The 72,089-nt window shown below is 47.1% G+C and overlaps 1 protein-coding gene across 1 annotated transcript; it reads right to left on the bottom strand.

The window, feature by feature from the left end:
• Nucleotides 1-56,644: 56,644 nt before the first annotated feature.
• LOC119375230 (chitinase-3-like protein 1) lies at nucleotides 56,645-66,582 on the bottom strand. The gene is made up of 3 exons (XM_037645414.2): nucleotides 66,412-66,582; nucleotides 62,392-62,511; nucleotides 56,645-56,998 (listed from the first exon to the last, which is right to left on the bottom strand). Exons 1-3 carry the CDS (start codon nucleotides 66,562-66,564, stop codon nucleotides 56,645-56,647), a joined length of 627 nt encoding a protein of 208 aa, XP_037501342.2. The 5' UTR covers nucleotides 66,565-66,582.
• Nucleotides 66,583-72,089: the final 5,507 nt, after the last annotated feature.

The raw sequence follows: 72,089 nt of genomic DNA, 5'->3' as shown, positions 1-72,089 counted from the left end.
AAACTTCGGCGAAAAATACTTGAAGAGGGAAGCGCGACCGAAGCCTTCGTGATACAGGTGCTCGAAATTCAGGTTTAATTAGAGAGTATAAAACGAACGGAGTTGTACTGGACTACTTCAGTGAAAGTCATTCTATAGGAACGCTTGCGGGGATTCGTACATGCCAAGTGCCGAAAGAGTGTACAGCCCCACACTGCATGCGGCTATCCGACACTGGCACTGTCCCGCAATGGGTACTGGGGTGTCCGCAAAAGTGGACAGCCGTAGCGTCTCAGTGCCGGACACTGGGGTAGTCTCACAACGGGGCTTTTCGACACAGGGCACTGGGGTGTCCCAGTACCAAACACTGCTGACCTTGTAAGTCCTGTTGTGCTGCGTTCGCTTGATTTGCGCTAAATGAACACTTCTTTTTTTTTCAGAGTATCGCTTTTCTCGTATCTGATCGCCTGATGATTATTAGAGGCCGGATTTTTAGACACTAAAAAAGTGCGTTCTGGCGCCAAAAATAGGCAGGCAAAACACCGTTTTAGGCGTCCAAAATCGTAAATATAGGCACCATAAATTTTTACATAAATTCATGTAATTTCAAACAAAGATGTGCCCGACCTGAATGTACGACAGGAAAGCCAGTAATAATGTTGTTTATGATGGCACAAATGCGCCAACGGTTCAGCATAGCCATGCAATTGTACCTTCACCCGCACGGCTCGCAGAACACGGTCTCTCCTTTTATTGCCTAGCATGGTGAGTCAAGTGCCCACCCGCCGAATCAACACACTCCTGGGTCTCTTTCTTTTCGGCGTGGCTGAGAAGGGCGGCACAGGAGCAGATAACGCGACCGCTAAACGACCAGAAGGGAGGGATGCCTCGTAATGGCCGGGGCCAATCGCGTAGGGTCAATTTCTCCCCTGCTGGTGAACACCCCAAAGGGTCCTCACCATGTTTGAGCATTTCGAGATGACAAGCGTAATTCATGCACTGGGCGCTCACGATAACGTCTGCCAAGGTTTACAACGCTACGCGCCGCGGAAAGATGTGAAATTTCAAACTGAACGCCGTTGCCCTTCCCGTAGGCGCGTGCCCCAAGATCGAAGGGCTGACGTACAACGAGTGGTCCTGATTTGTGCAGGAAGGGCTGACGTTCAACAATGAGTGGTCCTGTGCTCTTACGTCGCTCACCTACGTAGATATTGATGCTCTGAGTCTCTGACGTCGCCAACAATAGCATATGACGCTGCGAGAAGTATTCGAGACGACATGTGTAATTTGTTTATTCTGTTGCTTGAACGAATAACCGAAAGCTGAGAGAAATAATAAAACAGAGCAACGGAATTTGCACGTGTTTTAACAGCGAAACTTGTTAAGGCTAGCCGTAATGTGTGCGGCCAACCAGAAAACTATCATCATCGTAAACGGGTATGTGCCACAAAAATTGGGTAAATCTCACTACTCACCACTGGTCATCTAAAGATGAAGAACGCGACATTTAGCCCAACAAATGGCTGTGGCGGCGAGCCGAAGAGCCCGAGTACGTACAACCAGAGAATACTAGGGAACGGGAAAGGCAACGGCGGCTTCGAGAAGACCCCGAAGCGATGGAAGGCCTACGTCAATGACGACGTGCCCGTAGATCTACGAGGTGCGAACGCTTCGTTTCAGCGCGAGGTTCTGTGTCGGGAGTTTGGACGTCTGTGTCGTGTCTGTGACTGTCTGGTTTAACTCGAACCTCTCTACGCTGAGTATCAACGTATAAATAACCTGCATCACCTAGCTAAGGCCTAGAAACAACCGGAGCGACCAGATGAGTCTTCAGAATCGTCCAGTTTCGCTGTTTCGAGCTTTGAGCGGCTTAGTGCAACCTTCACCAATTTTTTTCGTTTTCTTTTTGACTTCTAATCGCAGCGAGATGCCAGACTAATCTGCCTGCGTTCGTGCGACGCATGCGTTCGTGTTCTCGCCATTCCCGCGTCGTGCCGATGCCAGCTCCGACAACGCTTCGCGCCTTTTTGGTGTATCGTCCCTTACAACAGTTCTAGCTCTGCGACGCGGTGTACCGCGGTAACGATACATGATCCGAGCCAGCCTCTCCAAACGTGCGCGCACCGAGTGTTCCATCCCACAGAAAGGAACGCCGAAACGACTCAACAGCGATCGCGTTCACGAGCTGGCCCTGGCACGTCATGTTCATGCGTCTGCGTAATGTGACCCTACGGCTCCGATACTGAATAGGGCAGGGAAGGGACTTGGCTTGCGAAGGCTACACGGGGCTAGTGGCAAGGGTTTCAAGATCGCCTTTCCGCATCACGGTTTCTGGGCTCATAATGAACCAATTTGAAACATTCTTGTGGTAAAACGCTCTTCATTGGGCACGCAACAACTCCCGGTGTCTAACTACAATTGCTTATGTCACCTCGTGAGCTGCTTTTTCAGAAGTAAATTACAAAGAAAACAAGAGCCGCGTGCGCGCCACATTTTTTTATTTATTTTGATCTAAACCCTCCTTTCACCTGACGGCACTCCACGGTTTCGCATTCGTTCTCCACCTTCCCGCGGCTGCACAGAGGGACCTTCTGTTCCCTGCCCACCGCCACACCCAGGTCTTAAGGCTGTTCTTGACTTCCTTGGGGACACTGGACTGCACAACCGGATGTACAAGCCACCCGCCGCGTCCCGGGCAATGGACGTCACTCTCCTCTTCTTTATGATTCCCATCTTTATTTCCCTCTCCCCATTCCCATGCAGACGCTCAGACGGGCTTCCATTACGGTTCAATGATGCTAGCGGCTGTTTTTCCGGTTGTTGGTTGAACTAGAGGGCTAGGTTGAACCCCATAGAGTTTTAAAAGGTCAATATTGCCCGGTAACATGAATAACGGTTTCAAACTGCACTCGAAAGCGAAATTAGAGGTTAAATAGTGCTCGTATAGGCGCCGTTTTTGAAAATAGGCATTTATAGGCACTTTAGTGATTTAGGCACGAACCCCAAAAATAGGCATTTATAGGCACTATAAAAACACTATAAAACCCCTTCTTAACCTCTAATTCATGCTCATATATCAAAGTGACACGACAGGAATGCAAGGAACAAAATAGGCATTTGCCTGAAATTCGGTCTCTACTGGTTAATTACGTTTATTTTTTATCCGCAAGAAAAGAGTTATCTATGGTTGTTGTGTCGCGTGGTTTCTTCATCGATTTTATTGCATACCTTATTAAGGTTGCCAGTTTGAATCTTTCCGTATATACATATGATGTTGCACATTATTCCGCTATATAGTTAGTCTTCATTCAAGCTTATTGTCAGTGCATGCGTGGCGTATCACAAGCAGCCCTGAAATATGCCTGCACAGCAATAACGATTCAGTCGAAGTTCAGCGCTTGTGTTGCGCGTGCCTTTGGTCGTCCTCAGTTTGCGCTGCCATTTCAAAGAACATTGATAGTGCCATCAAGTACGACCAAGAAGAGTACTTAGCCTATTTAGCCTTGGTAACGCGATTTCAGGACCGTCTTTATACATTGCACCAGCGGCCACGACGTGGACGTTGAGGTTTATGACAGTGGATGTTGATATGAGGCGTTTCTGCGTGGAGGAGTCGACAATGCATCGGTAGACTGCAGCGCTAAGACGAAGTTTAAGAACAAATGATGCACAATCTGCAAATCCACACACATAGAAAGAGTCTTGTCATTCAGCAGTATCGCGCTATCTCCGTCAAACTATGGTGGGGTTTCGGAGTACCAGACGCTTGACGAGAGCTCGATCGTGATTCGTTAGCTTCTAAACATAATAAACAAAGAGCCATATGCTTATCGAATGATAACAAATGTGTCCAAGTCCACGAACGTATATTACAGTACTAAAGTTGAAGTGAAAAGACAATGTACGCCAGTTTAAAATTAAAGTAGTTCGTATAGAGCATGTGAAAGTACGGTATAGGCCGCATAGTACGTTTAAAGATGCGACGAAGTAGCTTTTCCGAGGTACCCATGGTTAAAAACAGCGCGAAGAAAACACAGACAAGGTTCACACAGGACTATAGCGCTGTCTGTACCAAGAGACGTACCAACTCGCTCGCACTCACTCGATTTTGAGGTCGGTGCTGTACATACATCGCATTATAATTAACGCTTAACGAACAAAGTTGCCGCAGCAAGTATCTTACAACTTCCTGCACACGTCCTGATAGGTGCGCACGTTCTTTGCGTACGTTAGGTGTGCCCGGGCGGTGTTAATTGTACGCATGTACGCACCCTTCGGTGCACCCAGAACTTGTGTGCCCGGCACGCGGCGAGCGCGACAAACATGGCGACAGGGGGCCAGCTCTGGTGCAAGGGGGTGTCGGAGGCCGAGCACCAGGCGGACACGCAGAACAGCGCCAGCTGCACCAGGTAGGCGGCCAAGTCCAGGCGCGCCCATATGTCCACCGCCAGGAACGACGCCGTCGGGCTGCGCGAGTACTGCGCAGGAGAGAGAGAGTCTCCATGAAGGGTCGTGGCACGATACCCTACTGACGACTATACGCAAACTTAGCACATATGAGTGACATATGTATTCAGCGTATACGTTTAGTATCACCAGTACTGTCACAGGATACATTGCCACAAGCGAAACGAGAGGGAGCCGGGATTGCATGTCTCTACCGGAATCGACGATGATGATTATGGTTCTCCTAGGATCATTGACGCCTGTCCACTCATGGGACTCCGCCAAGAGTCGGACGGATAAAATATGGTCTTAAAAATCTGAATCCATACTGAGATTATGGCGCCAATTGGAATAAATAGTTGTTAATAAACACGAATATTATAGTAGTAATTGAACAATTTAGACGAAACATTAAAAAATACAAAAACAACAAGAGGGAAAAAATTACGCCATATCCACCAAGTGAATGATGATTGGGGAGCTGGCGAGCCCTTCGCTCCACCACCTTGTCTTCTTCGTTCATGTTATTAGTATCCTGATGTTTTGTTCTTTTTCTTTCAAGAAATAATGATCGAGTGATCACATGAGCGGAACATTAAGCTTTTCTTAACGTTGAGCTGTAAGCGTAAGTATAAGTATGAGACGCGGTCTAACCATATGTGGTTTTGTCTGCGTTAATGTCATCATCAAGGCGTTCGAGAAACAAGAGGAAGAAGACTTCTCTTTCGCGCGAACGTGCGCATACTACAGTTGGCTATGCTATATGTGGTTTCACCTGCGTTAATATCGTCATCAAGGCGTTCGAAGAGCAAGAGGAAGAAGACTTCTCTTTCGCGCGAGTTCCGCCTATAGCGGTCGCCTCTGGAACTAAGGTTACGCGTACGGCGCGGGACTTTGCCCCAGCTTAAGAACCTGGCGAGCCAGCTCCTAAAAAAGCCCATTACGACTGAAAACCATGGGCTTTTAGAAAACCAGTTTAGAAAATGTTCTGTTTCACACCCAAGCTCTGTACGTGCCGCAACGGATATGGCTCATACTACGAGGGGTGTTGAAATGAAAAGGTACGAAACCTCGTAACAACGTAACCGTTAACATATATACCTATGGCTCTATAGGAGAACGTAGCGAGACATCTAGGGGTGCGAGTGGAGTCCCTGTCGTGGATCGGAGCATGCGGGGCTGCCCGCATGCGCAGGAGATAGCCGAGACTCTTATAAAGAGTGCCGTTCAATTGACGCGGCAGCGCGTGCGAGGACAAGATGCGTTCACATCGCAAATTTCGACGATCAAGGGGCAGCGAGGCTGCTCCTCGATCGATTCGATTTCTTGACCGATATTCTATTTCTGACAGCGGAAGGTGTTAAACCGGCCACCATTCATCGGCCGGACGGTGACCGTATACGGGGAAGACTCTGTGTCCGACAAGTCCGTGAGAAAATGGAGTACCCGTTTTCGTGCAGGCCGTGAGAGTTTGTTTGATGACCCAACACCAGGCCAGGCAAACACAGTCATCACGGCAAATCTCATCGACAAGGTGGGCGAGCTAGTGAAAAGTGATCGGCATGTCACATTACGAATGTTGGCGGTGAAAAAAGAAAAACATCTGAAAAAGAAAACATCTAAAAGAACAGAGGAAAAAAAAACATCTGAAAGATAAGCGCTTCAACTTGGACGACGAACTCAAGGACGCTGTGAAGGACTGGTTCTCGTTACGGCCAAAGGAATTCTGGGAACAAAAAGTCCTTCGGCTCATTTATCAATGGGATCGTTTTGCTCAGGCCTATGGTGTATACCTTGAATAAAGTTTTCGTTTATACGCACAGTGTCGTTTCGTACCTTTTAATTTGAACACGCCTTGTATATGGTGTCATGTGGCAATATGTTGTGATAACGCCTGAGAAACTGCTCTGAATTGACCCAGTCGAATTCGTAAAAATCAATCAAATATCGATAAAAAATTTTTATTCCGGTGTACAGCGAACGTTGTATACCGAGGAAATTGGGCTAAAGGTGTGTTAATACGCCTGACGAGGCCCAACTTCCCTTCGGTAGTTCAGGCACATGTTGCAGCATGAATTTCACAAAAGTGTTACACAGTGATGATACAATATTATACCATGTTATACAACGTGTCAGTTATACAATGCATGAAGTCACTGCCTCGAATCAAAGCATCTACCATGCTAAACGCAACAATAAAAAATACAAAATAAAGCACATCCCAACCAGTCACATGTACATAACAATGAAAAAATACGTAAACAGGGGGTGGGTACTCGAGCCGACGTTTCGACAAGTGGACTTGTCTTCTTCAAGGCTGGAACTGATTTCCTTAGCTATCGTGTGTATGTGCTTCGTGCCCTCTCCACCACGCACCCCCTGTTTACGGATTTTTTTCATCGCAAGCTTCCATCTTCCACTTCCTGCCGTTTTTTTTGGATGTATATAACAGTAGTTTAAGACATCAATGAATAGCTCGTAAATGTTTACGTAAATGTTTAAATACTTAGGTAAATATTTAAGAAGCGGAAGTCGTCGACTGACCATGGTGATGAGCTCCACCGAGTGCAGGAGCAGGATGCAGCCCTGCAGCGCCACCGAGGCCGTGATGAAGATGGGCGAGTGGTGCTCCAGGGCGGCCACCAGAACGCCGGCGAGCATGGCGGCCAGCGAGATCGCCGCGAGCGCGTTGAATAGGACGCACACCTGGGTTCGCCGGAGTCGGTTGCTGGCCACTTGGCCCGGAGAGAGCAGCTCGATGTCCCAGCCGCTCGTAGACCGCGTGCTGCTCTCGCTCGGCTCTGGAAGCGCCGAGAGGACCTTGTCCTTCTGCAGGGGAAAAAAAAGTGGGCAGCTTGAATTAGTGGTGCGAGGCTGAGTCGCAGCGGTGCTGATGGTCTCCTAGCTAGTCCCGACATGGCTCAATCCTAATTGGGATCAAGTAGACTTAATTAGCATAATTAGGTCACATGAAACTCAAGTATCACGGGTGGGTTTGCTTCGATCACACACAGCTGAGTCTTAATTAGTTTAAGTCTTAATTAACGACAATTAGACTTAATATGACTTAATTGCGATCGATTTGGTCATTAGTAATCAGCATCTTCCCGAGCTTGGCTTCACTAGCCTCATTGGGAATTCGACTTGGATTGCCCGCTTTCTGACTCATACCCGTTCCTGATGATAGTTTTCTGGTGACGCGAACCGGCGTAACGAAAAGCTTAACAGCTCCGCAGCGAAATCGGCGAGGAATAGGCGATATTCTAGACATAAATTCCGCCGTATTGTCAAATCCTGTAATGGCGGCATTTTGAACCAATGAGACAGGCCGAATAGCGAATGGCAGCGTTCTCGGCCAGTCAGAGCTGACAAGATGGCGAATTGGACAACATGGCGTAGTTCGACAATATCCAGTATAGCACCTAGAGACAACAAACTTATCGTAATCATCATCGTCATAATCATTATTATTTTACCAAGGTGAAAGCCTAGTATGACTCATCAAGAGAGAAAATTGACCGTAGGCGCCAATACGACTTATGCAAAAATCATCACACGATGACGCACAATGTGAAGTCATAGATCACCGAAATGTGTGAAGTCCTCAACATCAGTATAACGTCATCACATCAATACAGAGACTCACATTAGTACATAGGCTCATCTCATTAGTACGCAGATTGATAAGAAAAAGAACATGGCTGTCGCCTTCGAGTCGTCTTAGGCGACTGCTTAAGGGACCCTGCGAGTTTTTATCCTATATCAGGGGTCTCAAACTAACCTCAGCTAGCGGGCCGCGGTCACAAAATTTAGTCCCGCGAGGGCCGGGACGTTGAAGAAGGTGAGACCGGGGGGTGGTCAAAATGTCAACGAAATCCCTTAAGAAATGACTCGCATTTTTTGATAAGAGAGGGCCTTTCCTATGTCGCATACACGTATCATTTGTGAAGCGGATTTGGAGTAAGGATTCGAAAAAGATTTCGATACCGGTCTCTAGAATGCCTAAAATCTGGACGCCGGTTCTGAGACACACAGTTTTTGTTGCACGCTTATGTTTGAACACATGGTGACCGTATGGAGTGCGGATTTTCTGCATATGGGTGAAAATAAGCATTACCCCTTCCCCATGAGATGGCTGCAAAGTTCTTGTTGCAGTTTTCTATGACATGCACGCGATCATGCTTTTTCCAGGCTTGCATGTTTGAAGAGCAAACATAGCTAGAAACAGGTTGAGTGTGGCTGCAGACAGCACTACTTATTGACAAGCTATTGAGATCGAATTTGCCTGGCACTTTGGTTTCACCATGCTTTGCCAGGGAGAAATAAATGGCACCTTTTACACGCTGCATTTCGTGTTAACTTATGAGCTCCCCCCCCTTTTTTTATTCTCACTGCAAGGGGTCCCTCGTCACTTCCACCGGTCCACAAGGGGTCCCCAAAATAGCCATGGCTGAGAACCTCTGATCTACTCGTTCAATACGATAGCTCGCAAGTAGCTCGTCGGCCTTTTATAATCAATCGGTATAAAGATGGTGATGTTTACCCATTGTTTGATGAGTGGTTCACGAACTCTGTGTTTGTACGATGTAAATTGTGATATTCCGCCATCTTGTCAAGTGTGATTAGCTAAAAGTGAAGCTTTGTGGTCTCTAGTTTGCTCCAAACACCAAGATAGCTGTATTAGACGAAGCGGTGGAGTATTACACCATCCTGGATAGTAACACTTGTCTGACTGACAAAAAAACTGTTGTAGATGGTTTTCTCAGTGCACTATTTGATCGCGAAAGGAACTTCGACCAGCGAAGAAAATCAGGGGCCCAATTCACAAAACTTCTTTGTCGTAAATGTGTTTTCTCATTGGTTAGCCGGCTTCGCTAATGATGTGTCCCGCATCGTGATTGGCTGAAATATTAGGAACATTTTTACTTAAAACGTCTTTGCGAATACGAACTCAGACTACTCATTTTGTTGTAGGTCATTGAACTGGGTAGGGTTGAAGGAAACAGGCATATTAGCGGGACATAGTGATATGTCTGTAAACTGCTTGACTGTTTTATAACCGGTGCCATCGCTTTCGAAAATACGTTCACATTTCACCTAAGTAAGTTTCGACTTATGCGGCATACTGAGCAGCAGTTGATAAGTCGACGAGCATATCAGCGGCAACTTACAAAGGCGAACACCCAGTGCGGCAGATACAATAGCGCCTTCATCGTCGGCAAGTCGAGAAACCTGCGTGGAGAATAGGCCCGAGAGCACATCTTTAGTACGTTCGGACACGCACACTTCATTAACTGGATCACGTAATACTACAGACAACTGAAAGGTTACACTGAAGGAACGGAATCTGCGCTCGCGAAATCTCGAACTGTACATTCACGCAGGCGACCAACCAGATCGCGAGACTAAGTTTGTAGCAAACGTTAATAATACAAGGGCTATTCAAAAAGTAAGGACCGTTTGGTCCCCCAAAAATAAATATTAGTTAGTAAAAGTTTTTATTGGCGGGGCTAGTTTAGTACAAACCTACTTCACTTTTCTACATAATCACTGCTAACTTCTAAGCACTTTTCGTACCGCTGCACCAGTTTCTTTAGTCCCTCTGCGTAGAAGTTCGCCGTCTGGGAATTCTTTGCTGTTTGAGTTGGTCGGTAAGCATTTTTGGTGCCCACCTTGCACACTCTTTGTGATATCCGAGCTTTTCAGTTACAATCGTGCTAATTGTAGTGCGGCTGACAAGAGGAAATCCATCCGATAGACGACTCGTCGTCGACACTCGTCTTCGACGACAGTCCGTCGTCGATCTAATCGCAATTCCCGGCCCACTTGTTGGACAGTTTCATTGGTCTGATTCTGGGCCTGCCATTCCACTATTCGTCGGGCACATTTGTGGTGCCATTTGTGAAGTCTCGTCACCATTTTCTGACCTTTCCTTCACTCATCACTTTAGGCCCATAAACTAAACAGAATTCCTCATAAATATGAGAAGCTGTGATGATCCCTTTGCAAGCAAAAAATGAATTACAGCTCGCACTGCACAAGAGGCGGAAGCAACGATTTTCGCAGACATTGTCGTTTGCATTCCCCGACAAGCAGATGACTACTGAGCCAGAACAACAACTTCAGTGCCTTCGCGAAGAATTAATGGATTGCGCTGCACAAATAAGTCTTTATTCTGACGTGTAAATATTGGATTATTAGCAAACGGCCCTTACTTTTAGAATAACCCTCGTACATTATAAAATCTGGAATTTTGCGCGCCAACATCACGATATGATTATGAGGTACGCCGTAGTGGAGGGCTCCGGGAATTTCGACCACCCGGGATTCTTTAATGTGCACTGACAACGCACTGTATTCGGGCCTCTAGCATTTCGCCTCCATAGAAATGCGACTGCCGCGGCTGGGAATCGAACCAGCGACCTTTGGGTCAGCAGCAGATCACCGTAACCAGCGAACCACCGGCACACTGAAGTCACAAAGGGACGAGTTGCAAATGATCGAAAAACGACCGTTCTGGATCGCTGCTGTAACTTGTAGTCACGCGACTGCAAACCCGAGCAGCAATGATCGAATACAATCGCTTTTCGACCAAAAGCGAATTTCTGCGTGCACCTTGGTCGAGTGGTCTCCAGAGAAGACTGTGTAAATGAGCCTTAAGCGTACTACTGTCCGGATTAATACATACGTAAAGATTCCTTGCGACTATGATGGAAAACGTTTATCTGACGAACGTTGGCGTATTGCCGCACAGAACTATAGTTATATGGATTAACTAGGGAAGCACCCACAGGACCTTGTCGTTGCACTCGTCATACACCATGATCGGTCACTAAATGGAGAATGATTTTGCTTTGAACCATGGCAGCATTGCAGTTCCGCCTTTGGATGGTTTGGCTCTGCTTACTGAAAGCATTTGTCTAGAACAAATTTTTAACACTTCAAAGTACGCGCTATTACGGGCAATCAATATCCCCGCAGTGGGAGCCCCACCAACCCAGGACTGTTACAAAACAATCGGAGCCTGCTGGGTGCAGTGTTTCAAGGGCTTATTCGGCCATAGTATAATCGCCAGTTGTCCTCCTTTTTCGAGTTTATCTCGGACGCATTGGGGAGCTCCAGATTTTTCAGGAGAGGGAAAGAATGAAGTATAAAGGACGCACGAGCAAACATTTATTACAGAAGTAATGGATGCTTTACGCCCATTTGATAGTGTATTTCTGTTTACATTTATTCAATCGGTAAACATCGCCTTTCGGCTTATCAACAGTAAGTGTGGCTCCAAGCACTTTCGTATTGCACACACGATGACATTGCTTCCGTGTCACTGCAGCAACTGAATACATTGCGCTACTCGTGGTGCGGCTGGGCGGTTATGGCATTTCGCAGAAAGCTCGAGGACGCGCGGGCCACGGCGGCTGCATTTCAATCCGGTGAAATGTAAAAAAAAAAAAAAAACATTCGCCGATGATTACGAGACTGCCTAATGCGAATTCTGTGCGCAGCTGTGTAGGTGCTTTCATTCGGCGATAAGTTGAGCAAATGCGCATGCGTCAAGGTGATGCGTCGCGGCACGAGTGGGAGTATATAATGCTCGGTTTTCGCGACAACGTAACGTGGTGAACCTGGCGACTCCAACTGCCGCCGCCGCTGGTTGACGCGAACGCTGCGCCCTTATGAGTTCACTAGAGCGTTCCGCGTACAAAGTGTCCCTTCGACCAACGCACGTCTTCTTCTCCCAGGCCTCGCAGGTCAAGGCATTTTCTCGTGCCCGTGCGCGTGAGGCTTGCGTTGCGCTGTCACAAGAAGCGCGAGAAGCGGCTCGCTGTACTCCGCCTTCTCTATTTTAAAGACGATAGTCTTTCTTGGGGAACTTAAACGCAGAAATTTTGGTGTGTCTTTCTGTTTGTCGGCACGTCACTCGATTCAACCACCCGGCCAAAGTTGAACCACTTGCCCAAGGGCCAGCCATCTTGAACGGCTGACTAGGTTCATACTTGTGTACATTGTTGATCAAAAAGCAAACATTACGCATATCTGAGGCGCAACATCACTAGGTAAGTATTAGGTGGTGTGTTCCTTTAATAGAAAATACATAGATACGTAATTCTAGAGACCCTAGTTTCTTAAGCTGCGCTGAAAATGCGACTGCGCTAAAAACTTGCCTTCCTCCGTGCCCTCTGCACGCGCTCATTGTTGTGTTTCGGTTTCGGTTCAGTATTGCACCGTACGAATGCCATGGGGCGCCGCTCTGGCATTCCTGCTTTTACCCAGGCGACGTGTAAATAAACGTGTGTGGAGAGTACTGACGTGTGTTGAGAGTACTGTGGAGAGTGCGGACGTTTCTTCTGCTTCGGCGCTTCGCGCCAAACCGCGTGTTCGGGCTGGCAGGCGTTCCCGCCGGTCGCGTTGGTCACCGCCGGTCTTCGCCTGCTGCTGCGCCGGGACTACCAGCCCGCAACACAGCACTCATGTTTCCCGACGTATTGCCAGATGGCGTCCATATCTCACGCAGCGCCTCTTCTATCGTCTTTAGACGACATTTGCAGCGAAGCACGCAGATACGCGGCCAATTTTAACGCGATAGCGTTAGAGAGCTCGTGTCGCAGAAATTCCGGTGTCGGCGTCGGCACCGTTGGTTGTGCGCGAAAAATCGTCCGTGACCGAAAAATCGAGACAGAAGCAAATAAAACAAACAACAAAAATCTTCGGTTCCACTGAGGATCAAACCCGGGCCGTTCGCGTGGCAAGCAGGTGTCCTACAACAAAGCCACCATGTAACTTGCAGCTGCTTCGGAAAAACACACTACATAAATGCCATGTACTGGAAGGAGTCTCCTTAACGCATTTTGTTCAGCAGGTGTCACGACGAAAACGAGCCCATTCGGCGATTTGTAGGTGCATAGGCGAGGCCATCAAACTACGTCGAAAAAGGCCGGGATAGTGCAGCCATCGCCGCTAAAAACACACACGAACTTTCAAACAGCTCTAAAGATGGACAACTATGTCCATCTAGCGGAAAACATTTCAAGCCAACGCCAGTTTTCTAAAGGAGGCGTTGATCAAGAAAACAGCCAACGCTAGGTAATGTGCTGCCATCTGTGAGGCATTGAGAAATATGTCTCAAACCTTTATGGCCTCCGAGAGATGGCGGACGCGCGGCGCATATCTTGGAGGCCATGCGACTCTCGCTTTAGATAAAAACTTGTACCATTCGCGCGCGCGCGCGCGTGTGTGTCTGTGTGCGTGTGTGTGTAACAATACACATTAATAAGTATGCACTTAGTGGTTGAAGTGCGCACTAGGGGCCGGATTTCGCTATCGCGTTCAACTCTTAAAGGCGAAGCTTAAGGGTCCCCCACTTTTTTTCGTCCTCGTTCGCTCTATCGGTTATACCAACGACGATAGCGGTACCGGCAACGCCGCTCAACACCGGAACTGTCGCCTAAGAGCTTCGCTCTAAAAAAAAAAAAAACAATAACCGTGTATTTAAGTTCATGTGCACGGTAAGCAACCCAAGTGGTAGTAATTTGCGAAATCCCCAGCTACGCCAAGCCTTAATAATATGTTAGTTTTGGCAAGTAAAAACTACAGATTTTAGAAAATTCAGGAGCCCTTCCCGAATCGAGGAAATCGAGGAAACGCGAAGCTTGACGTGGCCGTGCCTGACGTAGTTTCCTTTCTTTCTTTCTTTCTTTCTTTCTTTCTTTCTTTCTTTCTTTCTTTCTTTCTTTCTTTCTTTCTTTCTTTCTTTCTTTCTTTCTTTCTTTCTTCTTTCTTCTTCCTTCCTTCCTTCTTCCTTCTTCATTCCTTTCTTTCCTTTCTTCTTTCTTTCTTACTTTCTTTCTTCCTTCCTTTCTTTCTTTTTCTTTCTTTCCTCCTTCTTCCTTTCATTTTGTAGCATTGCGCAATTTTCCCTGCCAACTTTCCTTCCTCCATGCCGGGCATTGGACCTTCACCTTCACCCACGTGCTTAGCAGCGCAGCACTATATGCTGTTGCTACATCCAACAAGGACGGTCATGCGGGAAAGAATGAAATGCAACCATGAGAGGCAACAATGAAATATGTCAACGTGAAGTCACAAGTGACCTCGATAAGAGATCAGATTGCCGTATCAGGAAAGGCTGACCGCCGACATGCCCACGATCGAGAAAGCCTCAATTATTGGAAAACGGCGCATACAAATACTCTAGTGGCCGGCAAACCTTTGGGGGCCGAATTTGTGTACACCCGCACTTCTGTACACTCGCGGACGCCGGGTTATTCACGAATTATGCCGCCGCCGAAATCTATAACTCTCAGAAGCGTTGCTTAACGGATGAATGTGAATGAATGAAAAAACTTGGCTGATCCCTCTGTCATAGGAATCGGTATAACACGAAAGTAAAACGTGTCTTCACAGACGTAGTTGAGCGTTTGTTGTGCATTGTTTCGCCCCCACGGCGAAGCAATGAATGCTATAGCAACAAGTTGTAATGTCACGCGAAGAACGGCAAGCAGCTCGAAACTTGCAACGCACTGCTCAAGCACACAGGACGCACGGAACGAACATACACAGGATGAGCAGAACTAACAACCGTCACAGCTCGACAGTTAAAGCGCGCTGGTCAAATACAAAGGAGGACGCACGAAACGAACGCACAAGTGTACACAGGATGAGCGCGAACTGTAACAGTTGTTACTCATTTGTTTGTGAGCAGCGCGCTCCTTTCGCAAAAGCGGCCGCTGCAGTGAGCGAAGTGACCTTCGTGCTCTCTGTAACTTCAACGCAAACTTGTGGTGAGAGCGCAAGACGTACAAGATGAGCGCGCGCGCACGAGCGACCACGCCCTGTAGACGCGCACGCTCATCTCAACGCGTGGAGCGATCACCTTTATAGCGCACCTTTCGAGCACCTAGCGCCATCTCGCTAGTGATAAAGAAAACACGCTGATGTACCACCCATCTCCGAGTACCGCCACTGGCAAATGGTGTATACAAATAGCACGCCGTTAGCATGACGAAGAACGTGCCGTCTGTGGCGGAGTCGTTTCGCGCTGCGCGCTGAGGATCGAAGAGTCGTAAGTTCGACTCCCGGTGACGAAACTTTTTCTTCTAGGTTTTTCTTTGCCATATGTTAGTCTTTATATTTTACAACGTCATATCCGTGACGGAAATGCGTCAGTGGAGGCGTGATGGACCCCGGCATAAAACACTTTCGTGTTAAAAAACGTACGAATCGTTCTGGACTTTGGTCTGTATGGCGGTGAGAATCTTCGCATAGGTCTCTGGGTGGATCATGCCGCTCTCGAACTGCCTCCTCAGGGACACCTGCAAGTGAAAGACAACGAATTAAACCTATAGTATGGACGAATCAGCTGTAGTACGTTGCGACTTGTTTATTCGCTTTGGTCCACCCAATGTGTGAACGTGAACTTAGCAACCTTTTTGTTTACACTAGCTTATTATACTTTTCGTTGCTATAATGCAGTCACAAAAGTCTAACCAATCAGGCGTTCTCAGAAGAGTGGACATCTCGGTTATGCAATGACCTTTCGTTGGTTTTATGCGAGTTGTTCAAGAGAAAGTTTCGACATGAGCGTTGATGTTGAGGAAAGAAAGTATGCGCGCAAGGCCGATGAGGCTTTAAGGCTGCCGTTGCATTCAATGACAGACCGCAGTCTGGACCGAGTAGCTCTTTCCTAACTGAACGAAGTAAATGCTGCCGATGCTACTAAGTTTCCAGCATAGCAAAAGATAATGTTGGTAGGTGAAATTAGCGGTTACCACCCTTCCATTAAGTTTTGTTCTGGGAGCCTGCTATGCTGTCGAGCGCTGAGCTTTAGTGTAGACAGCGCTGCCGGTTCGCGCCACGATACAATACCGACAGCAATGCACCAAGGTTTCGTGTAGCCCCAAGCACTGACCGTCTGTAGCGTGCGGATGTTCCTGTTGAGCTCCGCGTAGGCCTTGGCGGCGTTGGGGTGGCTTGGCAGCACGCAGAGTGACGAACCCTGGAGAAACAATCGAACTTTTAGGGCGAGAGCCTTGGAGACTTCTTCAAACGCGAAAATTGATCGTCGGCGGCGTTAGAGAAATTGTCCCGTGATGACGTCACCACACGTCATTATGACGTCACAGATCACCAAAATCTGCGACGTCATCATGACATCACATAATTACGTCATGACGTGACATCGTCACTTGGTCAAAGGTGGGCCGATCACGGAGGCAGTGCAAAACAAAGTTTAGGTGCAGGAAGGTTTCGGAGGGGGGTGGGCGGTATGATCTATACATCGACTGAGAAGAAAAAGAAGATGGCTTTCGCCTTCGAGTCGTCTTAGGCAATAGGTGGATAGCAAAATGGACGTCTTCCGGTTCGATGCCTTGCCCTTCGCTGTTTCAAGGTGTGTGCCGTTCAGTGTAATCGGGCAGAAAACGCGTACGTTCTGCGACGCGGTTGCTACCAGTTATCTTGCCTCGTCCCCGATTACACTGAACCGCACACAAATTGAAGCAGCGAAGAGCTGAGCATTGAAGGTTCCGTGAGTCGGAGTGCTGTAGCAGACGACGCGCCGTTTTGCTATGCACCTATTGCAGAAATGACCGAGTTTTGTTGCATTCTTATAAGATAAATACACAAATTGATGCAGGGGGAGCTATGCCTTTTCCGATGCCTATGCTCCTCGCGCTTTTTGCGCTTGGCCAGTGGTCAGAGCTGCGGTCCGTCCGCGTTATCAACGGGACCAGCCGACTGCGAGTGGTGGGTGATCAGAACAGCAAAGAATAAGGCACAAGGCGTCGCTCCGCGATAGCACCCCTGATGACATTTTTGGGCCAGCCTATAAAAATGGCACTTGCGCGCTGACTCGGCAGTTGAGTGTTTTCTTATGTTTGTATCTCGTGACGTGAATTGATAAGGTCAGGAAAGGTCGAATGCATTTACCAAACCGTTTTCGTGTGTAGACGTCCACGGTAGCGCTGTCCGTTTAGTTGTTAAAGATAGCAAAAAACGGCAAGAGGTGGGCCGATCACGGAGGCAGTGCAAAACAAAGTTTAGGTGCAGGAAGGTTTCGGAAGGGGGTGGGCGGTATGATCTATACATCGACTGAAACGGCAGATCCCAATATGGCGGCACCGAAACCCGCCCGTAAAATAATCTATTCTAAAGTGAGAAAACGAAATATTGCACTGCAGCGTGTGCGGAATATAATCACCCCGTTACACGCCCATAGCATAGCATAGCATAGCATAGGGGACCTTGGTGGTTAACCATTTCAGGCCCAGCCAGTGATACCAATTGGAATCATCATTTTTTGTAGCTGAATCAGCAACGCCCTGGTAAAGAAAAATTCGGCAGATCCCACCGTTGTGGGAATCGGTTTCATTCGAAGCAGTCAGCGGGTACTTCTATGCTGTATTTTATGGCTTTGAGCCAAGCGTTACGAGGTGGATCGACGTGTTTTTGGAAGTGTAGTAGCTGTGTGCACGTCGTGGGCTTACCGGGCACGTCGACAACACTGGCGTTTAAAGGGTAACTTATGGTGCGACGGAACGTCAGTACTCACGCTAGAGTACATACGTCAGTATTATCGCAACTAAGTGCACTTTATGGTGCAGTCACGTGAATATCGTACGTAAGTTTTTTTAATGTATTCTTCCGGGGTCGAGCAATGCTTCAGTATAGCTTGCTGAATCATAGGTGCTCGTTTTTCTTTGTTATACACAATATTAATGAGCACTGACAGACAATAATGCCGAGGAAAGTGTAGGGGATGTTATCAGTAGTAAATGTAAGGTAAATGTGAAGAAAGAAAAGGGGAAAAAAGATAACTTGCCGCGGGCAGGGACCGAACCTGCGACCTCCGAATAACGCGTCCGATGCTCTACCAACTGAGCTACCGCGGCGGCCATCCCCCCGTCCACTTTATAGGGTTATATGTACATTTAAAAGTGGGAGCGTCAGTCAGCGCCGCCAGTAGCCATGACGGCGAGTGTGAAACACTCTTTTCTCCCTGTTGACGCCACGTAGCACGTGAACTTTTTACGAGCTGGCAGCTGACCAATAATCCCTCGCATACTACCTGAAAGCATCAAGTCTGCCAGAACGAGACCCTCGCTATGAATGAAGGAAAGAATTGTTAATTTTAAGGGCTCGTTTTTCTTTGTTGTACACAATATTAATGAGCACTGACAGACAGTAATGCCAAGGAAAGTATAGGGGATGTTATTAGTAGTGAATGTAAGGTAAGTGTGAAGAAAGAAAAGTGGACGAAAAGATAACTTGCCGCGGGCAGGGACTGCCAGCTGCCATTGGTCAGCTGCCAGCTCGTAATAAGTTCACGTGCTACGTGACGCCAACAGGCAGAAAAAAGAGTGTTCTACACTCGCCGTCATGGCTACTGGCGGCGCTGACTGACGCTCCCACGTTTAAATGTACATATATGCCCTATAAAGTGGACGGGGGGATGGCCGCCGCGGTAGCTCAGTTGGTAGAGCATCGGACGCGTTATTCGAAGGTCGCAGGTTCGGTCCCTGCCCGCGGCAAGCTATGTTTTCCTCCACTTTTCTTTCTTCACATTTACCTTACATTTACTACTAATAACATCCCCTATACTTTCCTTGGCATTATTGTCTGTGAGTGCTCTTTAATATTGCTGAATCATAGGAATACAAATGCAATATTTATTAGACTGCTTTAAAAGCGGAGCCAACGCTGGAACCACAGACAATTTGATATGACGCCTGTATCGTAGGAGTACAAATGCAGTGTTTATTGCTTTCTTGTAAAATTAGAGAGCCAGCACCACAACCACAATTGACGTTGCACCGACATCACGCCTGCATATGCCGTTATTCAAAACCAGTTTCCAGACCTGGCGTTGCTCTGTGGTAGAATACCTGACTGCCACGCAAAATTCTTGGGTTCGATTCCTGCTCGGATCACAATTTTTATTCTTTCCGTTCGTCGGGTCAACGCTGTCGATGTCGGTTCTCCTTAACGCTCTCGCTTTTAAAATAACAGTCTGTTCTCACCGCTCCTGGGGAGGTATAAACTGTCAATCACTTGTGGCGCATACCCGTACACAGCGGCCCGTGGTAAACGGGTATGTGCCACACGTGTCCGGAGGAAGGGTTTGACGACGTATGCGACAGGATTTTCACGTTATTCACGTCATGACCCGACAGGCATATTCGCCAAATCCTCTTACCCTCCCATGCGAATTTTGGTCTACACCAAATTAAGGAGGCGATCATGAGAGCAACCATGGACGTATGGGGCTAGATAGATAGACAGATACGTAGATAGAAACGCACGAAGTGTCAAATGTGCGCTCAGAAACGCTTCGCATTTGAAAGCCTTGCTCTTCCTGAAGAACTCATACTTAGCATCTGCTCTACGTGTGCTGCCAACCTGGTACACACAATAAAGCGAGGTCACGTGTGAACGAAGACAAAAGTGGTCGCGCTGTTGCCGCATTACGCCGAGGCAGCTGCTTTCAACGGGCAGAGATAGGGCATTTAGTTTAGTTCTGTGTCGAAAATAGGAGTTTTCTCTATTGGACATTATGCTATCCCATCTAAATATTCTTTAACTAATAAATAAAAAAAATATTAAGTAATAATTATTTACTAATGCGATCACTTAAATACTTTTTGTTGAAAGGTGGTATATTTTCTCCTTAACTGCCATGATCATGTGCATATCAAAATATAAAAACCAGTTTCTTACACTGAACGTGATTAATTTGGGCCTGAAAGGGTTAGGCACTGATCTCCCGAGGCGCTGCATTCGGCGATGTTTATGTCTGTCGTCATTTTAAATGCACTTACGAGTCGTTCAGTGAAGTCGTCCTTGAACATGACCTTGGTCATCCGGTTGAGCCTGTTGGACATCTTTCGGACCGCCTGCTTTCTCGCTGGCTTTAACGGTTCCTGCGAAAGCCACGATCCTTTTGCATCGGTCACATGCACTATGGCGTGGCGAATAATTTTATGAAATGTAAACCGTGAAAAAGTTAAAGTTCGTAGTTAAGTGGCCGACTTTAGTCGTATGTTCAGACTAGAGCACTGCACGGGCCTGCTTTATGAAGCCCGAGCCAGCCCGGGCCCGTGGTTCCAAGCCCGGACCTGGCCCGAGCCCGGGCGTTCAAACTTACCCAGGGCGCGCGTGTTCATGACCAGGCTCGGCCGGGCCCGCTAGGGGATATTAATTGATGATGATTATTATTGATGCCTTGCGCTTTGTAGCGGGCGATCGGACGGAAAATGCGGTGTGTACATGCATCGAAATGTTGCTTTGCCCGCGGTGATGGCTCAGTGGTTAAGCTGTTTCGCTGTTAAGTCCTAGGACGCGGGTGCGATTCCCGCGGCCACGGCGGCCGCATTTTGATGGGGGCGAAAGGCAAGAACACCCATGTATTTATCTTTAGGTGCGCGTTGAAGAACTCCAGGTGGTCGGAATTAATCCGGCATGCAATGCATAACGTTCGCGTGTGCTCGAAGGCCCGACTTAGGCCTTTTAATGAACGGGGCCTGGAGTCCGGCCCAGCCCGCAGCCTCAAGCCCGGCCCAGGTCCGCGGCTTCAAGCCTGGGCCCGGCCCCGACCCAGGTCCGCACTTTGAAGCCCGAGCGCAGCCCGGGCCCGCCGAAAAACGCTCCGGACGGCACGGTCCGGGCTTTCGGGTCGGCCCGGGCCCGTGCAGTGCTCTAGTTCAGACTACCAGGCGCGCATCCTCAATCGCTCGCGGAGGCTTCCCAAATACCAGGGATCCTATACCAAATGCACTTTCTCATATCGAACCGTTGCCCAGTATGCGGATGAAGGTTTGAAGTCCACGACATTGTTAATTTGGCGTGTGTCGGTGGGATTGTCGTCCTGAACGCGGGTCTCACATGCAAGTGATCGACATTCGCTGAGCTAACGCAATGCCTGGTGAAGTCGGCAATCCACCCTCCGCGATACGTGAATGTTATTCAGTGCAATATTTTTTTGTTATTGAAATCTATAGCTTATAAAAGCGCGAGAGGGACGCCTCAATGGCTAAGTGGATACACTACTGCACGGTTACCAGAATAATCCAGTGGGTATCCACTATAAAAAAGCCGTGAATGAATATGAATAACTAGTTTCGTTTGTCAGATATGATTTTTTAGCCTATTCTCCATTCAGATAATGATCAGTCTGACTACGCCCACTGCAGGGCAAAGGCCTCTCACATATTTTGCCAATCAACCCGGTAATGTGCTAGCTGTGGCCACGTTATCCCCGGAAACTTATTAATCTCATCTGCCCACCTCACTTTCTGTCTCCCTCTCGCGCGTTTGCCTTTTCTTGGAATCCAATCAGTTACTCTTAATGACCAGCGGTTATCTGGCCTAGTCGCTACATGCTCTGCCCACGTCCATTTCTTCTTTATTTTGAACGCCCGTTTTCAGGGGAGAAGAAGCGCGAAGCACCCATGGCTTTTAGGGGCGAAGTACCCTAGGGTTTTGGCTTGTTGGCGTGTCATGCCGTCGCGGTCCATCATAAACGGGCATGCGCCACAAAAATAGGGTAAATCCCACTACTCGCCACCGGTCCATACTATGCATATTATGAGTTAAACGTTCATCGTTAATGCCTAAAACATTATGTTTGGCTTAGCAGCGGTGTCATAATCCCCGAAGAAATTTACCAAGACGCTCAAGCTTCTTTTCTAAAACCAGAGACACAAACGTGGATCTCTACGGTAAAGTCAACGTGGACCTCTACGGTAGTCATCTATTTGAAACACCACTAACCGAAACGTATCTACCAATGAACGGTGCTCTTTTTCGCCACGGGTCCACTAAAAATGAAGAAGTTAACGGTTAGCCTAACAAATAGCCGACGACGTTAGTGGAGCCGGAACACCCTTCCCTACATGCCGTAGGGAACTGAAACCGGACATATAGGGGAGAATAACAAGAACAAGCACCTTACGGTAAGCTGCATTCCGACGCAGATTCCCGACGACGTTAGTAGAGCTGAAAAACCCTTCCCTACATGCCCGGCTTCAGGCTCGGCACCACTAGTGCCTCATCAAAGAAATCTCTCTCAAAACAATGTGGCAAATTGCCTCGGTCAGGCCATTCTTATGTCTCTCATTGCCCATTAGTAGCGATTTTGCCGTGGGAAACACCGGCGCACACTACATGCTTCGTCCCTCCTCAGGTTTCAAGTTGGTGGAGCTGAAACACCCTTCCCTACATGCTTCGCCCCTCCACAGTTTCTACCCCTTGACCCACTCTTGTCAGAGAAGCCGCGACGTGCGCACGTTCCTCTAATCGCGCAGGAACGAAGTGGACTTGTGAAGCTTTGGTCACTTATGCACTGGAATCATTATGGGTGTGGCTTATATACCACAGGAAAGACGGCCACCCACCTGGGGCTCGACCTTGTCCAACTGGTATCCGACCGAGAGCATATCGGCCAAGTAGATGTGTTCCTCGATCCACTTCCAGTCGGCGCCGCTGAAGTTCCGCTGGGCGCGCTGGCGCTCACGGGACTTGGCCGCCGCCTCCCAGATGGACTTCATCGAACGCCGCACACGCGACGACTCCGGGGCGTCCAGGTGGAGCATGCCTGGTAATTCAGCGAGTGACAGCGTATTTCTTGTATGCTCTTAGCTTAAACCTCCTCAAACCCTAACATCAATCAATCAATCAATCAATCAATCAATCAATCAATCAATCAATCAATCAATCAATCAATCAATCAATCAATCAATCAATCAATCAATCAATCAATCAATTTCTTTACTGATTTGAATAGAAAACTGTACATCACTGTGCAGCATTGTTTGTGGGGACCAAACCCACAACCATTTAAGATTGTGGGTTCCGCCATCACCTCTGCTAAGTTGTTTTGTCCTCCACTTTATTAAAGGGACCCTCTAACACTTTTCTAGACCTGGTTGTTTTACATTATTTATTTTCGGGTTGCGCAGACTGATGACTGAAGAGATTAGTGCAGCAAAAACGGCAGCGATAGACGCCAGACTCTAGAGTTTCCAAGATGTGTGGCGCCACCTGTCGGAGAAGTATTGAGTAGTGCATAGACCGACTCTCTCGCACAGTTTGCTATGGGACCAGGTGCAACTAGCGAGTGCAAAACAACGATTGAGTTTAATATCGCGTGTGTTTGCGCATTTATCACTCAGAACGAGAGCTGTGAATTGCTCTCCGCTAGTCGGACGCGCCACCGAGCCGTCGTGAAGTGCTTGCTGGATCACTCGCCTGAACGACGGCGAAAACAGCAGCAGACGAGAGCCCTCCGCACGCTACGAAGAAACTCCGCAAAAGACGCACTGTTGCGTTGTGAATTGCCACGGACGTAAAAGACTGAATAACATGTTCAATTTTACCGATTTCCACAGTTGTAATACGAAGAAGAAAGGCGAGAGCGCTGGATACGGGCCGTTGCGAGCGTGTTGGGTAAGCGAAGTACCCGCGTTCTCCACAGCCGGTGGCATGAATGTGTGGCTCTGCTGTTGTTTTGCGTAGCCCTGATGCAAAACCGTGGTAACCTTGAGTATGAAGCTCAGCAGAGGCTCTCACCGCGGTGCTTGTCGTGTAACACGAAGTGAGCAGCTAGAGGCAGACTGGAGACGCGTGATACGCACACCGCGACGAGTTGGTCGTCACAACACAGCATCGCGGACGCATGTACGTTCTGAAGGCTCAGAGTTCTTGTTCTAACTAGCTGACACCACGTGCTTCATAGAAGTAAATCGCAGTATGTTGGTCGTGACCCCCTTCAGGTTTGTTTCGCCCGTGTCCTCCGCGGTTGCCGTAGCTATCTCGGAGGCCACAGTTTTGCCTTTGGTTGTACCCCGCGAAAGTGGACACGCACGTATCCCCATTTGCAGTACATACAAACGTAAGACGACCATCAAGGGACCATTTGAGGATGCGTAATAAAACACTCCAATGCACGGGAAGCGAGAGATGAATTAAGGGAGAATGCAACTGAAAAGGCGAAAATCGCCGGAGGCATTCGCCCCTGATGAACCGAGTTTTGTACCACTGATCGTAAGATGCATAGCTAAGTAAATTGATCGTGTATGTAGGTACTTTATCGCCGTGGCATACGTATATACCCGATTTTAACGCATTTAGGCTCTAGAGAACGGATGTCGGAGGGCTTGCCTCGAACTCGGTGTCGTGTGATGCTCGCTTGTACTCGCGAGTTGCAGCGCGCGGGAATAACTAAAAGTTATTTTGCATTGTACTCGCAGTTCGCTTTGATCAGTTTCCTTTGTTTCTGAAGCGTAGATTGGCGGAAGAAGCTTTCCAGGTCCTTGATTTTCAGGAAACCGCGCCTCGACACCAACGAAAGAGGAGTGTTATATTGTGGCCTATGCACATTCGCTTGCGGGCGGCTCTCTTTGCACTACCCAGTTAGTGCCAGGGCTACGATGAGGGCGCTGGTGGCGGTGTTTTTCGCAGCGCTGCCTGAGCAGAGTCTGACGTCTATAGGGGCATGCAGTCCGAAATTATTCAGCCTACAACACTGAAAATACAATAAAATGGAGGCTTACCCTCAACTCGATTTTCGCGGGATCTCCCGACCACGTTTCACTCACCCTGTGACGTATGATGGCGCCCCAATGAAATGAACTGAAAGATCCTACGTACGGGAAGCTTACATACAATGTTGCACGTTCTTTCCAACGTAATGATTACGCCGTTGCGATAGTAACAAACAATGTGGTGCATTAAGAGTGAACTGCACGTGCCAAACGAGGCAGATCGCTAACGCCTCTATCAAGTTTTGTAGTTTTAGTCATCTTTCTTGTTGCGACGGCGTCTATATCAACGCTCTTACATGTTTTCCCTTCAGTTTCTTCAAACAACGGCGCCTGGAGCGTCCCCAGCGCGTTTCCTCCAGCGCCATGGCGTTCGGCGCATTCTTTGCCGGGCGCTGCAGTTTTAAAGCTGAAAAAGTCTAAGGTCGTTCGTCTAGTTGGTGTTCAGTGAAAAAAAGCATGCTAAAGAAAAACTAAACCCAATAATAACCCCTTTTGTGATGCAACGCCGTTATTACTTCTAACGTTACATTTATCCAATCATAGGCTAGCGCTTATCTTCGTCATTTCCGCCCGCAATAGTTCTGGCGAGCGCCACCACGCGTTGATACGATTGGCAGCGATGTAGACGCTTAAAAAAAAAGGTGTTGGAGGGTCCTCCAACGCTTTTTTTGAAGCGCCTACACCACGCCTACACCACTGCCGAAATTTATCCTTCCAACGTCATATTTGAATTTCTCGACAGTTAAGGATAGCGCATTCTCCGTAAATTCAACTCTGAAATCCGTAGCCCTCCTAATGAGCAGAAATGAAGTGCAGTACTGACGGACTCAAACGAGACATATGAACTTGTTTAGTATAATGATTAGAATGCGCAATTTGGCGCAAATGTCGCGATGAGTGTGGTCTCTAAAGTTAATGTTGGCTCTCATCTACGCGTTCGAGTCGAAATTACGCCGATATGACCCGAACTGAAAACGGTGGACACGAAAGTATGTGCGTTATTTAGCCCTAAATTGTCCTATTTCAGTCCGCGAGTACTGCACAAAAGTGAAAGCTTCTTGTTTCAAAAAGCACTGTAGGGCACGAGCTTTCTGAAATGCTACGGCTGTGAGTCTCAGGCATGGATTTTTCAGGGATCCCTTGTGGACCCAAGGATGTGATGAGGAACCAGTGGCGTAAATCCAGTTAAATCACAAGGGGGGGGGGGGACACACATCTTGCCATAGCGGCCATTTTGTTTTTGTTTATATAAATATTGAAATCATGCTTTGAAATAAAACTTAAATAAAACGATCATGGGTCCCCAGCTCATGTAATTGCATTGTTCTATTGAGTCTTGTCTAAAAGCGGTCAAGCGGCAGTTGCGATTGCAATAGTCTCACACAGCGGAAGTGTATTGAACACAGGCCTACACACACTACAAAATAAAGAGGCATTACCAAAGAAAGAGTTTATTGTATTATACTTAACGCTCAAGCAATTCAAATATATGGCGTTTGAGAGATAATTTTCAAGGGGGGACAATGCATGGGGTGGCCCCTCCAGCATGAACACAAGGTAGTCAGCCCCCCCCCCCCCCCCCCGCCGTGATTTATGCCAGTGTGAGGGACCCCTTGCAGAGAGAGAAAAAAAATGGGGGGTCATAATAAAATTAACGCAATATGCAGCGCGAAATTGGTGCCCTTTATTTCTACCTGGCAAAGAATGATCGAACTAAAGTGCCACGACAATTCGATCTCAACAGCTTGTCAACAAGTTCTGCGGTCTGCAGTGGGCCTCCAAGTGTTTCTTTTTTTTGCTTTTTATTTCGAGCATCGGTTTCGCGGACCCCTTAAAATGGCTTCGCGGACCCCCATTTGAGAACCCGTGGGTTATTTCAGACATGGAGCAATTGTTTATTATGGTGCGCCTTGAAATGCGAAATAAAAACTCAAAGTGTCCCTTACGCATTCACCTAAGACGACTCGAAGGCGAAAGCCATCTTTTTCTCCTCGTTCGATGTATTGATCCTGACCAGCCACCTTCCCAAAGCTTTGTGCAACTAGCATGGTTTTGAATTGCCTCCATGATCGGAGGCCGCTCACCTGGTTTTGCACTGCCTCCGCGATCTTCCCACTTTTGACGAAGCTACGATGTCATGTGATAGTGCAATTTCATGTGACATTGTTTTGTGATAACGGCCAAGCGGGCTCCTCGATCCATTACCTTTCTTTGGTCCACGCCATCACCTGGTTACATAGCCTGAGTGAGTATTATTGGGCCGTTCCACGCTCTCGAATCGCCATCGTGTACCCACGAGACCACGTTTTGACGTTCGTGAACGGTCCCTGCGGTTAAACAGGCCTCACCGAGGAACCTCATGAGTGGGGTGACCGTGAAGGCGGTGATGAGGCAGCTCTCGACCACGGACAACACGTGATACAGGCGCACCTGCAGTGAACACCGCAAGCACAACACGCAGTCATCGAATGGAGCTCCAAACACTTATTAGAGCTTGGCACGTTACGATAATTACGAGTGATTGGATACTGGACGTGGTGTCGTGACAGGCTTCGTCACGGGAGTTCGTCAATGAAACGCGTACTCTAATTATTTACCGACGGCTGCCCTTCCGCTATAGGCAGGTAGTTGGGTAAACACATACTCTTTCCCGCCCGCAAACTGAGACAATCGTGTCAGACTGCGGGTCTGAGGAAAATCTGCCTTTATATTGGCCCAAGCAGAGTGTCGCACATGCATAGGTGGAAATGTGGCAAAGAAAATCAATTTTCTTATGCCTTAAGATTTAATGCAATTTACGCAGTGCCGAACGAGCACATGAAATGGCATTCATCCTAATGCCATTCATTCTTCGCCTGATGCCTTCGCCAGAACTCATGCGAGGGATAAATGAGCGCTCTCGACACGACAGCTTCCTCGGCGCAGTATATTTGCAACATTTGAAGTAACGTTCATAACGTGAAAAAAACTTTACGCAAGACGTAAGAAATCTTATGCTATCCCCTAGTCGCACTTAGCGAAATTCAAGCAACGGCTTTGACATGACAGGCGCTGTGTTGCTTCTGGGCTTCGGATTCAGCCAGCATTCACCGAAGTTGATGTGGTCGGTTGCAGCGTTGTAGAAGACGGCTATGAGCTCAAGTTAATGGTGTTGTGGGCTTGTAAAACTTGTTAAAACGAGAGTTTATTTCTTACACCCTAAAAATAACACTTCAGAGTAAGTGTTATCGACATCAGAAATGAATTCCGTTAAACTTAGACGTGTGGAAGCACCGCGGGAAAAAAAAAATTTCCTTCAGGAACTTAGGGCCTTGACTGCTGAATGTCATTTCTGGTGCCCCTTTGAAACGGGTATAATCCCGCGAAGGTGGCCTCCTCTTTCCATTCTCTTCAATCTTTCCCTCCCATTCTCTTGTCCCCTTTGCACCGCGTCGAAGAGAAGAACAGCGTGAGAAGACGCACCGCCACGAAGTTCATGTAGCCCAGCGCACCCACGGCTCTCGTCGACAATCCCACCATGGTGACGGGGCCCTTGAGGGTGACCCAGGCGAGCACCATGGCCTGGCGGGCGCTCAGCTGGTAGCCCGTGCGCCGCAGAACGGGAAACAGCACCACCACGGTGATCACCCTGCGTGGTACACAGAGATGACGCGTTTGCAGGGAAGCCCCAGACATACGTGGGACGTGAAGATTTAGCTGATGTACCTATTCAAGCTTGCGTGAGACGCAAACGTGGCGTCGCAAGTCTCTACTGGAGCCACCGAAATGACAATAATTACAAGTGAGGAAAATATTTAGCTAAGAGTTTTTAATTAAAAATCTTTAGGACGATAAAGCCGAAGTACCAAGTTTCCTTATGTAACTGAACATCACGATTTCACGCAGTTGTGTAGAATTATGTCATGTTTTTGCAAAATGTTCCGCTTAAAATATTGAAAGCGGGAAAAATTGGCCCACTAGGCAAAGCTGGCGCGTCACTGAGATAATCTTTGTCTGCTCATGGTTTTTTTTTTCGCACGTGTTGATCTTACCGGACATATATGTTTGTTGTTTCAATAAATTCTGAGTTGATAGTTTGCGCCGTGTCCGTGCTCCTTCTTCCCGTGTTATCGTTCTTTTGCGCACTACCGTTCGAAGGAGAACATTATACAGGGTGTCCCATCTATCACGCAGCACGATTTAAAAAAAGAGGAACGGCGTTACGCGAAGCAAAGCTACTGCGTATTGTTCCTAGTACACTGGAGTAGCCACTGCTACTTTTTTCGTTAATGAGGTTTAATTAATTAGTCATAATTGTATTTGTAACTCGACAAGTACTCACTTAATTGCCAAAATATCAATGAGGCGTATCTACGCACGTTCAAATGGCATCTAACTGCTATTTTCAACAACGTGCTAATTGTGCGCTCATTTTTTCCCGGTTGATCAAGAAAGCCCGCGAAATATGAAAAGTGACGCATGACTAGGTCGCTGCGCGCATCGGGAACCAGCGCCCTCAAACAAGCTCGATACGAGATAGCCAGTATCAAGGGAAAAAGAAAGCAGAAAGAAAAAAATATTTGGATTGTCCTATCTAACACTCCCTGGCCGAAGAAATGCACCGCTCAGTTTTACAGAGTCTAGCTTTAATCAGAACAGCGCCCCTGCCGCGTTATCAATGAGAACAGTCGGCCGTGAGATAAGGATAATGAAAGTGGCATACTATCGAACGAAATGAATCCCAGCGAAACTGCGACGCATGTTATTGGCACCCGACCTGTACCCTTGCCAAAATGCAGAACGCTGTCTCTGGCAGCGGACAGTAGGCAAAGCGGCTGTTTGCAGTAAGCTTATTTAAGGACGTTGGTTTCCTTTACGGGTGGGAGCGCAGTGACGTGTTATTTTTCATATTTCGCGGGTTTTCTTTATCATTTGCAAAAAATGAGCACGTAATTAGTACGTTCTTGAAAATAGCGCAGTTGGATGCCATTTGAGCATGCCTAGATACGCCTCATTTGCATTTTGACAATAAGGTGAGTACTTGTCGAGTTAAAATATAATTATGACTAATTAATTAAACCTCATTAACAAAAAATAGCAGTGGCTGCTCCAGTATACTAGGAACAATATGCAGTAGATGTGCTTCGCGTAACGCCGTTCCTCTTTTTTTTAAAATCGTGCTGCGTGATAGCTGGGACACCCTGTATAAATGGTATGCTTAGAAGAATGGACTGTTGGGAGAGTTGGTATTCCATTATCACGAAAACTGCGCGAAATACGCGGACGACAAGAACAGCACAAGCGCATACTGACAAATGAAACTTTAATTAGATGCAAGGCATCTTATGGCGGAGTTCAAACCGGTGGTGTGCGGCGTGACCTCCCTCACTGCGCCTCCCTCACTGACCTCCCTCCCTCTCCACACACCACTCCCTCTCCTCACCCCCTCTCCACTCCCCACTCCACTACACCTCTGAAACGCGGCTCGACATGCCGAGACGCTGCTTCGCATCGCCTCACGGCCCCCTTTAGCGGGAGATGGTGTGATTTTTTGCAAACACGAAGAATATGAAGGAAGGAAAACATAAGAACCAAGCGCGTGTCCAAAAACAGGAAAACTCCTACATTTGCGCATTATGATAAGCAATCTGTGCTTGGTGTAATGCCCATGAGGACTTGGCGACATAAGTATCTCCGGCTTTTAAAATAAAATAAGCTTCAACAAGCTCATGAGTCGCACGTTCTTTGTGCCACGCAATGACTCTGGTATGCTAATTTGCGAGTACTGCCAAACCCTGGTAGCCACTGCAACAACCTCACGTAAGGCGTGAAGTTAGCATATCTCATTTTGTCATTTGTACTGTGTAGGTATACGAAAGATACAGCGTACCGAACAGCGCTTTGTGTTTCCGGTGCAGTGCGCAGGCTACGTAAACCTCACTGTTGAATATTTGGAATACTGCCAACTTCCGTAATCTTTGCGAAGCATGAATTCCTGTAACAGATTTGTGCTCGCTATACAGCCACTAGAAATGTTTTTTTTTATTCTTTGGGAACCTCCTAGGGTCAGTAAACTTAAGGCTAATTTCCTTCTTCCCTTTCTTTCTCTTTTTATTCTGGTCTCATTCCTCATGCTCATCGTATTGCCCATTCGCATTCCCCCAGCATAGGATAGCTAACGGGACACTTTTCTAGTTAACCTCCCTGCCTTTATGCTTCCTTGCTCATCCTCGAATTTCTCCGACTGCGACGTGCTTTAGCTGCTCCCTTGCTCCACTTCGAACTCTTTGCCTCCCGGATGTGTAAAAAAAGGGGGAGAATAATGTGGGGCAATCCCGCTGGTATACTATAGGCTATAATGAACGTAATGCCAATGAAGAATAAATAGGAGTTTTATTATACCGAAAATGCAAATTTAGTTGGAAAATAGCCAATTGGGAAATGAAATTGGAGGCACGGTAACGCATCTGAGTCCAAAGGGTCTGATCAGCGAGCACAGAAATCCTCGCATACGCGATTTATTGGTGACGTTGATAAGGGTGATGAAGAGGAGTAATGGCGGTGAGCAGGTGCCCAGTGGTGAAAAGGAGTTTTTTGAATGGTTGGCCTGAGAGATTGAATTCCTTCCTTGCCCAGTAAGCCCAATCCCACTGGCAGTAATTCTTTTGCTGCGCAGTCTGATACACCAGGACAAAACAAAAAGACAGGACACGTATGTGCCCAATTTTGTCCTGGGGCCAGGGGGTATGGCATCGCAAAACAACGATGCCGTACCAAGTGGCCCCTGTCGAAGCCTTATTGATCGCACTGACAGAGGAACCGAGCCACTGACACCTCTGTTCTCGAACACAGCAGCCTGACGCGCTATAACATTTATGCTCCTGGAGAAGCGGCGAAAGGCGGGCTAGTTGGTACATATCTGAAAAGTTGAAAAAACAGCGCGAAGACAGAACGTAGGAAGGTGACAGCGCCCGTCCTCGTGTCACCTTCCTTCGTCCTTTCTTTGCGCTGTTTTTTCAACTTTTGCTTTTGGCCCTACCGCACACCACCCCAAAAAGTGACACGGTCCCTAATGCATTCTCCTAGGACGACTCGAAGGCAGCGAAGCCCATCTCACGTGGCTTTGCACTGCCTCCGGGATCCGCCCACCTTTTACCAAGCGACGATGTCGTGTGATGACGTCGCAAATTCTGACGATCCGTGACGTCATGATGACGTAACGTGGGGACTTCGTTGATCCTGTGACAACTCCGGTCACGCGACTCTTGGTACGACGAAGGCACGCATACATATACCTGAATATCACGTGACTTCTGACCATTCTTTATTGGTTCTTTTTTTTTTAATACTCGTGAAGTCTCGCACTGCATTGTCATGTCTCGCCAAATCTCGAAAACTTCTTGACAGATGAGACATATAAGGCTTTTTGCCTTAATACAAATGGAAGCAGAAAGCCAACTCGCCTTCTGGCGCCCATATAGTTGTAATTGCGTTCAATGGCTCATTAGAGTGCTAGCTCCTGGATTCGAGCTATTTGGTAGGGTCACATTTTCAGGCAGGTGAAGCTGTGCTTAGAAAAAAATTTTTGGACGAGTTAGAGCACTGTGTACTCTACTATGGGATAGCTCAACGCTCTCCCAAGGAGACGGGCGTCGCTCTACAGGAAAAAGCACAACGACAGTCGACTGACACATAAAAAGCGCTTTTCACATGACGCCCCTATAGCATGCTACAGTAGACATCAGCCGATGCTGTACGAGTTTCAGTGGGTGCTAAAAACAAAGCACAATCCAGCAAAATGAATCTTTACAAAGTATGAACTCTCGGAAGCAGTATTTCGGTTGAAAACTTATGCCTGTTATTAAAAAATAGCTGTAGAACGAGAGCAAACAGAAACAGGTGTACACAACTAAAGTACATGTCACGATTATGTGAACTGCTTTTAGAACGTGCAGACATAACAAATAATGTAGCGCATGTGAGAACAAAGACGCATGCTTTCACTTCGCATCTGCATAGCTACAAAAGCTTAAGCTTGATATGGTTTCGATATTCTCCAATATTCAGGAACTTCTCGTGAGAAAAAATGTTGCCGCAATTATCAGGGAACATTATAGAAAATGGTTCGTCTTTTTTGAAAGAAATGAATCTTAGGAGGTTAAACTGCCTTTAAAAATAACATCCTCAGGCACTATGCTGATCTCATTTCATCTCTGGCTATCACGTGAGCGCTCGGTTCAGCAGGCAGAGTGGAGAGAGTGATTATTAAAGGGACGCTAACGAGCAAAACGTTTTTTTTTTGTCTGATATCAGTGCAGTACTCTTTCACGATAGCAAGAACACCACGCTTCCTGCGAGAAGACGCTCAGTAAGCGAGAAAACGCGCAAAAACAAAATGTGGGTGGCGACGGCACCTTGAAGTTTCCGCACCATTCGCCGTGACGTCGCATGTTTTGACGGCGCCTACTAGGGACTACGTAGTTCCTAATCGGTAAAAGTTTGGGGTAATTTTGTTGAGCCAAGGGCGCCAAAATACGATAAATACACCTTGAAATCCGTGACGTCACGTGGGGACATTTCGGCGCGAAACATAAAAATGAAACTTTGAACTTGATTTTCTGCTCTATAAATAAACCTATGATGGCGAAATTAGCGACATTAAGAGTTCTGAGAGCACAATTTATCGATCAAAACCGATTCGTTGTTTCTCTTTAGTGTCCCTTTAATAGTAAAATAGGTGCTCGCACTAGTTTCGCGCCAAATTTTAACACGAATTTCGTGGCCGGAGAAAGTGCAGCTACGACTTGCGTCGCGTTTGTATTTTCAAATAAATTGCGACGATGGCGGACTATCTATAGAAACGCTAATGTTTTTAGCTACTTTTTTGGTCTCAGTTCATAGTACCATAATTAGCAAGGCTCCCACGCGCAAAAGTAACGGAGCTTACTTGGCGGTGTTTCAGAGGGGGAGCATGTATAGTTAATTTAATTCTGAAAATTGCAATCATAAGTTCAGTATCAGTGGCTCTGGTAAAGGGCGCCTGAACAACTTATGAAAACACAAAGAACGAACGCGTCATTCTCTCCTGGCGTTTCCCGTCTTCTCGGCACAATTCGTGACGCCAGCAGCCTATTCACGTGACGTCACGAGGAAGGAAGCTGTCGATTGGTCCATAAACGAAGGATATACGTGGTTAATTGTCTCCTACCCTGATTAACGTGAGAGTTTGGGTGAGTTGGTAGTTCATCGTAAAGGAAGTTTCAAGAGCGCGGGAATAAACACGAATGCACGAAAAGAGAGCTCACACGGATAAGCGCTGGCTTTGAACTGATTTTTTATTCAGAAAAGACATATATACGTGTGAAAAATTGCGGAACTTGCGATGACGAAATACAATAAAAATAAAAATAAAGTACAGACAATTTTATCTTGCGAGAGAATGCGCATGCGAAAGATAATCGACTTCTTTTTTGGGCAAGTCAATGGAAGGCATGCTAATGCATTCCTCCCCCAAACGTGCGATCTGGGCCGCCTCTACAATTTCTCCAGTGAGCACATTTTTGTTTTTGTAGATTACCTGAGCTTGATTGTAGGCAGGCAGGCATTCACACCCCTTACAATGCGCGCTCAAATGTCCGGAGTTGCCGCGCTGCACTGTGTCTTTTCTGAATGAAAAATCAGTTGAAAGTGGGCGTTTGTCCGTGTCAGCGCTCTTTTCGCACATTCGTGTTTATTCCCGCGCTGTTGAAATTTCCTTTACGATGAACCACCCTGCTTTGCCATGCAGTCGCACTACCGTTATGCGGAGCGGTTTGTTTCTCGTCATCGATACCCTTCCTACAAGCGCTATCTCCTCCTCGCCACACATTCCTTCATGAAACACGTGGGCAACGTCGGCAATGAGCGTTGAGCCTATCAGGATTTCGCACGTCTTGGCTACACGGTGTTACCTCCGCTTGCGCAGTCGAAAACGCATAAAACGAAGTGACATCCCTGACAAAACTGTATTCAAACAGTCAATAGACTGTCTAAAATGAATTTAGACAGTCTATAGACTGTGTAAACCCATTTTTGTAAGAGATATGTTGATCGCGTATGATAGTAATGCGGGACAAGGCAGAACGGGAGAGTCACTGCGTGCCAGAGCAGGGTAGGAGACAATTCACAACTGATATCCCTCGTATACGGACCAATCGAGAGCTTACTTCCTCGTGACGTCACGTGAATAGGCTGCTGGTGTCACTAACTGTGCCGAAAAAGATGGGAAACGCAAGGGGATAATAATGCGCTCGTTTTTTGTCTTTTCACATGTTGTTTGGGGGCCCTTTAAAACAGCTTCGAATGAGGTAAAAGAACTGGTGTGACCTGTTGCTGAGGCGGATGATGCAGTAGACGGTGGGCATGTACACGGGCCGGCCGTAGTTTCGGATGTGCATCAGGTCTCGGCCCACTCGCATCGACGCCAAGAAGGTCAGCAGCACGCACAGAACGTAGCGGTACGTGCTCCAGAACCTGCACTCGCGTTACAGACCATCATAAAATTACCCTCCAAAAACTCCTAATCATCGTTAAGGGTACACTTCAGGAGTTTTACCAAACGTGGACCTCAGAGTAGACGCGTCCATCGTGTAAGCTGAGCGGTAAGGGTGTTGCGCAGATGTGCTACACAACGTAGGCTTGACTCCCGGCTTCGGTAGCACCACTTCGGCGGGGGCGATAGGCAAAAGCACCCGTGCACTTGGACTTAAGTATACGTAAAAAATCATCGGTAGTCAAATTTAATCCTGTGTACCCTACTGTTGCGTGCCTCATAACCGTGTCTTTTGAAAGCGTAACCCCAGTACATTTAGAGTAGAAGGAACAGTGAAGACACATGACAGGTGTTATCTTTACTGTCTTTAAGGCTATGCTCTTGTGAAACCTGCAACATGTGTAACACACGTGTCTGTTAGTTCTGTCTGTTAGTTCTCATTAATATTGGGTTTACCAAAGAAAACACGAGCCCTTAAAAGTAAGCTTTCCTTCATTCATAGCGAGGGTCTCGTTCTGGCAGACATGATGCCTTCATGTAGTATGCGAGGATTATTGGTCAGCTGCCTGCTCGTAAATAGATCACGTGCTACGTGACGCCAAAAAGTCAGAAAAAAGGGTGTTCCACACTCGCCGCCATGGCTGCGACTGGCGCTGACTGACACTCCTAAGTTTCAATCCACATATATACCATATAAAGTGGACGGAGAGATGACCGCCGCCGTAGCTCAGTGGTAGAGCATCGGACGCGTTATTCGAAGGTCGCAGGTTCGGTCCCTGCCGGCGGCAAGTTATCTTTGCGTCCACTTTACTTTCTTCACATTTATATTCTAATTACTACAAATAACACCCCCTATACCTATCTTGGCATTGCTGTCTGTTAGTTCTCATTAATATTGTGTTTAAAAAAGAAAAAACGAGCCCTTAAAATTAATCTTTCCTTCATATATGTGTACCAAGCTACATGTGTAAGCGAACTCCTTGCAATGCCACCGTGCGGATGCTAATACGAACGCCAAGAAAACAGACGTAGCACAAGCGCTACAATTCATGTTTCTATAGCATACATGGATAAGCAGGCTAGTTAATTGAGGTTGCTGCGTGGGATTAGTTAGAGAATAACTCGCCCAATATTGCAGATCTCGTGGCAACTTGCACAGTTCAGTGCCAGGGATGTCAACTGCCCTAGTTTTAGTGCGTGTCAATGACGTGGCTAATCCGGAAACCCTCCACGGTACTACATTTTCGAAAATCCCGCTTTGACAAATGTCGGAACATATCTACAAAGAGAGCTTACATCTGTAAAACCGATGTATGCGGTCTGTATGAGCTGTGTACGTAATCACCGAATGAGCATTCGAACGCTTCCATAAGAGCCAAACAAGACTTGAGCTTACGGCCAAGAGTTGTCTTGATGTGCATGTTTTAATGCTACGACAGTGCTCGGCGCTTCTGTAGAGAGGTTTAGCCTCACGTAAAAGCCTTAAAGGTACCGCGAGCGCACACCATGTGGCCGGCTTGCAACGTCATGTTTGTTTCCTCCCTATTGCAAAACCCAGCGCCGCTGGGTACCAGCGTCCAGTGCCATGCCTGATTATAGGCCCAGCGTCGCGCTGGATACTGGGCCGCTGGAGCGGCGTTTTACTGGGAGGCGCTGGGTACTCAAGCTCAAAACGGCTCTACAGCGTTAAAACAGCGGTGCCTACGTTCCCTACATAAATAAATTACTAAAAAAAGTCATATAGAAAGCATTAGTGCAATAAAAAAAAAGCCGTACGAAAAAAAAAAAAGAACTCCACCACGAGGATTCGAACTCGCCACCTCACAACTTCAAGCGAGTACTCTACCACTGCGCCACGTTGAAACACGTCAATAGCGCTGTAAAAGAGCTAGTCAATACAGTAAGAAAGCGTTTCGTTTCATATTTCGGAGTCGTGCATTCAAGGAAGACGCGATCTTCCTTTCCAGATCAGGCTTGCTTCTTTATTAGACACAAACAGAGCGTGGCCGGCAACGAATGAAATGCCCAAAATGGGAAGAGCACTAGGTTTCTTTAAGAATTCCCGTTTTAACTCCGAAAATCATCAAATGGATCGAGGAGCCGGGTACAGTTTGACGGCTGTTACTGCCGATTTTAATAGCCGTTCTCGGCCTTGATAATGATGAGCATGTACAGAAGCTTTATGATGACTCGTTCGATAAACACGCGCCTACTGAATTCATACTGAGTAGTTTTGTCGCGCGAGCGACGATATTACTGCGGGGCGGGCGTGTCTGTATTCTGACTTGTAGTTCTAGCGATACCTACAACTATAAAACCGCTCAGCAAAAACAAATACATTTAGCTGAAAAAAAAATGCCGGTGCGTTAGTTCACTAACGCGTACCAGTTGACAGGTATGTGTTCTGACGTATGAGTCAGAGAAGTACCGGCGAGTGCGGCCGGCTGCTTTCGGTGAGCCTACGTTCGTTGCTGAAAGCGCGTCGCATCGACGGTCATCGCTCCTTGTGCGAACACCGTACACAAGAAAAAATGGTTAATTTAGGTTAACGAATGTCCAGACTATACTTTAGAGTAAATCTTACACGTTGCAATTGCGTGTACTTAAACCAAGAAGCGCCGGTGGCATGCGGACAGACTCGGCCGGTACGCTAGGCCTAACGCTCGCTGGGAGCCGCCCTGGGTAGGACCGATATCGGCGCAGATGAGTTGCGATGGTTGAAGTTCCTGCATTTTAGCCTCGAAACCTTTTTAACTGATACCTAACGTATAGCTGAGGTAAGTGGAAGTGCAAGAATTTCCCGAGATGCGTTTCTGGTGTGGCGATATCGAACGACGGCTGTTTTCTGGCCTCTGTTGGAGGGGCCGCGAAGCCAGAGCTCATTTACTTCTGCCAACCGCACGGCGATGTATGATTTGCTCTGTATGTTCAGACCAACGCCTCCAGACTTAGAAACATTACAATATGAAGTCATAAGCGCAACACATCACGGATGCAAAACTGATATATATGATGGGCATGCACAAATTGTGTATTCATTGCTGCTACGTGCTCCCCAAAAATTACCGACGTTATTGGCATTGCATGAATAAGAAAAATAGTGGCAGAAAGCAAAATGATCAGTGTTGGCTGCTTTGGGTTATTAACATAATTTTCTACACATTCGACAGGGAAACATTAAAAGTGACCGTGATTTCACAGATATATGTATATCACATCACGTATATCATGAAAATAGTGCGCATCTCCTCGTCTTTCTCTGCCAAGCTAGAATTTGTGACACATGTTTTGAGACCCATTAGGATAGCATCTATCGGTACCATCGAATCAGACATTCGATATTCAACGATACCAAAGCATTCTGCCGCGCACGATACTGAAAGCAGCGCGCGGCACTGGCAGAACAGTGCAGGCTCCAGTATGTGCCAGCGCACGCCAGTGAGAATTCCAGCGTCTCCAGCGCTTCCCAGTGAGCGCCAGCATCACAGCGGCAAAGCCAGTGGCTCTACCAGTGCGACCCAGCTCTTTCCCAGTGCTTTCACCGGAGTCCCAGTGAATTCGAGCGTATACCAGTGTTCCCAGTGCGGTCCAGCGCCAGAAAACGTACCGGTATCACGCTGGGTGTACTGGAACGGCGCTGGTTTTTGCAATAGGGATACATAGCGTGTTACACCTTCCAATATTCGTGAAGCTCACCGCTGCAACAATGTGTCGAACTTCATCGACAAATACGCCTGCGCTGGCGCGCGTCCTACGTATGTTGTACTTACGCGTAATGCGCAGTAGCTTATAAGCTGCTGAGCGAGAAAATCGTTTAATGTACCTTGTTGATTATGATCATTGATGTGAAACCGGCGTTCCATACTCTCCGAAGCCAATCAATGACATGGTTTATAAGACCACAGATTATAACCAGAGAAACAAGAATAAAATGCGATCACAGACACCTATAATCCTTATTTCTTCGGATGTGTTGACATTCTAAAACTATCCAATGCAACATCACAACATAAAGAGCCTACAAGCCTACGCCTACGCGCAACATTTTATTGGAACACAGTTAATAGTAATATCAGGGGGTTTTTACGTTCCAAAGCAGCAATATCATCATGAGGCACGCCATAGCGGAGGGTTCCGGAAATTTCGACCATCTGGTGTTCTTTAACGTACACTGACATGGCACAGTGCACCGGCCTGAAGTATTTCGTCTCCATCGGAATGGGACCGCCGCGGCCAGGATCGAATCTGCGGCTTTCCGGCCAGCAAGCGAGCACTGTAACCACAGCACGGCCGTGGCGGACTACTGCAACATCATCGAGCAACTTTACTTCACTTCAATGCTTATACGGACGTAAGCAGTATCACTGCGGGTGTAGTGGGCAGTGATAGTTGCAAGGTTAACCGGGCAACGACTCAGTAACAACTTAGTTGCAGGATGACCACGAATCCACCTGAGGAAGGGCTCGTCGTCGGTCATGGCGGACGAGGTGGCGCACGACTTCATGGTGAGCCCCATGGCGATGACGCCCAGCATGCCGCCGCGGAACATGAACAGGTCGGCCAGGTAGTAGGTGATGTACACGGAGGCCAGCGAGAGGCTGCACATGAGGGTCGCCTCGTAGTGCAGGTGGTCGAGCACGTACGCCATGGCGTGGCCCACCGCCTTGCCCAGTACCAAGCTGCCCAGCACGAACCACGTGAACCACGTGGCCACGCCTGCAACCCGCGCCAGTCACGACGTTTCGGCTAGGCACTTTTGTATTTCACATTTATGCAATTTTATACTTGGAGAGAATTAGTACCAAAATGCGCGACGTGTTCCAAGAGTGAAGTTATTAGGTGAAATATGTGCTGTTGCTGCATTTACTGAATACTCTACTTCACTCTCAATTTTCGTGCAGTGTACGAGCCGGCAGTTTTCTGGGCCCTAATTCACAAAAAAATATCTTGTGCCAGAACCTTTCCTCGGAGAAAATTTCAGCCAATTATGATGCATTGCACATTACTAGCGGTAAGTCCAGCGTCATATCATTCACTCACGCGTTGCGCTGACGCTGTCCCAGGCATTGTCCACCACTTCCCAGAAGAAGAATAGTGAGGTGGACACGAGCGCCTCGCCCGCCAGCACAGTCTCCATGATGCGGGCCTTGACTGCGGTCCAGCGTTGACACATCGCAATGCATAAAACGCAAATAGAGAAATATCTAATCACTGAACAAGCACCAAAATATAACTACAATTGAGCAGGCTCACATGCGCGTTACGAACACGCACGCACGCACGCGCACACGCACGCACGCACGCGCACACACACACACACACACACACACACACACACACACACACACACACGCGCGCGCGCGCACACACACACACACACACACACACACACACACACACAAACAAACACACAAATACACACACACACACACACACACACACACACACACACACACACACACACACACACACACACACACACACACACACACACACACACACACACACACACACACACACACACACACACACAAAGACGGCAACTGGCTATAGTTAAGATTACTTCATTACAAATACAACTGAGTGCTTTGACCAATACTCCTCCGTAAAGTAACAGCGTTTATGAGCATTTGCATGACTCCTGTTAAGTTAACGTCGCACGACCACAGCGAGTAAAATTAGCATGTGATGAAGAGTGCTCTGTTAGGCTAACAAAGAGTTGGCACTCACACGGCGAGGGAGCAATGACGTCACTGATGGCCATGGGCTCCTGGTACGACATGAGCAGGCTTGAGTAGAACAGGTCTCGCGTCGGGATGTCCACGAGCCGCGCCGTGTACAGCGTTAGCCCGTTCAACAGGCCTGACAACACTGCGAATGCGGTGGTTTGAGTTAGAGGGCATGCTACATGCACACAGGGAAAAAAAAATAAAAAGATCTCGAAACGTGATGATGCTTGTACAGAGAATAGATACGTCTTGAAACCGTGAGCTGTGGTTGTCCCTCCGCCTGAAATAATATCCTATAAAATGTCACAACCTAAATATAAATGTAAGCTCCGCTCACAGCTGTCGCTGCACCACCCAGAGAGAATTACCGTAGGTGACTTATCCAATCGCACTTGCACAATTCATTGACGTCAAGCATGTCTCGCGTAATTAAGGCAGTCGATTTTCGCATTCTCATGGCTGGTTTTTTTGTCAAAAAGTCTTCAACTACTTGGCTAATTTCAGCAAAGATTCCGACGTCACTGCTCGGGAGAACGTAACAGTTTAAGCAGGGACGACGATCTTTTAATTATTAATACGCATAGTACTTACACTAGCAGTGAAGCAGTACTTATGGTTACAAAGGAAACCACCTAGCGCGACTTTCTATGAATGGCAGGCGTGCTGCAGTTCTGGAGACGGAGCTTGTGTTCATTCTTAGATTGTAGCCGACTGCAGTTAATGGAAGGAGAACAATTGGGCAGTCGTGACGAACATAAGCCATGACACTGAATTTCATGTCGCGGGGAATGAGTGTCCACCATCTGAAAGCGTACAAATGTGCATGCGCGATTGAAGTATGGAAAGTGAAGCGTGTTTTCGCGTCTTTATTTAAAAGATAGCTTTAGAATAGTATACCCCGAGTGCAGAATCGACTTAAGTTGTCGCCACCGCATATGAGTCATAACAGTAACCGCTCTTTCGGTTGTCCTTCCGGCCCTTATTTTTCGACAGAACTGGGCGTATCTAAGCCGTCTCTAAAGCTCCCTGCGTTGATCGAGTAAAGATGCGCTCGAGGGCCAGCTTTTGGGTGAACGACCAGGGGAAAACGTATTCATAAACTATGGCGAGCTTATGGAAGCTTAATGAGACCAAGAAACCGAAGGCGTGGGTTTTTAGTACATTTTTAATGCGATTTCAGTTTATTCACTTCTCTATCCGCTGATGTCGGCGAGACTGGGCTGATAAAATAATTAGGCAGCGTCCTCTGGCTAGTGCGTGGCGCCTATAGCAGCAATAGTAGAAGACATGCGCGTAATCCTGTTGCATCTAGCTGTCTACTGTTTTTCACGGGAATACGAACTGCAGGTCGTGTATGACGTTCAAGACCGGATGGAAGAACCTCTGATAAAGAAATTGCCGTGTGGTAAAGAATTATTAAGATTGCTGTCAGTAGGCAAGGGGTCGGAAGGATGAGTTGAACACCTTTGTGTGGGCTAGTTAACTGGGGACACTATAGTGAAAGACTAAAGTTGTTTTAGATGGATCAATCATACTTTGGTAACATTATTGTGAGTAATTTATTTAAGCGAAAGCCTTAGACGCCTCATCAAACGCGACAAGTGACCGTCGGCGTCAACACGAATGATGCGAAAATCATCATCATCATGGATGACGTCATCCTATCACGTCATCATGACGTCACAGGTCGCCATACTTTGAGACGTCATCTAGATGTCATCATGATGTCATGATCACATGACATGGTCGCTTGGTCAAAGGTGTACCGATCCTGGAGGCATTGCAAAAACACGGGTGGTGCAGAAAGCATGCAAGGCCTCCTATTACGAAGGCAGTGTAAAACCACGTTGAGTGCATAAAACTTTTGAGGGCTTTTCAGGGGAGGAGGGGGGGGGGGCGTTCAATACAATCGACTGAGAAGATGGCGTTCGCCTTCAAGTGGTGTTAGGCGAATACATATGGAACCACGTGACTATTTTTCTTTCATTGTTAGGCTTTAATGCCCCTTTAAGGGCGCAGAACACCTATAGGCTTCTTTTTTTTAACTTTATTATTATTAAACAAAATACAGTAAAACAAAAACATGTTAGCAACATCTGGATCCTTAGCAGAATGCTAGTATGGATCCATGCAACTATAGCATACAGACGAATCAAACTTTAGAAGTATGCGGCATTTACTCCTCATAAGCGGACGTACACAATGCCTCCACCAACGGGTGCGCACTCCGGACTGACGTCACTGAGCCAGACTGCCGCTGATCCCGCCTTCGGAGAACATCGGCGCGTGCATGACGGCCCTATTTCTTTAGTTGCGGAGGCAATCGGCTGCAGTGCTTCGGCCGTCTGTGCGGGGCCTCTCCGTAATTCTTAAATTGCATCCGATTGTAGATAATGAATCACCAACTTGCCGAATCGTCCACTTGATTTGTTCAAAGATAAGAAGCTGTCGACAGGCGGCACTTAGTACCGCTTGAAAGGGTCGCACCACCAACCCGCGTAGGTCTTGTACAACATGCTTAGCAACGTAATGGCTACTCACGCAGTCCGACGGTGCCGAGCGTGAGGCAGGTGACGGCGCAGCTGCACAGCACGTGGTAGGGCATCTGTATGGTCACGGTGTACGTGACGGCGGGCACGTACATGCTGGCGTACACCGGGATGCTGCTCGCCTCGGAGCCCGCGCCGGCGGTGTCCGGACCCGCGAGCACGCCCAGCAGCAGGCCGCACGCCACGCTCACCGTGATCTTGGGCAGGCGCCACACGAGGCTCAGCATGCGGGTCACGCCTGCGAAGCGAGAGGTACTATACAGCAAAGCGCATCTACAGCGAAATAATGTGTACAGCGAAGCACCCCGGGCTATACTGCGGCGAGCGTTACGGCGTACTATCGTTACATCGATGTTCGTCGTGACATAATGTACCTCAATGTCATCTGCCGGTACCTCGTGAATGTTTTACAAAAAAAAAAATTACACCATCTCCCGCTAATGGGAACCATGTGTGGTTGCTAAGCAGCGGGGAGATGGTTAGCTTGAGCCTCTCTGCAGTCCATGCCATTGGTGTCGTCGTGGGATTCTTCAGCGAGGAAAGGAGAGCATGAGCGCCCGTCGTCTAGAGCCACAGAAGCAGAGGCGGCCATCGGCCGCTCGAGCTACGTCAAGACGCCGGAGGCGTCGCTGCTGCCTACTCGTCGCTGGAGAGACTGAGGCGCGCGAGAGGGGGAGTGGAGAGGAGGTGTGCGGAGAGGTTTTGCGCATGCGTAGTAAGGGTGGTCACGCCGCACACCACCACCACCACCGGATTGAACTCCATCATAAGATGCTTCGCATCTAAAAACGAAATTTACCCCCCTAGCTAGCTTTCTTGAAATCCAGTCTGCTACTCTCAATGACCAGCGGTTATCATGCCCTGCCAATGCCCGCTTCTTATTGACTTCGACTAAGGTGTCCTTAACACCGGTTAGTTCCTTGACCCCCTCTATTCTTGTCCCTTATGGTTACACCTATCAGTTTTCTTTCCATGCCTCTCTGCGTTGTCATCAATACCTCCCATATGAATGCACTAATTAATCCGCATGATTAGCCTTGTTTTATACACCAGGTGGGCGACCATCTGCTCACGGCTCCTTCGATCCGAGAGCGGAGTTTGCAAACAGCGGCACATAATGGGGAAGAACAGCAACAGCAGCTCGCACGCTCCTGCTTTATGTTCAGTTCCGTAAGACGGCTTCTGCTGTTGTGTTGGAGCCAACGGATACGCTATTAACTTGCAACGTTCTTCGCATCCCCACGCTGTTACTGATATGGCACACTCACATGCACTGATGATCACGGCGCAGATCACGAACAGCTTAACTTCGTAGTCGTGCGGCCTGCAACACAGAAAACAAAACAAACCAACAATCTTAATTGACGCTCAAGAATGCAAAAAAATCGTGTGGTGAGGTCGCCGTTTTATTGTGCGTGGCGCACATTAACTCTAATTTAATGTCTAACAAGATCATGTGGCTACGCAATCTGATATCTCAACTCATGGCCACAAATTCACTACGTGTTGCGTAACTCGGTTGTCAGCATACAGGCTGAAACCGACTGTAGATAACCAGACTTCTAAGTTCATACTCGTAACTTAAGGTTGCACAAGAAAGAATGCATGTTCATAAGAGGGTACGCCGGAGAAGCGCGAACTCGCACTGTTAATTTAGCACGAAAGGCCACAAATAACTGAAAAAAAATATGACACAAAGAGCGCATGCGCGAAAACCTCTTTGTTCGCAGCACATCGGCTGAGTAGTTGGTGGATAAAAGAAAGTCACAGTTTCGCTGCAAGGGCGAATCAATGAATGCGGTATCAACACATAGGATTTCATTAGGAAGTAAGTCTTGCAGCTAATTAACTCCTTAGCATCCGATCTGGAATAACTCAACAAAACGGTCCCTGCTGCAGCAAGCGAAGCGACCTTCGTGCGGTCTATCGCTTCAAGGCAAACTGATCGGTGAGAGCACACATGTACAAAGGTATAAGCCGTCTGCCGATCCCTGAAAAGACAGCGCGCACGCCACCGCGCCCGACCGATCAAATTACGCAGTGACTGCCGGAGTTACGCAGCTCCACCTCAGATCCGTGTGCAGCTGTGTGTTTCGAGAACAAGAGCGGAACGATTTACAGTACGAAGTATTGCACCATGAGAGAACTATATGCAGCTGCCCCTAATAAAACTTACACGTAGAGATCAACCTTATGAACACAAGCTACGTTTGGAACAAAATGTGAATGATCTATAGTCGTTACAACCTGAGAATATATACAAGCTCGTATGCCGTGCCCGACGAATGTAAAAAATAAAAGTTAGGATCCTAGCGGGAATCGGAGCCAAGCATTCTGTCTGGCAGTCCGGTATTTTACCACAGAGCCAGGCAAGGTCTAGAAACTGCTTTGGAAAAACACCATATGCTGGCGTAATGTCGGCGTAACGTCAGTTGTGGTTGTGGTGCCGGCTATCTAAAATTCCTGTTATGCAGGTGTCATGTCAGGTTAACGTTGATTGTGGTTCCAGTGTTGGATCTGCTTTTTTAGCAATCTAACAAACATTACATCTCGTATTGCTATGATTCAGCAAGCTAAATTCAAGCGTTGCTCGGCCCCGGAGGAATACGCTAACAAAGGTTCACTATGATATTCACATCATCGCACCGTAAAGTGCACTTCGTTTCGATAATACTGAAGTCTGTGCTCTAACGTGAATGCTGACGTTACGTCAGAGCAGAGGTTACCCTTCAAGCGCCAGTATAGTCGACGTTCCTAATAAGCCCACGATGTGCACGCTACTGCGCTTACAGAAACACGTCCATACACCAAGTAACGCTTGGCTCAAAGCCAATAAGTGCAGCATAGACAACTACTCGCTCAGTGCTTCGCATGAAACCGATTCCCACAAGGCGTGGGATCTGCCGACTTTTTTCCTGTGCCAGGCGCTTTTAACACGGCTGCATAGGAAATTCAATATTCCCCTTCCGCACCACGAATAATCTTGTGTGCCCCTTCTGAGGAAGGCTTCTTGCGTTTCTGTCCGGTCAGGTACCGAACCATGATCAGTCTGATCTTCTGTAAAGCTGGGTATGCAGCTTGTTGTGGTTCTTTGTATGCTTCGGCTGAACAGCGCCGAAGCTAAAATACGAACATCGTGACAGAAACTACGAGCTGCGCAAACAGACCCCTCTCGCGCCTACCACGCGAACGAACATAGACTCGGATTTGACGCCACACGACGTGCCACACGCCTTTGGTCGCCACGCATTCAAACATCGTATGGCGGATCGTTTCTCTTTTGCCACAGTTGGGACAGCTATTATTTGGAACCTCGCCTCACTGTGACAGTCTCTGATGAGGGGGCAACGCGTCTCACCGCCGCAGCCAGTCGAACTCTCTAACCACTTCTAGCATGTGGTTGTTGCGCCATCTTTTCCACTTACAGGGCTTCCATCTCTGTTCCTTCTTGTGGGTAATGGAACGACCAACCAGCATTTCGCTAATTCGTGCGAGTGGAAGCCTAGGCAAAACAATCTTCAGCGACATCGCCGTCGACCGAATGCTTGAGGCCCGCTGCTGTTTTCTAGGAGGCATGCGAGTGTTCCGCTTGTGGCCCCCAGCACCTTTCAGACGGTGCACAGGGAAGTTTATTGCATACTAGTGACAACAGTTCTGGTGGACGCGATATTGAGTGTTACGCTTTAAAAGTGCGAGTTGGCGACTTTCCGGCGTGCGTACTCGTGTGAACGCACCTTCATATTTGCGCTACCTACAGTTATACGTCCCCTACACTTTCCTTGGCATTATTGTCTGTTAGTTCTCATTAATAATATGGGCCACGTAGGAATTCTACGTTTAAATTCCGGGCAGGGAACAGACCGAAACCGACACATCCACAAGGTCTTTAATTTAAATGTTGTGTATGCATCCCAGAGACTTATGTGCCTTTCCCAAAAATGTTCGAAAGAAATTCTGGAGTGGAAGCTCTCGCAATGTCTTAGCAAGAAATGTGAAGTTTGCCTGAAGTTCACATTTGCCTGACGTTTACAAAAAGAAAATAATAAAGAGAACACGTAGCTCTTTCGTGTGATGTCCCATTAGACAACAAGTACTCTTGTTCTAACGTAAATGCTAGGTTAATGATAAACGAAGAGATCGCTGTTCGCGGCGAAAGTAATATTTCTGTAGGAGCATTGACGGCGGGCTCCAGTGTTGCTCCCCCCTTTCCCTTTAACAGCAGGCTGCCGCACATCGAGGCACGCCGACGCTACACGCGAAGTTGCGTGCATGCTAGAAAACACATGGCGAGCACGCTGCTCGCGTTGCCCACCATCTATGCTGATGCTACGCGCAAGCTTATATTTCTGAGGCGCAGTGCGCGTTCTCGTTTGAACTTGACAAAAACAGACCATCCGTAAGAAAATGTAGCTGGGCTGTTCATTGTCCAATGAGATGTCACTATGTAAAGATGAATTGGTATTATGTACTATCCTAATTAAGTTCGGTATACTGCTTCAAGGAAAAACTCAACGTTTAACGTTCATACTGACTTGTTGGCTTTAATGTTTCGAAATTATTCTATATCTGGCAATAGCTGTATTTACTCTACATGAGCTATACGCAGGTACAGTGAATTTATGATAATACATTCCTTTATTCACAAATTATCTGTGGCTTGAAGACCAATCAAGAGGGAAAAAAAAAGTGCTCTTACGTCTATGGTCTTACTTATTTGGTACGGCATTACTTATTGTTCAATAATAAGAACTCTACTCATCATACCCCTTCTATTCTCTTTGGCTACAAGTATGGCAACAAAATTACGTGGCATGGCTACTTTGGCTACTTTTTTTGCTTAAGTTCTGGCTCCTTTTCAAATCCACTCAACGGCAGCCATGACGTGCTCTATACTAAAATTTGCCATTACACAAAAACACACGTTTATCAGTATCTGTCCGGAAACTTTGCCATTCTAAATTAGTAAGGCGGATGAGAAAAGCGCTGCTTTTTCTTCGACGCACGCTGAATTTTTTAACCTCCTTGGCTTTATCATGCCTTTAGTAGGATGGTGGATGTCTGGCCTCACTTTCGGGACATAACTTTCACTGAAGGAGTCCTTGAAAACGTCATTCGCCTTTTCTTAGCCACTCCCTTTCATCTGGACCGAACTATAAGGGTTCAACGCTTGGCCTTAGGGGTTACGAAGTGGCACTGAATAAACAGCGACAAGCTTGGCGCGTACTGTCATGGCGCCTAGACTTACATGGCGCCGGCACTTCTCAAGGTCTCGTGTAGATTCATAGGCAGCGTGCAGCAGAACCGAGGCGGCCAGGCAATGGACGTTCGTGTCTTGACCTCGGCAGTAGTAGTAGTAGTGTCCTCTACTGCAAACGGCAGTCCTTCGTCTTCTCCTCAGCGGTCACCGCAGCGCGTGGCAGCTCGAGCCGCTGGTGTCTTCTTCCTTCACGGTATCGCTCACGAGTTAAGCGCGCTCAACGCGGCAAACAGGCATGGAGAAAATTAGAAAGTACCTAGGTCGTTCCTAGGAGATAAGGCGAAAGCCTTTGCACCTACCTTGCCTCTTCATCGAAGTCTTGCTTGAATGTATTCCTTGCCCTTCATTGCACGCTCATTTGAATTTTCATCTTTTCGTCTTAGTAGATCACATGGACGTCGACAAAGGGGGGAGGGGTTGCAAAAGGGCACTTGTATTCTAAAGCCACACCAGGCAACAAGACTTTGCACACCCCAAATCGATCGTATTTCTTACTGCAATTCATTACTAAATTACTGCAATCAGCTTGAATACCGCAAAACAGGACCTTCAGCAATCGAAAATGATGCCTAATAGAAAGGATCTTTCAGCTGGGGCACGTTTGTTTTTTGAAAAAGCGGTCGCATTTCACCTGAGACCGCTTTGTTTTGGTCTTCGGACGCACTCGAATCCCTTTGCCCTTCACTTCTAAAGTGAAATGAACCATGTAACATTTCTCCAGATGATTTCTGACACCTCCATACCTCTTGGAACATTAGCAAACACCTTAGACGACTAGACGAGGTAACGCTAGAAGCTTTCGTTGCGCAGTTGCCCGTCCACACATTTATTGTCATAAATTAAATTTTTACTTAATTCACATGCATTATTTGGTAAATAAACAAGAACACAATCTATCATTTCCTCCTTTCCTGCCGCCGTTTCTCCCAGTCCGATGAAAGCTGCTCATAATGATGGCCGGTAATCTTCGCTTAACTATATAAACATAAAACATTTTGTCCATTGGTGTCTTCCAGTTGGGCACAAGTCACGTGGGCATTGTCAATGCCCCACATAAATCTACTGAAGAGTTTAGAAGACTACGCTGATAGCGGCATCGACAATAGGGTATAATTTCTTTAATAGGTGCGTGGAGGTAGCCTAATCAATTCTGCAGACATTATCAATAAGGTTGTTCTCTCTCTCTCACACACTTTGAGTATATCCTTTGAGGACATCCACTCATAGCGGGGAAGTAGGCGATGCCCTCTAGCATGGAAGGCACATACTTAGGCGTGTGAACGGTCGTCAAAGTTCTAGGTCCAATAAACTTGACAGTCTATCGGAACGTAATTGTGGCAGAACTGCCCAAAAGCGGGTGCGTGAACACACAGGACGCAGCGCTGTGTCCTGCGTGCTCTTCGTCCCGTCTTCCGTGCTGTTCTGCCACAACGTTCATGAACCAACGAGCCCACTTAAGAGCCCTTGTAATGGTTCATTTGGCACAGTTTCATCTTTATTGCTTGCTTTTGCTTTTTTTATTGCGTTTGCAGCGCGTGTAATTCTCATTAACCCCACCCCTCAATGCGGCCAGTGCCCCTCGTGGCTGCATACCACTGAGATCACGACGTAATCACCAGCAGTGACAACAGCGATTTAAAAGTTTAAGATTCATGATACGGTGGTGGCAGTGCAAAGTGACAGTGTGCGAGCTTAAAAGATGGCCATGGAATATCCACTCATAGCGGGGAAGTAGGCGATGCCCTCTAGCATGGAAGGCACATACTTAGGCGTGTGAACGGTCGTCAAAGTTCTAGGTCCAATAAACTTGACAGTCTATCCGAACGTAATTGTGGCAGAACTGCCCAAAAGCGGGTGCGTGAACACACAGGACGCAGCGCTGTGTCCTGCGTGCTCTTCGTCCCGTCTTCCGTGCTGTTCTGCCACAACGTTCATGAACCAACGAGCCCACTTAAGAGCCCTTGTAATGGTTCATTTGGCACAGTTTCATCTTTATTGCTTGCTTTTGCTTTTTTTATTGCGTTTGCAGCGCGTGTAATTCTCATTAACCCCACCCCTCAATGCGGCCAGCGCCCCTCGTGGCTGCATACCACTGAGATCACGACGTAATCACCAGCAGTGACAACAGCGATTTAAAAGTTTAAGATTCATGATACGGTGGTGGCAGTGCAAAGTGACAGTGTACGAGCTTAAAAGATGGCCATGGAATTGCGTACACAACTATCCTGAGACTAACAAGCCTGAATGACGAAGAGTGGAGTGATAGACTGTCGCTCGAACTTAGCGCCCCCACGGGGAAGCGCTCTTCATGTTGTGTGCCAGCTAACCTTTGCTGAACCAGGCACACGCGTAGGCAGTTTCGTGGTGGTAAACTGCAGGGCACAAATGAGGTACGGGACATAGAGGAACACACATAGCACAGTATAAGAGCTAACTCGCAGCTATCCTTATTGCGAAAAACTTTCCTACATATACAGGGTGTTCTTTTTAGACAAATCTAATTTTTATTGAAAGTGATATGGCAGTCAGGACCTTGTCGTCTCCGCAAACTAATTCTATGCCGAGGCGGAATCACTTTACCCCACCTAAAGATATATTCAAATGAGTAATTAACAAAAACTTGTTAACTGGGTTCTAATGATTAACTCGAGGGTCGTTGTTTATATTCAAAAGTTGTAGGACACGACAATTTATAGCATGTTCATGTTATAAAAAAAATTGCAATGAACACACGTACTTTCAGATGATAAACATCGAAATTCAAGGCCCCGATCTAGGCGATACTGAAACTGAGCGCACCGGGCGCGCGGGGAATGCGGCAGATGTGTTACTCCAGACCGGAAGCTCACGTGACGAACTTTGAAAAGAAAAAAGGCGCGTCGCAGCAGAATCTGGTCAGGAAAAAACGGTAAGTCGTCCCAAATACCTAAATGGACCGCGCATTGTTTGCGTTTGGTGTGCAGTGCTTATCTGTTTCTTTCGAGCTGTACCCAAGAGGAAGAGTGGTAAGTTAAGCGAGTTGGTAATGATTCATTATGTAACTGCGCAAAAAACGGACGGTGACACAAGAGGAGAGGAAGCCTGTTTGTGCCTTCCTCTTCTCTTGTGTCACCGTCCGTTTTTTGCGTAGTTACATAATGCACCCAAGAGGACCGGTTTCCACCTTTAACTTTCACAGTACAGCAGTGTTGCCAGACGCCACCGACTAAACAAGCGAATAATCACCACAAAAGAAGCCCAAAAAAGCGGCGGCACTCCTGTGAACAAGCCCAAAACTAGCGGAAGTTCAAAAAAAATTTTTTTTTCTCATTCTTGAAAATTATTTTGTAGTGTGAAACAAATACTACAAGCACGTATGGAAGGTGAAAAAGTTTATTTATATTACTTTTTTCGTTATAGTTTATTCATTTCAGATAATACAAGTAGGCGCTTCCATGACTGAAAACACTGAAGGTTGTTTCTGGCACTTCGGAACCGCGCACTGCACAGAGTCGTCGTCACTGGTTTCCAATGCATCTGAAAAAATCCATGTCATCCAGTTCCGCGGAACCATACATGTTCTTCGAATTCCGCGCCGCGCATCCCACGTGGTCTTCGAGCCGGAGGCAGGGACGTGCATTCTACTTCACTGTTCACATGTAAACAATTGAGAAGAATCTTCCCAGTCAAAATGACCAGCTCCTCGCTTCGCGAGGCTTCACTGAAAGTAACGTCAGGGCCTCTCCTGAGTTTTTCTTCCTCCATGCTGTAGCGCCTTGATAAATGTCGCCAGGAGGAAAAGAAGGGCCCAGGAGCGCTAGATGAGTGCTTAGGGGGGGGGGGGGTTCGTATATTTTGAGGCAAGCCATGTATTTGATGACAAATACAGGTGCCGGGCACTAAAAGCATACTATTTCCCGAAAAAGCGCGAGTAAGCCCAAAAACGCGACCAGCGACTCTAAGAACTGCCAAGCGACTCAGCCTCTTATCCTCTTATAATAAGCGGAACTGGCAACTCTGCAGTACAGCCCGTAGTCGTGTGCACAAGAAGAGCAGGCGGAGCACCCCCCCCCCCTTCTTACCTCAATTATCTGAGGGGGGCGCCAAGTCTGTCCCACACATGCGTGCATGAAGGCTATTTCATGCACGATGGGGACGACGCTCTTAAAAATAAGTTGCACAAACTTTTATAAGATTTTTACATTGAAGGCACGCACCTCGGTGCGTCTCGACATGCAGGTGATGAAGTTCCTTAAAGGGACACTAAAGAGAAACAATGAATTAGTTTAGATCGACAAATTGTGCTCTGAGAACTCTAATGTTATTAATTTCGCCATCATAGGTTTATTAACAGAGGAGAAGATCTAGTTCAAAGTGTCATTTTTAAATTTCGCGTCGAAATCTCCCCGCGTGACGTCACGGATTTCAAAGTGTACTTATCGTATTTTGGCGCCATTGGCTCAACAAAATTACCCCAAACTTTGTATGCTAAGTCCATGGCCCCCTCAGAAAACAATGTACTTCATTTTTGCCGATTAGGAACTACGTAGTCCCGAGTAGGCGCCGTCAAAACATGTGACGTCACGGCGAATGGTGCGGAATCTTCAAGGTGGCGTCCGCACCTACATTTTGTTTTTGCGCATTCTCTCGCTTACTAAGCGTCTTCTTGCAGCAAGCATGGCGTTTTTGGTATCGTGAAAGAGTACTGTACTAAAATGAGAAATATCGTTTTGCTCTTTAGTGTCCCTTTAAAGCACGGCCTTACTCGGTCAGACCTGTCCCGCCATTGTTTTAAGTGAAAGGTTGTGGTCATGCAGGCTTTTGACGATGATGGTGGCCGAGGACCTCCGATGTTGCATTCGAAGAGCTGTTTATCTTATAATGTGCGGAAAGAAGGCAAAGATCTCCTTCGTGCACGACCCACTTGGCTTCCATGGGTGTCACTGTGCCCAAATCATGGCGAGGCTACGTGAATGAATTGCCTGTTTTCCAAAGTAGGCGTTCCGCATAATATCTGAGATAACAAAAACACTCTAAAAATACAGGGCGTGCAAACACGGACACAAGAAAGAAGTCAGGACACCACAAACGCAGAATGAATACTTACCAACTAGCTCAGCTCTCTGTTATTCTAAACAAAAACACATTGTTGTATCTGATCTTCTCTGTCTCGCTGTTACACGTATCTTTTGTGAGGGCATTTTGTTTTCACTGCGCTATTAGGCATACGGCGTGTTACAGTGTCTGCAGCATGAATGATGTTTCTTACCAAGGTTGGCATGCATGAAGACTATTTCATGTAGGACGAGGACGGCGCTCTTAAAAATAAATTGCACGAAGTGCTATATAAGATTTTTATATCGAAGGCATGCAGTTCGGTGCGTCTCGATATAGAGGTGATGCAGTTACTTAAAGCACGGTCTTACGAAATGAATGTAAGGAAAACAGTGTGCGGTGTAGAACGTGCATACTAACACGATAAAAATGGCCGCATAAACGAAAGCAATGCGCTCTGGATCTTATGAAATGTTCCATTTGTACGAGCGAACCAACTAAACTGATCCAAACTGATCCGCTTTATTTCACACTCAACGTACTGTAGTGCTTGTATGAAACACCTACACAGAACAACGGGAGAAAAACACTCCTTATATGCACTCGGGCCTGTTCGCAAGCGACGGCCAGTTGCATATTTGCCTTTGGGTATCGAAAACGGTGCCGTCGTGGGCAGGTTTGTAAAAATGGCCTCGAATAGCTGCATTGATAGTACTTGGTGCAATCTGAGTCATGAGGAAGAAGTTTGTTGTCCTCGACACCTTTGCAAAGGTCGCCTTCGTTCGCCTTTGCTACCGGTGTGACTGCAGGCGTTGGGCTATCCGCCACCGTCGTAGATGAAGCAAGTGGAGACGACCACGTTAGAACTTCGGATATTGCCGACCGCGATGACGTCGCACGTTGGCTAGACGACGTGGTGACTTTGGGCGTTGGATGCTCCGATGACATCGTAGGTTTAACAGACGACGCCTCTGCTGTGGTCGTTGAAACAGATGGCGTCATAGGTTGGGCAGACGACCCTTCTACTTTGGTCGTCGAAGGATTGGACAACATCATAAGGGGCGCAGGCGATGTTTCACCTCCAGCTGTTGGAGGAGCCGATGACGTCGTAGGTTGCACGGACGACGCCTCTGCTGTGGTTGTTGGAACAGATAGCGTCATAGGTTGGGCAGATGACGCTTCTACTTTGGTCATCGAGGGATTGGATAGCGTCGTAAGTGGCGCAGGACGACGTCTCGCCTTTAGGTGATGGAGGAGCCGATGCGGTTGTACGCGAGGCAGGCGACGTGACGGACTGCGGGAAGAGGTCCTGGAATATACTTCCAATTATATTCCATGCACTATTCTGTGGGCCAGTGCTTTTACCGATTACCGCGGTTTGTTGCGCTGTTGTTGACTCTGCTTGAATAGGAGTACTGTGAACTTCCGGTGTGTTTTGGGGCGTCGAAGTTTCGGCTCTGGGTGTTGGAGGAGCCGATGAGGTCGTTGGCGAGGCAGGGGACGTGACGGACTGCGGGAAGAGGTTCTGGAATATACTTCCAATTATATTCCAGGCACTATTCTGCGGAACAGTGCTTTTATCGGTTGCCGCGGTTGGTTGAGCTGTAGGTGGCACTGCTTGAATCAGAGTACTCTGAACTTCTGGTGTGTTTTGGGGCGTCGAAGTTTCGGCTCTGGGTGTTGGAGGAGCCGATGAGGTCGTTGGCGAGGCAGGGGACGTGACGGACTGCGGGAAGAGGTTCTGGAATATACTTTCAATCATATTCCAGGCACTATTCTGCGGAACAGTGCTTTTATCGGTTGCCGCGGTTGGTTGCGCTGTAGGTGACACTGCTTGAATCCGAGTACTCTGAACTTCCGGTGTGTTTTGCGACGTCGAAGTTTCGACTCTGGGCGTTGGAGGAGGCGATGAGGTCGTAGGCGAGGCAGGGGACGTGACGGACTGCGGGAAGAGCTCCTGGAATATACCTCCAATTATATTCCAGGCGCTATTCTGCGGCACAGTGCTCTTATCGGTTGCTGCGGTCGGCTGCGCTGCAGCTGGCGCTGCTTGATTCGGAGTACTCTGAACTTCCGGTGTGTTTTGGGGCGTCGAAGTTTCGGCTCTGGGTGTTGGAGGAGCCGATGAGGTCGTTGGCGAGGCAGGGGACGTGACGGACTGCGGGAAGAGGTTCTGGAATATACTTTCAATCATATTCCAGGCACTATTCTGCGGAACAGTGCTTTTATCGGTTGCCGCAGTCGGTTGCGCGGCAGCTGGCGCTGCTGGATTCGGAGTACTCTGAACTTCCGGTGTGTTTTCGGACGTGGACGTTTTGTTTTTAGGTGTTGAAGAAGCTGATGACGTCGTAGGCGAGACCGGCGACGTGATGGACGGCGGAAAGAGTTTCTGGAATATACTTTCAATCATATTCCAGGCACTATTCTGCGGAACAGTGCTTTTATCGGTTGCCGCGGTCGGTTGCGCGGCAGCTGGCGCTGCTTGATTCGGAGTACTCTGAAATTGCGGTGCCTTTTGGGACGTCGAAACTCCCGCTGGTGACGATGGTGCATCTGTGGTTGCTGCAGGTGCCACCATTGCGGTTGTTGACAACTTGCCCCCTTCAGGCCGGAACAAATGGGACGAAAGGAGTATGCCAGTGTGATTCCTTGGTCGCAGATGCGTTTAGTGGCTGGCCGTGCGTTTTGTTGCCGGTATGTAATAGCGTCGTATTCGGCTCGGCACTGGGCGTTGAATCTGATGGGAGTTCAGTAGTGCCATATTTTACCTCTATCTCCTTCCACCACGTGGTGTTCGGTGGGGAGTAGTAGAAGTGCACGTAATAGCCGGTGATGTCTAAAGTTGAACGAAGAGCCTTCAAGAGGTACGACTTTTCCTTGCATTCACCCTTGTAGTCGCCGAGGTCCACAGACCTGAGCGCTCCTCCGCGATACTGCCGTCCCATCACCATTCTGGCCTGCAGAACAACGTAAGAACATTTGTTTGAGTGATATGTTTTGATCAAGAGAAAAGCTAATTCCAAATCGCGTGTTCGTTCCATTTCAAAAAACGTATTATAGGAACTTCATTAGTTGCCTTTGAACTTGGATTCCAGAAACAATCATATTACCCACGAGCTAACACTAAAGAAGACACCACGCTGCTCTATGGTTCTTTAGTAGCACACCAAACCCGTACATGACTACCATAGTTTTCAATATTCACACATTCACACACGCTTACACAGGCTAACATTAGTAAAAAAATAGTGTTTTCCTATGACGCACTCTTTAGCACAGTGAATTAACTGTGACGGTCGATATGCTAAACATATACGGCCTGAAAAAAAAAACCGCCAGGCCTGCGCGGATAGCACAGCACAGTCACAGCGAAAGCTGGAAGAGCGGCATTTCTAGAGCCTATTATAAACTCTCTTGGGGCCACTAAATCCAAGTACACTAGCAACGTACTCACTACGCCACAAATCATATTTTTTGAAGTTGAGAAGCACCTACCGCGACATTATTTGTCATTCTGCTGAGAAGCGAGGTACCATCTGTAAGGCATAATGTGCACTTTGTTGATGCGATGGTTGATGACGACCAATTATTGCTGATCCCTTTGTAATGGGTTGGAAGCTTTAAAAGATCCACTAGTTACGTAATTCGCATTGTGTGACGCCCGGTCGTTACTAGGGGCGTAGCTCCTCTTAGTATAACCTTGTCACGTCTCTGTTGTCCGGCGTTACCGGCGTAAACGGCAGTATCTCCCGTATAATACAATAGATGGCGCTGTCTCATAGAAGTACATACAAACTGCAGCTCAGGGACGATATTCTAGGTAGCGCTGTACACAATCTGTGTCGTCATCACCATTTCTCGTCTCATTTCCTAGATGGCGTTGGTCCAATAGAATTGCGTGCAATATGGCGCTTGTGTGAATCGACACTAGATGGCGCTAGAAGTGCCGCTGCTCTCCGATTGGCTGCTGCGCGGGCTGCGCGGGATGCGCGGGGAGCGAGCGCCTCTCTCATTCTCCTGGATCGTCGCCGTACGTGTCGGATCGTTGGTGGAGCATGGACGATGCGCAGCGGCGGGCTCTCGCTTGGCGGCAGCCAGGCGGATCCCGAGACGGTGCGCGCCCAGGACGCCGCTGCGAAACTGGCACAACGTGAAGCGGATCCCGAGACCATGATTGCTTCAGGAGCTTCGCCCAAGCTCTTCATCATTCACCCGTGGATATGCTGTAATTTTTTGAACTCTCCCACCACGCTTTATAACATACGTTAACGAGAAAAAGGTTGAGAGAGAGGGAATTAACTTTATTGAGACCTTGAAGAAATGGATCATGGGAGCCTTATGGGCTTCCTTGGCAACCAATGGAAGTGCAGTGCGAAGAACCCACTACGCTATAAATCATCATAATTTTTGTGAAGCAGGGAAGCAGCCACTATGCCATTTTTCTTCATTCTGCGGAGAACCGCGGTACCCGCTAAACACCTGTAGGGTATTATATGCACTTTGTTGATGCTGTGGCTGATGACGATGAAGAATTAATGGCAGATCCCTTTGTAATGGGTTGGAAGCATTCAACAACGCTCTTGTTGCGCAATTCGCATTGTGTGACGCCTCGTTGCAGAATTCGCGTTGTGCGACGCTTGGTGCTTATTTTACTCTTCTACCACACTATATTGCCTATGCTAATGTGGTTCCTTCCCGACATCACGCCTGTAAAGGTTCTTTTTGCAAAGCAGTTTCAAGCACCGGCATGCCTCTGAGGTAGAACACTGGGTTCCCACGCAGAGGACCCAGGTTCGAGCCTCGTTCCATCGCGGATATGTTTTCTTATTTTCTTTTTTTTCTTATTTCGAGCGGTAGTGGTTACAGACACCGGTGGCGGCGGCGGACAACTAAGGCGCCAAAAACGACTCTTGCTGTGATCTCATAACAGCGTTCGCCGTAAAAAGTGTGCCTACTGGATAGGCGACCATATATGATATAAAGAAACGCTTATTCACCGCACAGTGGGACTGTGTTAAGCTATAATTGGCTTACCTTTCGTTTGTAATTTGGTTTAATAATATATGAGTATGCACTTGACTTCTGAGTATGGCTCAGAAGTGCAGTGTAGTGTAGAAGTCTAAGCATCTTTGGATCCTTTTTAAGGTTTTGTCGTATCATCATTCGGCGCCCGACTTTAATACTTACAATTCTGCTCAAGTGCTGAACACTTGTGACATTACGGCCTTTTGTTTTCGGTGGGCACAATGAAACATATATCGAACTCTTTACGCGACCAGTACAATGGAAATCGTTTGAAATGTGTTTCCGTTGTTACGACAGTACCGCCCTTGCCGGGCCATATGAAGATTGCACCAGCTCGGCAGGCTTGCGTAGGTTTACGAAAGCCCCACATGTGACTCTGATAACTTGTCGTATCCAGAATGTACTACATAAGTTTTCATTGCCTCAAGAAAAAAAAATCTCTCTTGAAACATCGACATGCCCACATCGCACGACCTAAATTGCTGTTAAAAATGAACCTCATGTTTCGTGCACGAGATATATCGTGTTTCTTTTGCTTTTTTATTGTGAATGCATCAAAAAGAAACCAACGCTGTTGAAGAATGCGCTGTACTCGCCAATTCTAGCGATGAAGCAGCCAACCTCGCCGGTGATACTGAAGCGACCATATTATTGTCAATAAAAGGTGGCTGCAGTTTGGAGGAACTCGCGTTGCGTGTCATGTTCATGACTTAGCGAGACTAGGAGTGAATGAAAGAGACAAAGTGATTACACGGCTTAATTAACTTCAGTGCAACCGATCATACTTTGCACTGAGTACTGTAGCAAAGCAATTAGGTATTCAAGTAAGGCGCTGCCAGAAGCGGTCCTACCGCCAATCTGTGACCCAGCATGGTATGATACAGTCTGCAGGGCCGTGCTGCGAAGAAAATAGGCTGGCGTTGTATAAAGTACAGGAGCAGCGGAATAAAGATTAGCACATGTACCCAAGACCGGAGGGGTAGAACTGCGACAAGCAGAGTCTTCTTCACGAGCACGTCAAAACGAGAGAGGCAGACAGGATCTGTGTTTGGAAGCAGGGGTGGCCCTCAAGAAGCAGTACCTCTTGAAGCCATCATTTCGGATCCTGGGATAGATTTTGTTTCTCCAATAATGGGTCCCGTGATAGGCGGTATTCAAGGGTTGAGCCCACACTTCTAGTGGGAGGCTCAGCTTAAAAGCTCAGGCCTTGAAGACCAGCGAAGCCGGCTGAAGAGAGCCAAGCTGTGAGCTCGTGCTCACGGTATCTTGGACTAAGGACGCCTTCCACTTTGGACGATTCCGCCGTTGGCTCGCTGTAATGATAAAGTTTATTCGCCTTCCTCCTCAAATCATCGGCCATTTGTGCCTAGTTGTTTTTTCCGTTGCCGCTGTAAACTAGCAAACGACAAAGTCTTCAAGATCGGCCTCACTTAACTCAAAGAAAAACGATCGGGTGAGCAGACATGTTCAACCTCAGCAAAGAAAACTTTCCCTTAATGAAGGAGTTCTACGCTCAAAGGCGTACATTTTTTTACAGCGAGATAATTTGGATTTCTTTTTTAATTGAGTTCTGGTGATTGATGTGCCAATACCACGAAATGATTATGGGGCTAGTCGTAGTGGGGGAACTCCGGGTGAGCTTTTACCACGTATGGTTCCTCAACGATCTCCTGAATCGATGTACAAAACATAAAAAAGCTGTTCTTGCATTTCGCCTCTATCGAAATCTGGCTGTCGATGATGGGAATCGAATTCACGTTTCTTATGTTAGTAGCGCTACATGGCAGCTTCTAATCTACCATCGCGGGTGTTTATGTTCGTTATTTGACTGCGTAATCCCACAATAAACTGAGCTGGCCAGGTTACACCTGGTCGTAGGGTTGTAGGTAGGGGATATTCCTAAGCCGATCTGTTATATGAAGCCGTTCGTATAGAAATCTGCTCTTGCTTGTGCGTCATTTTTAGCGGCGACGAGCACCGAGCGACAATCTTGTTTCTTTTTCAAGCACTTCCGGTCGAGCACTCACTTCTGATTTTCCGAATTTTCGTAAAAAGTTTTCTAAAAAAATAGAAATTTATGATTCTGGCTCAAAATAAGGGTTATATTTGATACATAAAACATTGGAGCATAACTTTACTTAAGCTAAGGGCCAAGTAGTTGTCAGGGTAATACTGAAAAAAAAATTAAATCTCAACCACGCGCTTGTTTTACGTGGCCTCCGAGATCGGCTTCAGCGAAGCTCAAAGTTAACCCATGGAATAACCAAGACACACGAACGCCAACATGCAGGCGACCCTACCAGACACCTAAGTCAAGGATTAGAGTCACCTCCACGTTTTAAAAGGTTTCCTTCAGTGCAGCGCGGCCATTATGAGGACACAGAGAAAGTGCAGCAGAAGCTACTTCTCTGTGTATGTCGTGCACCTCCCTTGTGTCGTTGTTCTGGTTGCACTACGCGCGAAAAAAGATGTTCAGAATGTTGTGTGAACTTTTTTCCAGCCTTGGTTATGGGAACAACGGCAGAACGTGTAGAAATGATGGGTACTCTCCAGAAGAGGGTTGGCGAAGAAAGGTCACTTTACAAATTCCTATAGTGTATATCTAGGATGCTTAGAGAGAGAGGAATAAACGTTTATTTTGAGGAACCGCACTGTGCGCCCAAGGTGGGCGGCCTCCTCATTCCAGGTAGCCGCGGGCCTTCGCTATCTCTCGCGTCCGTTGAACCGGGCTTCGCTGATTTTCAGGTCTGGGTCCGATAGCTTGGCCTCCCACTGCTCTTCGGTAAGTGTAGCGGTGAAAGGGTTTTGTATGCATCCTCATACCATACGGCATCGAGTGTCCGGGACATCACAGTACTTGCAGATGTACGAGTGCTCAGTCGGTGAGATACGGTGAAGTGATATACCGTGAACGTAGTGTTTGCAATTTCCTGAGGGTTGCTGCCTCTTCTCTAGTTAGGCTGGGGTGAGCTGGCGGATAAGTTCTGCGGCCTAGCGTATCGTGGAGTAAGATGTCGCTGTACTTTTCGGGTACATCATCTTTCCTCCGAAGCGAGTCCTGTGGGAAGGCCTTATTTTTATTAATTTCCAACAGTTATTTGCCCCTTAGGTAAACTTATGCGCCCATGTAATATCTATCCAATATAACTCTAGAACAAGAACCGTCGATTTCGCGCGAGTTTTATATATTAAAATAAATTTTTTGAATATTTTCCGATGTGCTCGACCGAAACTGCTCGGAAGAGACACAATACTGTACCTCGTCGCTCGTCAAACTAATAAATACACTAATATGGGCCATGAGACACAGTAGTGTGTGGCTAACCTTGCGGCTTATGCTTTCGTCATCTTCATAGGCCACGTACTGGTCAGCGAGCTTGAGGAACGAGCAGGCCTCCTCGCCGAAGCGCTCTCGTGTCCAGCCGCTCTTGATATGACTGCACACCTGGGATCAGAGAATTGTTAATATTAGTATTATTGAAGCTGTTATTGTTCTCTGGCTATGTAGGATTTGTCAATGTCTTCTGGGAAGTTGGCTCCAATTGCTTAGATACAGGATAAACAAGGTTCCGTGTCCGCGCTCATAAAACTTTCTGCAGCATTGCCTCTGGGATTCCTCTACAAGTACACAGGGGTAGAGAAATCAATTCTTTTGCTCCCACAACAATTAATTCAATTTGATAGACAACGCTCAAATAAACGCAATATATGTACATATAAGAAATACTTTATGTGAGATATATGAACCAGTATTCAAATGTATGAATTCGCGAAATAGTGTGTTAGTGCATTATGAAATATTTTATGATCGTAGCTTTGTAATTAAAGCGATATCACAAGTGAATAAAGTGCACAAGACGTCTAAAGAGGAAAAAAGTATTTCGAGCGATCTTCTTCGCTCGAAAAATATTTTTTTCGTAGGAAAATACGTTGAACCCCGAACTAGCCCTCTTTCGCGTAAGAATATTATGCACCACCTTTTCATATACGACTGATTGGATAATAATGCCCTTGCAGAATAATTCCTAGTGAATCTGGTAACTCATATACATAAACTGTGAATTCGTGCATCACGTTCTTGAGCTCTAAGTGTTGTAACAGCTTCCTATTACAGGTCTGCGATATCCCGGAACTGAGTTGTAAGTTTGTAAACATTTGGCGTCAGCTCGTTTCATCGATTGGTCACATTTTGCCATGTTTAAAAGAAGTGAAGCCTCTAATATAAACGGTTATTTCAGTACTGATTCCGCAGTTATGGTGCTCGTTTCAAATTTCCTTCAGATCGGTCCAGCGCCTGCCTAATGACAGTATTCGTGTCCGTGAACACTCATCTGGTAGATCACTGTAGGAAATGTGATTGCGAACCATTTTTTAAAGATTGTGAAGTTCTAGGCTCTCATGTAGAGCAACGTCACCGTGAAATCTATGAGGCTTTTTGCATACAGAAAAGTGGAGACTGTTGTGTCAGCGCAGTTTCGCTATCGCTTCGCAAAAATGAAATGTTGTATCTTTCAAAACGCTGATTTGGCAATGTTCCAGCAATATCTTGTTACCGATGTGTATACTGATTATGTTTCCCCTGTATATACTGACGTGCAAACACAATAATATCGTTGTTAGTCAGCCTCGTGTCTGTGTCCTCTCGTCTTCGTCCTGTTCTAGCGCTGTTTCTTCGTTCAAAAATCAGTAAGTACCAACCAGCCCAATTCAAGACGCTAATACAGTCTGCATGTACATTACTATGTAAACTGGGGTCTACCGTGAGCGAAAGCTTGCTCTTAATGTTGGCGCTGATTGCACCTACTGAAAGGAAGAGAACTCATTTGCCTTGGCATGGACAATGCAGACAACACTGGTGGATTTGAGTAACAGTCTCAGTGATTTACCTTGTTTTTGGTCCTCTTTTCACGATGACTGCCAATATTACTTCAGTAAATATATGGTCTTCACTTTTAGGTTTTTATGCATGATTAAAAGCCATTGATCGTTAATTTGTCTTTTTTACGCAAGATAATTCATACCCCGCACAATAATTCAATGGAATAACCTATCAACAAGCATAGCAAATGAAGCTAACTTACCATCTTTTCAAATTTCGTTGAATGAAAACGGTTCGACCTAGTAGATTAGATATTACTACCGGTTGTCACATGTACACATTGGCATATTTTACATCAGTGTGTTCTTATTCTAAAGTATATGTGCGTCTACTGACTACTCTTATTTATTTGTTGCACAATCATACTTTGACGTCTAAACTCCATATTTGAGTTAAATTTCATGTTCCTGCTGTGAAGACATAGGAATTTCATGTTTTAGATCTGTCATGCTTTCTTTTTGCATAGTATGTATTAGTGGCTGCATTTCGACGTTGGTTTTTTCTTGTCTTTCTTTGTGTATGAAAATCTTCGAATACGGGGGGCCGCTGGAACCATAGAGTTTCCTAATAATACAATAGAGGGAAATCTGGCGCTAGTGTCTACAGGAGGTGCACCGCATGGAGCTTCAGTCAGCATGGAAATGATGGATAGTACACGGATTTGTCTAAGCTTCGTTCTTTGGGCTCCGTTTGGCTCCGTATCGCCTGCGGCCTGCTTTGTCGCGAGACGAAGTTCAGCAGTAGTCAGCAATTCCACTTCACAATCTTGACCTTTTAGGCTCACCGGTTCAAATCGCGTCATGAAGTGCCCAACGATCCATTCTTTCATCCGAAGCAAACGCCGCAGCACAACAATAAACAAAGCCACTAGTGCGTTCAAAGCCGCAAGCACGAAGATTAGGCAAATCCATGTGCTAACCTAAATTCCCATGATGGTTGAACGATCGCAGCGCCTGGGTACCCTCTAGTAAATATTGCAGGAAATTCTGCGGCTGGAACCAGCGTTGCGACAAGTGGTCTTGTCTTCGTCAAGGCTGCTACGCTCCGCTCACTCTCTCCCGACCACAAAAGTATAGAGGAGGGAGAACGGAGCAATTGCGAATAAAGGGCACGTGTGTGGGCACGCCCCTCCCCCGCCATGTAACACCCTCGGACGAGTGCACTTAGGGGCATCCTAAATTAATAAATAAATACATAAATACATAATACATAAACAGAGCAACCATGGCAACAAAACCAGTTATAAATTTCCGCTAAATATAACGTTACTGCCACATCAATAAAGTGCTCGCCGCAGCTGCTTTTCCTTAGCATTGACTTTCTCGCCGCGAGTACATTATTATGGCATTACGATTTGATTTCATGGCACTCGCCCTGTATTCGACAATGTACCCTCAGCCCGAGAGAAGAGAGACAGGGAGGCGATTGGAAGGTAAGCCGTTTAAGTGTTTTTCACCTGATTTGCTGCCTCGTGCACTGTGGCAGGATGAAGCAGGCGTTAACGCTATTTCGTTACTTCTTGCTGTTTTTAACATGAAAGTGTTTTATGCCGGGGTCCACCAAGACTTAAGTGACGTATTTCTGTCACGGATATGATGTTCATAAAATGGACGGTAACGTGAGAAAGAAAAAAACTGTATAGGAAAAAGCTCCGCCACCGAGAATCGAACCTACGCCCTCTAGGCACGCGACAATAAGCGCCCGGCGCACTACTGACTAGGCTACCGAAGCACACGCACGAGACTCCGAAGACGTGGTTTATATCTCTCACACATTCTTTCTTGCACGGCAGGGCTAGGCTGGGCCGGGCGCTGCCGCCGTCTGTGAGCGCCGAAGTGATGTACTGCGTCATGATACTTACTAGCGCTGACAGGTGAGCGATTAGGCGACGACGCAGTTAAAGTATGGCCTCTGATGTTGCACGTGCCAGGAAACCTGCCAGCGCGCAATCTCGGAGGCCATGGTTAAAGCTTCGCGATACCAGCGAGAGACACTGGCCGCGCTAGTATCGAGGAGTCGCCATAGACGCAGTTACGTTATTTGCCTTTCACTTCGCTTTAGCATGTGACGGCTTGTTGTGGGAGTTTTGCTGCTTCCATATGTACCAACAGTGTTTCTCCGCCACCGACTTCTTCGAGTACGTTAGCACCGACTAATAAAACTGCTGCAATAGCGCCCCAGAAAGGCAACGATGTCGACCGGCGAATGTTGAGTTTGACAACTTCAGCTACCCAAACGGTTAAATCGTGATCGTGGGCGTTAGTCGTCGCGATGGAGATGTGCCACTAGGCGTCAACGTGGGTGAATCCATGTCAAACGGTGCTATAGCTACCAAACACCAATAGATATTGTAAAAGCTCTCTTATATCAATACACAATAAGCACTACTTCTGTGAAGACACGTTTCTCTTTAGTGTTATACCGATTTCTATGACGGAAGGATCAGCCATGTTTTTTTTTACTTACCTCAAAAAATGCGAGGAATCCCTGAAGCTTGGTGTAGGGTCCTGAGTGGCCCGGGAATACGGTGTGGAGTCCAGAGGGTTCGACCACCGCGGTGTATGTCCGACCGGACAGCGGAATCTCAAGCACTATCTTCTCGCGTGGGGCACCTTTCATTGCTATCAACTCCGCTCTGTCAATCTAAGGGAACAAACGAAGTAATTATGACACGTACCAGGATTTCTCATGCGATGCACATAGCGAGAATCCCGCAATTATATTTGCAAAAATATATGAAAGCAATAGCATGCGAGTTCTATGATATGAGAGATTGCCGCAAGATTGCTTCTTACCTTAGTTCAAGTTTACTTCAAGGGGTTATGAAACACGGGCTTGCTGAGAAAACTCAACCTGCGGATGGCAGACACTGCTGTGAACATCTCAGCCAAATCAGCCCGGCAAAGAGAGCTTGCAAACGGAGCGCGAAGTTGCCATTTTCATCAGCGCCCTCTCTTCATACAGAGGCCTGTGCTCACTCTCTTCGAAGCTGCCGGCGCCTGCTGTTTGACGTCCAAGAACGGATATCATACTATTAGCCAACAGCCGACATAAATCAAGAGGGGCTATTGGATCAGATGCGCTTCTTGCCACGGTGGGCCGCCACGTGCCGGCGCCGCGCTCCATAGTCTACTAACGTTACATAGTGATAACACTCGCCCGCGCGGTAATCACAGCGGGAGCGAGCGATCGCGTTTCATCACTCACGCTCAAGGTGATGACACGCCCTGACGTAACTTTCGTCCGTGTCATCCCCCGCTTTTGTTATCTCTTTGTATCTTCCAGCGCGCTCGTCGGGACGAGAGAAGAGCGAAAGCGCTTAAAGCGTGCCGACGAACCTCGGTAACTCCGCTCGTTCCTGACGGATTCGAGAACCATTTGCGGTAATCGATTCATAAGGCAATAAATTCCGATATTGTAGTCAACGGATGAATACTTAGAAAAGTGGTTCGTGACCCGTTTCACGTTTATTCTCTTTTTATGCGTACACGATAACATGATTAGTCACATGTATTACACTCGGAGATCGCACTCCTATTAAACTGCCAGGTTTTACCACAATACTAAACACGTTTACTATGTTAACTGCAGATTGCAGCATGAGCTATTAAGAATACATTTCACAAAAAGTATTGCAAGACGACGGACTCGCCAACCAGTGCGTGTCTGTATTCTGGATGTACGCCAAGCAAGTTTGCTCCAAAAGTATTTTCGCCCTAGAGGGCTCTATTTCCCAGCGTGCGATCACGCCCCACCACAATTCGACTATGCGTATGGCCTGCTTCCGGAAGTTGGTGCGACTCGCAGTTAGTCAGACATCGAAGGGATGCAAGTGCCGTTTACAATTACCGAGCTTCAGGCCGCCATTGACTAGGCAAAACTGTACGCAAGGTGCCAGGTTAACATATGATCTCTTATGAAGCGCTGCAGTGGCTGCTTGACATGCTTAACGTAATCTGGGTGACCGGGAAGCTGCAGGTGGGCATGCTTGCGCGAATAAAAATAAATGAGAGGAAAAGTTCCAGAGTGAAAAATAAAACCGAACAAATGAGAAATAAAAAATGAGCCTCTTACGAGGTATCAGAGCTTAGCACTTATTTTACACCGCGTCTTCTTGCGGCTCCCTTGCATGTATTTTTTTTCAGAGTCCACAGGTCAAGTTCCCGTGGCTATCAGGAAACATTGAACACAGCACTAGTGCAGATATTTCTTCTTTACATGGAATAAATATACCCAGCGGAGATGTGCACTCTTTTTACCTAGAATTCAGTTACGGAATTAACGCTCCCTTTGATCTTACCGGATAATTTAGAGGATACAAACTATATTTTCTATAAACGATAAATTAAGAAATTCAGCTTGACACAGGTCATGGTAAATCACCACATGCATGACTCACTCTTAATATTCATGTTGCTGGTCAAAGGCACGCAGCTAGTGTACTTAACATTGTCTAGGACAGCCGTCCATAGACGACAAACGAGTCCCTTCGATCCAAACCTGCATGTTCGTGCCCTGTACCACTGAATTCTGCGGGCTAGGAGCAACACGACCGAGTTATGCTGCGCTGTGCTTTCTAAATACACTGCCTGCATTGCAAAAGAAGTGATTTATTTATTTATATATTTTACATACTGCTGCCCAATTTGGGTTATCGCAGGAGTGGGTTTTTTAGTTTCGTGTACAAGAGAACACCAAAGGAATGCACATTCCAGGAAAGAAAAAAAAAACACGAGAATACAACAACACTTAGAAACATAGTGCGAATCAATACACTCACACAAAAAACTTTTCAGGGTAATGGTCTAGTTGTACAGGCAATACATTCCATTTTCAATAGTGTGCGGAAAGGCGATGACTTTAAGTTAGTACGTGGTAAAAATGGGCTGTGAGGTTAAGTTTGTTGCTATTTCTTGTAGGTTCAGTTTATCGGGATTACAGATATTCTTTAGTCAATGAGTAGCGTGGAGTGTTACGAGAATATGCAGCAATATAGGCGCTCGAGATCGCGTCGCTCGGACAGGAGTTGTAGGCCTAGCGCAGCAAGGTTAACGGAGGGTGGGAAATTCCAGTCGTAATGGCGGAAAATGAGACGGACGGCTTTCGTTTGGGCGGATTCTAGTGCGTTAATGTACGATACTTTACAAGGGTTCCACAAAAGGCAGACATATTCGAGAATGAAACGGATGAGCGATTACATGTTAGTAATATTGTTTCGCTTGGAGCATCTTTCAATGGAATATTTAGATAGCCCAATTTGGTTAGAGATTTATTGCATGTGTATTTCTTATGTTTAGACCAAGACATGTTGGGTGTGAAGACGGGGCCTAGACACACGTTTCAGAGAGGAGCCATTGAATGAGTAATTGAAGAACAAAACAGAGGTGTGCTTACAGAAGGAAATAGTGACTGTTTTAACGAAGTTTATATCCATTTACCATTTGCAAAATTGTGTAATGTAATCATTAAGTAAAGTGCGGTCATCATTCTTATTAATTGCGCAGTGCACAGTCGTCGGCGTATACGTGGATTTTGGCGAACACCAAATTCGACAAATTATTTCTGTGCAATAAGTACAGAAGTGGCCCCAGGACTGAACCCTAGGGTACTCCGGACGACGCATTCACTAGCGACGAGTCTGAGGTATTGAACGAAACGTACCGGGAACGGTTGTTTAAAAAGCTAGCAATCCAGCCAACCAAGGAAGAATCGTTAAATATAGCGCGAATTTTATGCAGAAGTTTTGAATATGCAACATTGTCGATTGTCAACAGTGTCGATTGCGTCAATTTGGTATCCGGAGTCTAGAGAGAGAGAAAGAGAGGTTTATTTATAGAAAGGCAGAGAGGTCGGCCTGAGCGATATTATGCTCTAGCCTGCTACTCTACACCGGGGGTGGGGGACCCCGGGGTAGAGTAGCAGGCTACACCCCTCCGGTGGGACTGCGGGCCTCTTGCAATCGTCACGAAAGAATCCGGAGTCTAGAACGTGTGAAATGTCATGCGAGAATTCTACAAGCTGAGTTGTACTAAAACCATGTCAAAAACCATGCTGAGCGTGGTGTACGTCGTGATGATTATAATACTTCGTGAACGCACTGGCTTACAAAACATAAAAACAGAGGTCTATGAATGCTTGCATTAGGCTACGAGTAGCATATTTTAGTTGTTCAAGCAAGCTGAGTGCGTAAACCGGTTGGTGAAATTGTGAGCAAAGTCTCCTTCAGTTGGACGTCCAGCAGGTAAGGGAGACTGGACAATGACACGCAGGGTGCCAGCAGGTGAAAACCAGGCCTGCGCAGAAACCGCAGCACAGTCACAGCGAACGCTGGAACAGCGGCGTTTCTAGAGCCTGTTAAGCTCTCTTGGGGCTACAATACAAGTACACTAGAAAGGTACCCACTACGCCATAAATCACAATTTTTGTGAAGTTGGGAAGTAACTACTAAGCCATTATTCGTCATTCTGCGGAGAAGCGAGGGACCAGCTACACGTCTGTAAGGCATTATGGGCACTTTGTTTGACGCGACGACTGATGACGGTGAAGAATTATGGCTCAGCCCTTTGTAATGGGTTGGAATCTTTAAACGGCCCACCAGGTATGTAATTTGCATTGGGTGACTTCCGGTCGCTATTTCCCTCTCCCGTCATGCTGTATAACATACGTTGACGTGGGAGAGAGGACGGGGGGGGGACGAATAACTTTACTGAGACCCCGAGGAAATGGATCATGCGCTTATGGGCTTCCTTGGCAACCAATACAAGTGCACTTGCGAGGAACCACTACGCTATAAATCAGTGTAATTTTACTGAGACCCCGAGGAAGTCAATCATGTGCTTATGGGCTTCTTTGGGAACCAATACAAGTGCACTTGCGAGGAACCCACTACGCTATAAAAAATTGTAATTTTGAGAAGTAGGGCAGCAGGCACTGTGCCATTTTTCGTCATTCTACGGAGAGCGTTGGTACCTGCTATACGCATGTAAGGCATTATGCGCACTTTGTTGATGTTGTGCCTGATGACGATGAAGATTTATGGCAGAGTCCTTTGTAATGGGTTGGAAATTCAACAACCTACTCGTTGCGCAATTCGCATTGTGTGACGCCTGGTTACAGAATTCGCGTTGTGCGACGCTTGGTGCTTATTTTACTCTTCTACCACGCTATATTGCATGTGCTAATGTGGTTCCTTCCCGACATGAAGCCTGTATAGGACCTTCTTGCAAAGCAGCTTCAAGCACCGGCATGGCTCAGAGGTTGAATACTGGGCTCCCACGCAGAGGGCCCAGGTTCGAACCTCGTTCCATCCTGGAATCATTTTCTTCTTTCGTTCTTTTTTTGTTATTTCGAGTGATAGTGGTTACGGAAACCGGCAGCGGCGGCGGGGCGGCGGACAACTACGGCGCCAAAAACGGCCGGTGAAATGATGTCATAACAGCTTTGGCTGTAAAAGCAAGGGGCCGTGCAAGCAAGCTTGCTTATCCAAACACCATGCGCTTGTACAGCGGTGAGGGTTAGTAGAAGAACGTTCAGAAGTCTGACAAGGAGAATAAAACAAAGGAGCTTCACGTATACTTGCATCGGTCATGTCGATGGTCCTTGCAACGTTTAGGAGTGCGCCCTTTGGAAATTCGAGGCAGTCATTAGTTTTCACCAAGAAAAAGTCAACTTCTCTGAAAACAGGAAATGCGATAAGAAAATAAGAAATATGTTCAGGTTTTTCGAAGTCACTCATGCTTTTTGACTGAAACAAATATGCAGAAAAATGGTTAAAACGCTGTTGAAGTTAACATGCAGGTTTGTATTTTGTACAGTAAAGAACAGTATCAATTGAATGTAACAAAAAAAGCCCAGAAATTTGAGGTGAAGTAATTGTGCAAACAGCGCAAGAAAGTTCCGAGACTATAAGAAACCTAGGTCGCGAAGTCAGCGTAAGTTAGTCGTCACGAATAAGTGGACTTGAAGAGGCGGCACTGAGACAAGAACGAAAAAAAAGGTGTGTTTCTTCATTAAAACTTGAGGAATGGTTTTCGAAAAGGCTTCAAGCAGCTCAAAGTAAACAGGAACCGCTGAGTGCGAGTTGCTGACCCCAGAATCACGACCGGATGATATTCTATAAAAGCGTTACGGCTACAGCCACCTCT

The sequence above is a fragment of the Rhipicephalus sanguineus genome, chromosome 11, assembly GCF_013339695.2.
Source record: "Rhipicephalus sanguineus isolate Rsan-2018 chromosome 11, BIME_Rsan_1.4, whole genome shotgun sequence".
NCBI lineage: Eukaryota > Metazoa > Arthropoda > Arachnida > Ixodida > Ixodidae > Rhipicephalus > Rhipicephalus sanguineus.
This window is presented reverse-complemented; position numbering and strand designations above follow the sequence as displayed.

What these genes read in the sequence shown, in the direction of transcription:
- LOC119375230 (XM_037645414.2), bottom strand. Translation starts at nt 66,564, where the DNA reads ATGAAAGGTGCCCCACGCGAGAAGATAGTGCTTGAGATTCCGCTGTCC. An exon ending in GATTCCTCGCATTTTTTGAG is followed by an intron (nt 62,512 to 66,411) that starts GTAAGTAAAAAA and finishes CTCTGATCCCAG; the next exon opens with GTGTGCAGTCATATCAAGAG. An exon ending in ACGAAAGCATAAGCCGCAAG is followed by an intron (nt 56,999 to 62,391) that starts GTTAGCCACACA and finishes GTTGTTCTGCAG; the next exon opens with GCCAGAATGGTGATGGGACG.